This window comes from Panicum virgatum, chromosome 9N (assembly GCF_016808335.1).
Source record: "Panicum virgatum strain AP13 chromosome 9N, P.virgatum_v5, whole genome shotgun sequence".
NCBI lineage: Eukaryota > Viridiplantae > Streptophyta > Magnoliopsida > Poales > Poaceae > Panicum > Panicum virgatum.
Window position 1 is genome coordinate 75229413 of NC_053153.1, and position 60948 is coordinate 75290360.

Below are 60948 nucleotides of genomic sequence, written 5' to 3' on the forward strand. Positions count from 1 at the left end.
TGAATTTTTGAGGCATTTTTGAGCCATTTATGAGTTTTCATGATTTTACTACATTTATTTTTGATTTCTTGTTGAAACTTGCTCTTATGAGTCTTTGGAAGGTTTTCATGTAAGATTTGAGATTTTTGGATTTTTATATGAGCAATGATTCCAATTTGAAGTTGAAATGGAGAAAATTAACAAAATTCTAGACGGTCTGAACTTTGGTAGCGCGGACGGTCCGCGGGTAATTGGCGGACGGTCCGCCGTTCATGAAATATTGTCACCAGAGGCTCTGCAGAAAGGATTCAGCCGAAAAATTATAGTGGCGGACGGTCCACGGTCATTGGTGCATCCGGTTGGCTTCGGATACACCGGTGGTGTGTCCTCTGTGCAAGTCGCGGACGGTCCGCCCAAGGTCCGCGGACAGTTCGCTGGTGTTAAGAAAAGTTGTTCCAGAGGCAGTTTCAGAGAAGATTTGTGTCGCAAATTACAGAGGCGGACGGTCCGCTATGACGTCGCGGATGGTCCGCGCCTGCGCAGAACTGTGGAACCAGCCACCCGTGGACTTATATGGCCAAGTCTCTCTCTGTAGCGAAAATGGCCTCTTATGCCATATTTCAATATAATGTTTTGGCGATTGATGACACACACAACACTTGGACTAATATGATTGTTAAGATGACCATTCTCAGGCTTTTAGGTTCAAGTGATGACAAAGAGAAGATAAATGTAGCTATGCCCGAAGGGCCGCCCCTACGGTGGTTCCGCTAACTGATTAGCGGACGGGGGTCGAGGGGGAGCCACCCCTCGCGGGTCTCAGGGCAGCGCCCTGAAACCTCTTCGGTCCAACGGACAAGAATTGAAGAGACCGTGAAGAAATCCAAGTCAAAGAAATCAAGACAGAGATACTTTAGTATCACCAGTTGAACCGACGCTGAGAAAATCACATACGTCGGTGCATTGACTTGGAGCACACCAGAAATTTTAGTTTCACCGGTTGAACCGACGTTAGGGAAGTTGAATATGTCGGTGCAATGGACCCTGAAGCTGAGGCAAGGTCTATACACCGGATGAACCGACGATTGGATCTTGGTGAACGTCGGTGCAGTTGTCCAGAGAGTTGTTTTCAGAACAACTACACTCACCGGTTAAACCGACGCAGCATTGGTTGAGTGCCCGTACATGCAACGGCTAGTTTTTGAGGCGGGCAGTTTAGTATCACCGGTTGAACCGACGATGGCTATTGGAGGTGCGTCGGATTAACCGGCATTAAGTATTTTTCTGGCAGCTTTTCTCCAACGGCTATATTTGCTTGTGCTGCCTATATATACCCCCAAGGCCGGGTCATTTGTGGGTGCTGGAGACTAAGGAAGCATAAAACACTTGAAGAACACCTCCAACCACCATAAAGCTTCATTGTACATCATATAGTCTTAAGCACACTTGTGAGAGTGCTTAGTGCTTGTAATAGGGATTAGTTCTTGCGAGAGCTCTCTTGAGAGAAGTCTTGCTGCGGCAAGCATCTTGTGTACTCATCATGTGACCCTCCGACTTGGTGTGGAGAGGCAACGACACTTTGTGCGGGGAAGGAGACCCCTCTTGGTGAGAAGCTCCAATAGTGAAGACGGTGCCATTGGTGACGCTTTGAGAGAGACGGTGGTGATGGCTTTGTCTTGGTGACTTGGCGCCACTTAGCCTTTGCTTGCCGGAAGCCTTGGTGGCAAACGCAAGACGGTGATCAAGCGAAGAGACTTGACATCACACTTGTTCTTGTTGGACAAGTGGCCGTGGACGTAGGGAGGGAGTTGGTGTCCTAACCGAACCACGTTAAATCGTGTGTCTTGGTGTCTTCACGGGAGTTTGCATATTCTCTCCCTTACCTCTTTACTTACCATTTTACGTTTCCACATTTACTCTATCTTGCGTGCCTTTACTTTCCTAGTTAGTTTGATTAGGATTGGCTATAGGTTGCAATTCTTTTAGGGGTAAGTAGAGAGTAGCATAGATAAACCTTAGTCATAACTAGTATGTGTAGGACGTGTTAGGTTTATCTCATGTAAATAGATTGAGTCCTAGAATAGAAAGTGATTAGCGACCCTATTCACCCCCTCCCCCTCTAGGGTCAGACACCCCGGTGATCCTCACACTCTCTCCTCCCACCAAACCACGACCAAACCCACAGAAGCTCTCTCTTTTTCTCTCTCACGCACGTGGGGGAGACGACAAGGTCAAGGCTTTTTGGCGTGATTTCTGGACGGTCCGAGCATGTCCCCGGACTCTTCTCAAGATTAAACATCATATCCTCTCGGTATTCCATTGATTCCTCTCATTATATTTATGGATTTCATCATGAAAGAGGCTAGGGTTAGGGTGCTCTGATCTGATTTTGGACCATGGATTTGTGAAATCAATTGGGGGATCTTGTTGCTAGTGTTGAGGAGATACTTTGGTTAAAGTTTGGTTGCTTGATTTGGTCCAGAACTGAAATTATGGATGAATCAATGTTGGAGGCGATTTTTGTGTCTCTGCGCAGAACAGATGGGTCGCGGACGGTCCGCATGCTGACCGCAGACAGTCTGCCTTGGGTTCAGTGAACCGCGGACGGTCCGCGTTCAGTGGTGCGGACAGTCCGCCATTGACAGATTTTTCAGATATGGGACTTAATTGACATATATCATCATGGATTATTTCTATTGCCTTGATAATTATTCTTATGATTAATTCTTGATCTCATACCACCCTAGAAGATCCAAAAGGCCACTACATCAAAGATCAAGAAGGCTAGTGCATCAAAGAGGCACAGGGACAGTGATGACTCAGATGATGTGGACTATGATCCCAATCCCATTGAGTTGGCTGCAGCTTCTTCAGTTGGCAATGTTGGAGGTGATTCTTCAGATGAGGATATTGAGGGTAATGAGGATGACATCACTGATCTCATGGGACTAGACCTTCAGAGCAGGCAGTGGACCACTGAGTCATATGCTAATGCAAGGTCAGTTAATCAGCTAAATGAACCTAGTGACACAAATATTCTCTATTTTAGCACTATGGTTCAGCAAGATGCATATTTTGGTCACTTAGTCAAGAAAAATATCTTCAAACACCAAACCATAGACCTAGGGTACATGAGTTCATAGCCTATCAGCACTTGTGGATAGGTTTGAAAACATGTGTTTGGCTAACTTTCTACAGCATAGATGTGATTGGAATGAGACAGTCATTCACCAGTTTTATGCCACAATAGATATTAACATGGTAGAAGAAAAGTTTTGGTGAAAAACTGGAAAGAGAACATATTATGCTACTTTTGCTCAGTTTGCAGCTGCAAATGAATTGGATTATGATTCTATCACTAGTGAGCAAAGTGTGAATGTTGTATTGGAAAATCCACTTGATGAGAATGACTACCCCATGTACTATGAGCCTGCTAATGTTGGTATTCCTAGAAGTTTTGGGGAGATCCAAGGTCTTAGGCATCATCCAGCTGTGATTAATAAAATTGTCAGAGTCACTTTCATGCCTAAGAGTGGAAACAAGGATAAAATTAGAGGACATTATTGGAGTGTCATATCTCATGTGATGAACCGAAATAGCATAAATATCATTGCACTTATTATGGATCAGCTAGCAGATCTGAGGCTTAACATGGAGATGAACCTTTACTTTGCTCCATACATCATGTCAATCATCAAGGCCAAGACTAGTTTCAGAGGGATATTTGAGTGCAAGCACACTTCCTTCAGGCCGTTCAAGAATGATACTGCTTTTCTCTTGAGGCCTCTGACTCCTTTCCCAGGTGATGATATGGATGAGGAAGGTCATGAGCATGATCAGGATGATGTTGGTGATGATAGTGATGATGACGCTCACATGGGAGGACCTACAGCACAGCATGCCATGCCACCTCCATAGCCTCCAGTGCAGCAATTGTGGGCTCCTCCAGCTGCATACTTTGATCCATATTTTGCATCCATGCAGCGGAGCCTGTCTTCTCAGATTGCCGGGTTGGCTAGACAGATGCATAATTAGATGAACCTTGGCTTTCAAAAATATGCAGCAGCAGATGTTTCAGATTATGATGCCTCAGATGCAGGGGGTTCAGGAGAGTCTTCACTCTGACATTGCAGCCCTGGACTCATGCCTTGAGGATCTGCCGTCATCTGAGCAATTTGAGCTGTTTGAGCAGAAGCAGCAGCAGCTTGAGCAGAGATTTGACACATTCAACACAATTTTCACTGGATTCTCTGATCACTTCTACTCAGTGTTCCCGGCTCCCGTGCCGCCTCCGGAGTTCTACCCTCACCAGCCGTTCTACCCACCACCACCTCCTCCTCCGCCGATGGATTGACCTTCTTGGCAATTGATGCCAAAGGGGGAGATGGAGCTTTGGAGTGTTTGGATCTAGGGGGAGCTCATGGACTTCAAGAGATCATTCGCTTTTGCTTACGCTTGCTACTCTTGTACCATTTGTGTTGAACTCTATTGCATTACATGTTTATGATATATGTCTTGCATGAACTCGGTTTGTGATTTGTGGCTTGAATTTGAACTTGGCTTGTAATATGTGATGAACTACATTGGTTTGTGACACTCTTATCTGTTTATGTTCATCTTGTGGCTTTTTGAGATTGTGCTAATCTTGTAAAGTTCATATCATATATATCTTGTATATTGTATGCCTCGATTTTCACTTGTAGGGGAAATTCCGTCAAAATTTCAAAATCCATATATCTTGGTTGGGCTTAATGATTGTACTGCGGACGGTCCGCCCCTGGGGCGCGGATGATCCGCCGGCTAACTTCAATTTGTACTAGAGACAATGTTTATCTCTGGTGGGTCAGATCTTTTAACCGCGGACGGTCCGCCCCTGGGGCGTGGACGGTCCACCAGGGCTCCAACGGCTAGTTCTGACACACAATGATTGCACTCTGACTCACTGGTTTATAACGGCGGACAGTCTGGTTTTTGAATCGCGGACGGTCCGCGATTTCGCAGAAAAGAGTGTAACGGCTAGTTTTTGAGGGGATGGTTATATATACCCAATGCCCGGCCATTGGGTGTGTCTCTTGGCCATTTGAATCACTTTCTTGACACTATAGAGCTGAGCCACCCCTCTCTCACACTTACTTAGAGATTGCATTCTTGAGAGTGTGAGAGCATTCTAGTGCATTGCATCAAGAGTTTGAGCTTTGTGGCACTAGAAAAACTTCAAGCAAGCGTCATCGACTTGTTACTCTTGGGAGTTGCCGCTCCCTAGACGGCTTTGAGAAGAGGATTTCGTGGAGCTCCTCCAAGGAGATTGTTGAGGAGCCCCGATTTCGGTTGTGAGAGGTCTTGTGCTCATCTCACCGGAGTGGTGAAGAGTAACTCTAGTGGAATCGAGGTGTGGAGCGATTCCTTGATTCAAGCCGGCTCAAGATCAAGAGGTTCTTGATAGAGGAGCGGTTGATTCTTGGAATCAACTCAACGTGGATTAGGGGTGACCGGCAAGTCATCGACACCACGGGATAAATTCTTATGTCAAACTCGGTTATTCCTTTGCTCATTTCAATTCTTGTATTTATATTTGAGCAATTTATTTTACTAGAGCTTGAATTGTTTTTTGTCATCCTAGGTTGCAATCCCAAATTAGAGATAGTGTAGCATGACATAGGGCTTTCCTCTGTTGCTAATTAAATTTCTCTAGTGTTTGTGGTTTTAGATTTTAAACCGCTTATTCACCCCCTCCCCCTCTAATCGGTGTTCTTGATCCTACAATCGTGCTTCACCGTGATCGGCTAGGATTGTGTTAGCGTGGGTATAAATCCAAACAAACAAACTTTACTACTTGCAATTTACTTTCTCATCGGTGACTTTGCCATTTTTTTTCCGCGAGTTCTTTCAAGCTGATCAAGGATGCCTCACATTCGAGCGACTTAGTTTGCTGGTAGTGTTCGTTTTACCGAGTAAATCTGAGCTTTAGCTTCCGGTCGCATCGCTGTGGCTTCGTTCAGATCTATTCAAAATTTACCGAATTTATCTAAGCTTTGATCTCGGGCGTATCGTTGTTTTCTCGTTTAGATCTATTCACAACTTATCCAGCTTAACGATCTGTTTAATCGGCTGTAAGCTCCTTGTTTATCACGATAAACCTTGTAAAGCTGATTAGATTGGTTGCAAGCTTAGCTTTGTCCAGATCCATATATTCGTGGGTTTGTACATTGTTACTTGACACGTGTCGGCTCTAGATCTAGCCGTCTAGTTGTATATCGGTATCGGCAGCTCATTGCTGATTCCTTGTATATTGCTTTTATTATGCGCTTTTCATATCCGATCTACTGTCGTTTTTTGTATCGGCAGAGCCTTGCCGATATGCTGCGTAAGAGTGATTCGGAAATCCAGCCGATACACTCTTGAATTTGACGGTTTGCTGTTTCCTTGTCAATTTACAGGTCAAATTGACTGGCACGTCATGATTTGAATTAAGTGCGGTCCGAGCTTGGCGTACGGGATTCTCGAGCTTTATGTGTGATCGTTTCGCGTCAACAGACTGATCGCCGGTGAGCAATCCTCCAAGACTGCGATGGTCGAGCAGATGCTTCCTCCACGCTGCTACCGGCCAAACCCGGCTGCCGTCACCGGATCATTACATCCTCTGAATTTTAAGTTTCCTTTGGAAGTGATGCTTCTGAACTTGTCAGTATTCATCGCTATCTGATCTCTCTCTGCATGAAGGCACTGTCGAAATAATTTAGAAAAATGTTTTTTTAGTGTAGTTACCCTCTATGTTACAAGTCCTAAATAAATGCAGGCATCTCGTGTTAGTACGTACCTGTACTGTAAACGGTATGCTACTGTATTTGCAGATCTCTGCAAAAGATTGTAAGACTGTCCGCACTCGTCATACTCCAAATTCATCCTCTAAAAAGAATATTTCATCATAGTCATCGATATTCTCTCATCTGAATCCTGTTCTCCCGCACCAGTCATACTCTATTTCTTATACTCTATATCCTAGTCATCAATATTTTTTAGTCAAGTCTACCCTACCCCATACATCTACTGCAGCTGACAAGGGGGGCCCACCGGCTAAACCTTATCTTCTTCCCCACCCCACCCACACCTCTCTCTGTCGCGCATGGGCCAGCTCTCTACTTCTTCCTGGCGGCGGCCGTCCCCACGCTAGCGACCCTGACCGCGCCGGCGGGTCTCCCCGCGCCGGTCCTCGTCCTACCCGCGTCGGCCCCCGTCCTCCCTGCCGCCGGCCCTCGTCCTCGACGGGGAGCGCGACCACGGCCGTGGTGGCGCGGCCTCGACGGGGCGCGCGCGGCGGCCGCGGCGGGGCTCAGGCGGTGGCCACAATGGGGCCACGGCGAGGCGCGTGCGGCGGCGCCCTCGGGTCGGCGGTGGCGGGATGGCGTGGAGGCCCGACCGGTGCGGCGGCGCGGCCTGGCGAGCGCGACGACCGGCGAGCGCGGCGCGGCCTGCGGAGCGGCTAGGCGAGCGCGGCGCGGAGGCGAGGCGGGGCTAGTCGCGCCGGCGGAGCACGGCCTGGGCCTCGACGGCGTGGCACCTGAGCTCGAGGGCGGCCTCTAGGAAGGCGTCGTGCGCGTCGGCAAGAACGAGGAACCCGTCGAGGAGGCAGTGCGCGGTGGCGGCACCGCTTCGGAGCTCCCCTCCTCCTCCCTCGCAGCCGGCGGGGTCGGACCTCCCTAGGCCAGCAAGAGGGAGCAATGCCGGGAGGTGGAGCGGGCGGGTGAGCGCGCGGCAGGCTTCGGCGGGCGGGCGGGCGGACTAGTGACGGGCCTCGGGCAGGCCGGGCGGCGGTTGCGCGGTGGGGCCGGCCATGGCCATGGCGAGCACTGGCGGCGGCACGGCTCAAATCGGCTGCGACGCGGAGCTTCCTCGTTGCGCGTGGAGGCGGGCTAAGCAGAGGCATTTGTGGAGGCGAGTGGAGCAGAGGCGCGGGCCCCACACCACGTCGGACGGTAGCGGACTCTCGCTATCTCGCTAGATTTGGCGGAGGAGCCCCCGTCTGGGAGGTTGCAGACCGTTTACTTGTCGGTGTCCTGACCCGACGGTCCGGACCCAACTAGTGATGATGTTGCGTGTTCCTCGTCCCAGATGTTGATGCAAGAGGCAACACAGTAACGCACGGGTTTATCCTGATTTCGGCCGTGGGGGCGTACGTCTAGCAAAGGGATGTGCGAGAGCACTGTACTGTCTTGCACCGGGGATGCCTGTAGTAGGGGGTACAAGCGAGGCGAGAGAGGGAGGGAAGCTCCCAAGTCTCTGCCAGAGGGGGAGTTGATTGAGGCGAGTGCCGATATCGGGGCTCAGAAGAGCGTATGTGCTCTGCGAGTTGTGCTGAGCGTTGTGTTCTACCGAATGGGCCGACCCCCCTTAAGGGAAAGCCCGCCTCCTCCTTTTATAGACACAAGGAGGGACGGTGTACATGCACATGGGATCGTGGAAGTCGTCGTCTTCTCCCCAAATCACGGGGGTGCAGTGGTTGAGCACTGTGGGAAGTACACTGTGGGGTATGGCGTCGGGCGTGGCAGTTGTCCTGGGCATCGTCCTTGGTCTTGCGGAGATCGCGCTGACGTCCTGGCGGCTCCAGCGGGCAGCGTGGTCATTGCTGTGGGGGTACCGTCCTCCAGGCGTGGCGTGGCGGCGTTCTGAGGGTCCTACAGGCCAAGGTCTTGTCCTGGCCAAGGCTGGAGCCGCTTTCGAGGGTCGTGCCCATGCCGTTCGAGGGCTCTGCGGAAGAGAAAGTATGAAGGAGGTATGCGGAGTTGGCAGTATAGTAGCTGGAGCAGTGTCGAGCACGTCTTGTACTGCATCGCAGGTTACCACAGTATCGTCATAGCGTCCGGAATGGCGGAGCAGTGACCGGGGTTGACGGACAAGACTCCGGTCACAGCCACTGTGGGGAATGGTGGCCTGACGCCGTCTGACCCGAGCGTTATGGAGGGGCAGTTGGCATTAATGCCTCCGTACGGCGGACGTGTGAGCGGAAAGGCCGTTTGTCTTTTCCGTCGAGGGGTGGCCTCTAGCGAGGCGGAGATGATCCGCTCCCCCGAGGGTAGGCTCGCTACCCTCAAGCAAGGCGGAGGCGCGGGGCGCGGTCGAGGGCTTCGGCGGGGAGCCCTCGAACGAGGCGGAGATCACCCTGCGGGGCCGAGGGGGTGCGGATGGGCTGCACTGCGTACGTGGGCCGCGTGTTGGGCTTCTTTGAGTCCTTTCCTTTCTTTCAGAATGGAAGGAGGCTGTAGGCCTTCGTGGGCCCGGTTGCCCAGCATGTGTTTGCATTTTTTAGGGTGGCTTTAGTCCCATGATTAGGGTGCCCCTAATCATGGTACCCGACAGTAGCCCCCGAGCCTTTGGTCAAGTCAGGGGATTCGACCAAAGGGTATTTCGGCAATTTTACCCCTTGATGTGACCGATCGGCGCTGCGCTCCCGCCAGGCGCATCCGGGTGCTGGCCTGGCGGACGCGACAACTCGTCGGTCGGGGCAGTGCGCTTGCGGAAAATGTACTCCGAGGCGCGCGCCCCTTCTTGTTTTGTTCCGGGGATGAGACGCGTCAGCGTGCTGAGCAGACCAGGGCCATGATGGCGCCCGCTGCTCTGCAGTTGGTGCTATTGCCGAGCTGTCCCGCGCTCAGGGTCTCAGCCCTGCTTCCCCTGATCGCCTTGCGACGCGCCATTCGAGGGCAGTCAGCCAGCGCTGATGTTGCGCTGCTCAGCGTCCAGGGGCTCGGCTTTGCGTTGTTTGGTCACGTCTCGGCACGGTAATCGAGGGCATCTTTCTCTCTTGGGGTGCCACGCCGTCACGGGCGGTCCAAACCTTTCCCCTGCAACAGGCTTAAGGCTTGGCGTCCGACGCGGCTATAAATAGGGCTCGTAGGACTTCCTTTCCTTTCCAACTTCCCCGCTCTTACTTCTAACTTCGCCTAAGTCTAGTAATGTTTTTCTTTGCCTTTCATGGCCGTCCCCCGGACGGGGTGGCCTGGCTTCTTTAGGCTTTGATGCTAAAAGAATGCTTGCGAGCGGTGGGGGAAAGCTGGAGAGGGCGTGCTCACCATCCCTCAGCTTCAGTGGGATTAGCAGAAGAGCATTGGGCCCGTGGGGTCCTGCTTCTGCGATATCCCTCAGCCTGATGGGGCATTGAGACGCCTGACCATGGCGTCGGCGCCAGGTTTGGTGGCCGTTCTTCGCATCGTCCCTCTTGGCGACAATGTCGCTCTCGGGGAGATGGTGCAGAGGGTGTTGTCCGCCAGCTTGCCCCCCCCCCCCCCGCAAGGTCTTCGGTGGAGGAGATGCTAGAAGAAAGCTTGCGAGGAGGGCATCCCGCTGGGCCCGTGCGGTCTGGAGGCTGCTCCTCGCAGTCCCGAGCAGTCTAGTCATGATGTCGGCCAAGGACTTGGTGCTCTTCACTGGCGTTCGCTCCTCCCCAAGACATTGAAAATTGCCACGCAGGTGTCAGTACGTTTGTACTTTTCGACGGCTTCAAGCCGGTAACCCTTTGTAATCTTTGTTCGTAAAGAGCAATGAAGTCTCCTTCTCCTTCGCGGAGAGGATGACCGAGGGTGTACAGGTGTGTATCAGCCCCGTAGAGACTTAACCCTTCGAGGGTATCGCTCGAGTACTGACTGCGGCGGCCTTAGTCTGCCCGGCGAGGGCACAACGGTGCTCCGGGAAGCAGTGAGGTGGCCACTTCGAGTTGCCTATGCAGATCATGGTCGCCTCGAGTTCCATGGTGCCGCCGCTGGGCATGTCGACGTCGTGCGGCCGAGGGCATTCGAGCAAGCCTGCAGAGGATTTGGTCCTCGAGTGTGTGAAGTTTCCTCCGTGGGGCGCGCCAGCGCACCCACGGGTGTAGCCCCCAAGGCCTTGGAGGAGTGTTTGCACTCGTCCAAGGGCTATATACGTCGCCCTACCTGGTTGCTTTACTGGGGTGGCCATCCAGCGTCCTTTTCAGCCAGCATCGGCATTCCTTTCAGCCGGCCTTGGCATTTTTCATGCTGGCGCAGTGACTCAGAGTCCTGCTGAACCATCTGGCAGGTGCGCGTTAAGAGTGGGGGTTTTAGGTTAAACACGTGGAACTTCACAATCGACGGTTGTCGATCCATTCGAGGGTGCGGCCCGAGCCGCGGTGTGCGAGGAGACCCCGAGCCCCGGCCTACGTGAAGGCGTTCAGGGGACCCTCGACTTGTATTACGACCCTCGTCGCCCTTCCGCAGGGAGGAGGGGTGAAGTGCACCATGCTACCCATGCCCGGGCCGCGAGCTATGGCTGCTTCAGTGAGCTGTTATCGGGTGGTTCAAGTGGACGTCCGTGCCCCATTCGATAAGGGTCGGCTCGTGGTCCGTGGACATGTCACATGAAGCGCTCGCAAAGATTCGCTAGGCGGGGCTCAGACCCGTTCGGTAGGGTCCGAGGGCTCGATGCTCTCCCTTGATGGGATCCCCTGCTAGGCACCCTCGACTAGCCTTGAACACAGCGTAGGATGTCTCGAACTCTGCGTTCGAGGGTAGCTTGTATGGCACACCCATGCAGTCCCTGACTCTGGCGATCTGGGGCGCCTATCAAACCCTCGACGGGCCAGGCTTCGAACCCTTGATCAGTAAGGCCTCGGGATTGATTTCCTTCGTCGGTAAGGAATCCCCGGAGGAAATATTCCGTAACGGTTCGCTTAGACAGCGCGAAGTCGTAGGTCGTGCGCACGGGTCTTCCGCTGGTCGTGGGCGACGTGGCCTGGTACGTGCGGTGCAGTGCGGGCGCGCCTTTTCAGGCGGCTGTCTCGGGTAGACGAAGCGGCGTGGGCGGCGGCTGACGAATGGAACAGTGCTACAGTTGCGCCGTGACCGTCGGTTACCGTGCCGTAATTATTGCCAAGTGCGCGCGTGGGGGACTCCGCAATCATGGGGCCCAGCCGTCAGTGATAGTGAAATCTACCGCATTCAATGCGATGGTTTCGGGCCACGGCGGCGAATCCGCCCGTCTTGATGGATAAAAGCAGGGAAAGGGGGGTCGTTTGGGCTCACCTGGCCACTTTGCCTTCGTCTCCCCTACCTTCTCCGCCTCCCCTGCATCCTGAGCCCATAGCCGAGAGCGAGAGGAGGAAGAAGGAGAGAGCGAGAGCGCACCTTAGCCACCGTAGAGCTTGCCTTCCCGCATCCCTCAGCGGTTCGGAGCGATGTCAGATGTCCAGGAGCCGTTGTCGTGGGGGAAGTCCACCGCCACCGAGGCAGTTTTGGAGCAGCTGGTCGCCGACAGGCTGCTGCCGATGAACATCAACTCGGAGCGGCCGGCGTGGATTCCCCCGCGGCCGAAGGAGACCGAACCGAATCCCCCCGAGGGCTACGTCGTGAGCCTCGTGTGACTCCACGAACGGGGATTCGGCATCCCCGTTGGCAGATTAATGCGGGCGCTATGTAAGTACTACGGGGTGGAGCTGCACATCTCCGGCCCCAACTCCATCTCGCAGGCGGCGGTCTTCGTCGCTGTCTGCGAGGGGTATCTAGGGATCGAGGCGCACTGGATCTGTGGATCCATTTGTTCCGCGGTGAGCTCTTCATCGAGAACGTGCCGGGCCAGCCGAAGAGGTTCGCCCGCGCGGCGGTCTGATGCTTCACCTGCGCCCATCCCGGAGGAGTTTGTACATCCCCAATAGGATGACGACGAACAACGCCGGGTGGACCCGAGGGTGGTTTTATCTGCGCAACTTCGGCAACTGGCTCCCGGCGTTCACCAACAAAGTGCTCCGGGAGAGGCCGGAGAAGTGGGACTGGGGGAGTATCGCCCCCACCGCATCAGACCAGGCTCGAGGTGCTCACTGACACGTTACGGCATCTGGCAAGGAGGGGGTTGACGGCGGCGGCGGTCATCGCGAACTTTCACCGGCAGAGGGTAATTCCTCTCACGGAGAGGAGCCTGCCGATTTTCGACGTCACCCCCGAGGACTCGAGCGCAGGCTCGAGGACGTCGTACGTACTGCTCCCCCACGACGTCGCTGCCCGGAGGGCGAGGAATGCAATGGTGGAGTTCCCCGACAACCCGAACGATCTCTGGGAGATCAAGATGCACCCCGAGACGGGGTACCTTTCTGTGGTAAGTTCCAGTTTCAATTCGTTGCCGATTTGTGCTTCTCCTCTACCCACTCCTTGATTCTGACTGGGTTGCATTTCGCAGAGGTTGAGCCGCAGGGGCTACACCTCGAGGCCTCCGGTCCCGGAGGAACGCGAAGTCAACCGCCTGCACGCAGAGGTGGTGAAGAAGCAGAAGGATGCGGCGGAGGCGGCCGCCGCCAGTAAGAGGAATAGGAAGGAAAAGCACGACAAGGCTTGAAAAATTGCACACGCGGAGGGGAAGCCGCGGCCCACCACGCCCGAGTCCACCGAGGAGGAGGAGGGCTCCTCGGATGCCGAGATCAACTTCTCGGACGACGACGAGGCGGCGACAGGCACGGGTTCCCCGCCGGTCTATCGAGGGGCTGGCAACGAGGATGTGCCCGTGACGCTGGGTGAGGCGAGGCTCACGCCTGGGTCGTTGGTGGATCCGCCCCTCGTAGGGGCGGGGTGGAGAACGCCCACGCCATCGGCGGGACAAAGTTTGCCCACGCCAGCAGCGGGCGGGAGGTCGTCTACGCCCGCGACAGGGCATAGGTCGTCTCCACCGGCGACGGACAGGAGGACACCCGCGCCGCGGTGTCGATGGGTCCGCGGCGAGCGTGGAGACGTCCGTGCAGACGGCCTCGAGGCTCCAGGCTGATCCAAGGAGGACGCCCTCGGGTCAGTCGTCGAGAGGTGTCAGTGTGCCGCGGGCCCGAAGGAGCGGCTCGGGGAAACGCAGCATGAGCGCCCGCTCAGGGTAAGTGATTTTGATTTTATTCTTTGTGTTCGTTTAATTGACCCCCCCAATCCTGCTCACTTCAGTGCTTCTACCCCGATTACCAGCTCCGGGGGCATCGCCAGAGATGCAGCCCCGCTTGCGCTGACTAAGGCCCTCAAGACCGGAGCGCGCGCCACACCGCACACGGCACCGCAGCCCCTACCCATTGTGGATATCGTGGCGGAGGCCACGAAGCTCTAGGAGGCAATGGCTCGAGAGGCCCAGAAGGCCCAACATGCTCGAGCGCCAGAGAGCAGGGGTGACGCTGGCCAGGGCAGCGCTGTAACGGCCGCTCAGGCTGACGCCGAGGGGGAGGTCGATCGGGGCGGCGCAAATGACGCCACCCAGCCGGACGCCGAAGTCGAGGCCGGTCGGAGCGACGCGGATAGCACCGCCCGGCCGGTCGCAGGAGAAGGAGAAACTAGTGGGGGTGCACAGGAACACCCCGCTAGCCAAATAGGGATGGAGACCCTTGTCCTCGAGCCCCCGAGGGCTGGGGTCGAGGGTGTCACGGAGGAGGAGTCGACGCTAAGGGCGCCGACAGCGGAGGAAACCAGCGTCCCGGAGCTTACGGGGGCCCGGGACGACGGTGCTGTTGCAGTGGTGACGGCGCAAACGGCGCCGGAGAACGTGGTGCCGGTGGTGAAGCTGCCGGAGAGCAGCGAGGAGTACGGGGACTCGAGGGACATCGACCCTGCTGCTGCGGCCAGCGCCGCCGACCGGATTGCCGAGTTCACGTCGGCCACCGAGAAGGTACTCAACGTGGGGATGTCCCAGGGGCCCCGTCACGGGGTGATCATCCAGTCCGAGGTCCCCTTGGAGTTTCTCCGCAACGAGCAGGAGGAGGAAGCCGTCTGGAAGGCGCAGTTCGAGGCCGGTCTCAGATTCTGAGCCACCTCGACAGCGCCTTGGAGCTCCATAGAACGACGGATTTCTAGATCAGCCAGGTGGGTGGCTCCCTCCCCGGAATTGTTTGTATTTGGCCTTGATTTTATGCATTTTATTCACACTCTCCCACTTGCAGTGGCTGAGGGACATCTCGCGCAAAAAGAGCGACGAGCTGACCTAGCTGTACTCTCAAATGCACTGGCTTGGGTAGCACAATGCCGACTTGGTGCTCAAGAACATCGATGCCAACACCAAGATGACAGATCTGGGGGCGCATCAGCGGGCGCTAGAGGAAGAGCTGGCGCAGACCACCGGAGAGCGCGACGTCCAGAGGGCCGCGGCGGAGCAGAAGGGTCAGGAGGCCAAGGAGCAGACTGCCAAGCTGCAGCGTGTTAGGACGGCGCTTGAGCAGAAGGAGGCCGAGCTCCAACACAAGGAGGCCGAGCTCCAAGGCAAGGAGGCCGAGCTCCAGCGCGAGAAGGCGACCGTCGCCACGCTCTCCGGGACCCTCGAGGAAAAGGGCAAAGCCCTCAAGGGAAAGTAGGTGGCCATCCGGAACGCGGAGGCCGCCCTCAAGGAGAAGGAGGACTCCTTGTCCTCTCTCGAGGAGGCCGTCCGAGTCCAGCAGGAGGAAGCACAGAAGAATATCACGGGTGAGAGCTCGAGATTTCGCTGTTATTGGATTCTGGTTCATCGCAGCTTATCTTGGTTCCTTTGACCAGAGCTGAGGCAGAGAGTGGCGGACGAGACTGCGGCGAAGGAGGCGGTCAACACTGCGCTCATGGCGGCGCAGGCTGAATACACTGACCTGGAGCGGACCACTGTGAGCGTGTGCCAGGAGCTCGAGGGGGAGGGCGTCGTGTCTAGTAGCTCGGTGATCAGCCGCTTGCGAGCGCTAGGTGGCCGGATCGCCGAGCACGCCAAGAGCACCTTAAGCCTTGGTGTCCTGCGAGCCCTCGCCGTGGCCTCGACGCACTACATCATGGACCTCCAGAGAATGTCGTCGGGGTACGTGGTCCCCAACGACGCCAGCCCGAATACTGCGTCAGCCATCATGGACGATGCCGACACCACCGTCGAGGGGTTCGCCACCGTCCTGGCCGTGAAACTAGAAGCCGACATCCCCCCCCATAGCCGAATTCGATGCTGTAGAAGACCCGCAAGGGGGGGATGATAACCTGTAGGTAGTCTGGGCCTCGGAACCCGTGTAATAGGTTAGTACTTTGTCGAAATAGTACTTGTGGATGTAAGAAATTGGTAATTGTAAATCGACAGTGTGGCCCATCGAGGCCTTACGCGTTCGATCCCTCGTTTTCTTTACTCTATTTCCGTGTTCTCGTATGCGACTTTGGTAAACTTCTGTGAGGAATTTCGCATTCATAAGCGACTTAGGCATAAGGTGGTGAGGGGGGTGCCGTATCCCGGAGGCGTAGGCGGCCCCACGGCTCGGCCGGCCCCATACCGTAGTTGCTCATGACTTGCGTCCGTTTTTTCCAAGTATACGAGAAACTTAGATACGGAAATTTTTCGAAAAAATGTTAGCGTTTTTTTGGGGACGTTCGGGGGTTCCCCTCTGTAGTAGCCCCCGAGGGAGGCTTGGCTTTGCTGAGGGTAAAGCCAGGCGTTCCTCAGTGTTCGTGCGCCTCCGAGCCCCCGAGGGTCCGAAAAGTTCTCAAAAAATAAACAAGTAGAGCATACTCCTTTATTGTTTCGGGAAATCGTAAATGCGAGTACAAACGATGTATAAATAGCTTGGAACTCTAAGGATAGAAGCGACGTAGCTGATGTATGTTCCAAGCATTGGTGAGGACTTCGCCGTTTTTGTTTGCCAGCTTGTACGTGCCGGGCTTGAGCACATCGGCGATGATGTATGGGCCTTCCCATGGTGGTGAGAGTTTGTGGCGACCCCTGTTATCCTATTGTGGCGACCCCTACCTGGCGCGCCAACTGTCGGTGTCTTGATCCGGCGGTCCGGACCCAACTAGTGATGATGCTGTGTATTCCTCGTCCCATATGTTGATGCAAGAGGCAACACAGTAACGCACGGGTTTATCCTGGTTCCGGCCGTGGGGCCGTACGTCCAGCAAAGGGATGTGCGAGAGCAATGTACTGTCTTGCACCAGGGGTGCCTGTAGTAGGGGTACAAGCGAGGCGAGAGAGGGAGGGAAGCTCCCAAGTCTCTGCTAGAGGGGGAGTTGATTGAGGCGAGTGCCGATATTGTGGCTCAGAAGAGCGTATGTGCTCTGCGAGTTGTGCTGAGCGTTGTGTTCTACCGAATGGGCCGACCCCCCCTTAAGGGAAAGCCCGCCTCCTCCTTTTATAGACACAAGGAGGGGCGGTGTACATGCACAGGGGATCGTGGAAGTCGTCGTCTTCTCCCCGAATCGCGGGGGTGCAGTGGTCGAGCACTGTGGGAAGTACAATGTGGGGTATGGCGCCGGGCGTGGCAGTCGTCCTGGGCATCGTCCTTGGTCTTGCGAAGATCGCGCCGACGTCCTGGCGGCTCCAGCGGGCGGCGTGGTCGTTGCTGTGGGGGGTACCGTCCTCCAGGCGTGGCGTGGCGGCGTTCCGAGGGTCCTACAGGCCAAGGTCTTGTCCTGGCCAAGGCCGGAGCTGCTTCCGAGGGTCGTGCCCATGCCGTTCGAGGGCTCCGCGGAAGAGAAAGTACGAAGGAGGTATGGAGAGTTGGCAGTATAGTAGCTGGAGCAGTGCCGAGCACGTCTTGTACTGCGTCGCAGGTTCCCACAGTGTCGTCACAGCGTCCGGAATGGCGGAGCAGTGACCGAGGTTGGCGGACAAGACTCCGGTCACAACCACTGTGGGGAATGGCGGCCTGACGCCGTCTGACCCAAGCGCTATGGAGGGGTAGTTGGCATTAATGCCTTCGTACGGCAGACGGGTGAGCGGAAAGGCCGTTTGTCTTTTCCGTCGAGGGGTGGCCTCGAGCGAGGCGGAGGCGCGGGGCGCGGTCGAGGACTTCGGCGGGGAGCCCTCGAGCGAGGCGGAGATCACCCTACGGGTCCGAGGGGGTGTGGATGGGCCGCACTGCGTACGTGGGCCGCATGTTAGGCTTCTTTGAGTCCTTTCCTTTCTTCCATATTGGAAAGAGGCTGTAGACCTTCGTGGGCCCGGTTGACCAGCATGTGTTTGCGTTTTTTAGGGTGGTTTTAATCCCCGTAATCATAGTACCCGACATTACAGGACCCGTTGCAGCAGTTCTTTCCTCTATCCAATCCTTCAGAATCGTTTAAAGTAGCCCAGTGCGGGCAGTCTAATGTCGCCACCGGAATTTTTCAGTCCTTACACGGACAGGACATGCCGCGGAGATATATGCCGTTTCACTAGTGCGAGCTTTTGGCGGATTTACACGTCTAGCCACACCCCGTGCCGACCGAATCGGAAGAAAAAAGGAAGAAGATACTGCAAGAAGCAGGCCCCTGTATACGATCAGTGTCCATGCACCACACACATGGTATACTCCTGGCCTACAGGCATTTTATCTCTATACCTGCTGAAAGCTATCCGGGGGTATATTTTTGTTTAATTTTTATGAAAAAAGGCTTGCAAGAATGGATTACTGTGGATGGCTACAAACAGTATTCACTGAATAGAGATATGGTTTTGCCTAGTCGTTCTTTTTTTAAAAAAATATTTTTTGTCTATCTGTAGTAAACGGTGCATCACCAAGGAATGATGTGACCACCATTTACAGGAAGAGGGTACACAGTAAAACCTTTGCTTCCCAAGGTGCAGTGCATCCATTGTTTGGGCAAACAGGGCAGAGCATATTTGTGGGCCTCTCTGGATATTGAGTGATTGGGTGTCCTGCCATGGCCTCGTACAGCCTTCTTATTAGCTGCATCGCATCACTAATTGACGTCAGGATGCTTATGTCAAGATCGAGAAGCCTGTGTAACCCCCAAATAAAAAAATCTGAAATTAGTTAGCATGTGATATCTATTTGCTAGCATTTAGACAGTGAAATTGTGCTGTGTTTTACTATGCCGTTTCTGAGTATAATCCCTTGCGGAAGTGCGGTGGCAGTGGCCGGGGATAGGAGTGGCAACATCACGGATCAACCAGCTGGTTCTCCGACTAAAGAATTTTTAGGTGAGATATGAAGTTGGCCTGAACTGCAAGAAACTAGGCGAAATTGAGTAAATGTAAACAATTCTTTAAAAACAGTTAAACTAGGCAAAATCATGTTATGTTAACTTACCCAGAGAAAAGGAAAAAGTCCAATTTTCACCCTCAAACTATTGCAAAAGTCTGATTTTCAACCTTCAACTATAAATCGGACAACATAGGCCATCCAACTGTCAAAACCGGAAAAATTTGGCCCTTAGGGTAGTTTTGAAGGTGGTTTTATATTTTCTAAAAAAAATAAATAAATCTAATTAGATTTAAAAAATCAAAACTAATTTACTTTAAATCAGAAAAATATAAAACTAGTACCAAAATTTTTCTAAGAAAAAAGTCTATTTTTGACCCCTCAACTCTTGGGTTTGTCCAACTTTAACCCCCAACTACAAAATCGGGCACAATGGATACCCAACAATTAATACCATGCAACTTTGGCCTCCCGACCCCTTCTGGGTGGTATTGTGATGACATGGCAGTGGTTTTGCTCTTTTTTTGCCAACTAAGCCATCACGTGGCTGGGCCCACATGTCATACCCATTCTCTCTCCCTTCTTCACTGCCGACGCCACCAACGCCTGCTCGCCGCTGCACTGCCCGCGCCGCCACCGCGCCCGCGACTCCCATCCGCACTCGCTGCCCCATGGCCCCGAAGCGCCCGATCGTTGCCGCCGCCGCCGCGTCGAGGTCGGCCTCCGGCGCATCTGCTCTGCCTCGCTTCTTCGTCGCACGCAGCCACTGTGCCCCCAAATCCACCGCCGTCTCCGCGCTTCAGGCCGGTTCCTCTCGGCCTTAGCACCTCTACCACCCAGTGCACCTCCCCGTCGCTTCACTCCAGCTCGTCGTGTCTCGAAATCGCTTGCCGACGATGAGCCCCGAGTTGCCAACGCTGCCGTGAGCTACTCCCACGGTGAGACCTCACCTCCGGGCTCGTTCTTCTTCAATTGATGGCACAGATAGCATCGTTTGTCTCTCGTGTAGCTCGTACTCGCACTAGATGGACGTGTTCACTACTGCCGTGACCGGAACGCGGCCGCGCCGCCGCCGGCCAGCCTGCCGTCGTCACGCGCACGCTGCGGGCCACCTTGGCGCCCCCCTGCGTTGCGCCACGGAGCGCCGCGGCAACGCCCGGCCGCGCTCACCGCCACCCTGCCCGCCCCGCTGTCGGTCCCCCACCTAGCTACACGAAAGCAGAGCAGAGCGAGAGATTCCGGCGACGGTGGCGGCTGTGGTTGCCCAGCTCCTCGCCTCCCACTCGCCGTGGAGCTCCTCCTGCCGCGGGCCGCTGCTTGTCGCGCCGCGCAGCCTCTGCTTGCCACTGGCCCTGCCTCGCCGCCACAGCCTCTGCTTGCCGCATGCCCAACGCCTTCAAATCCATGCCACCACAGCACGCCGGCGCCACGCGTTGCCCGGCCTTTGCTGCACACGCATAGACAGGGGCGGCGGCCATGGGAGCTAGTGGGGAGCTCTGCTCGGGCAAAGAGAAGAAGAGTAAAGGGGCTGGGAAGGTTTGGTGGAGGTAGGTGGAGCTCGTGATGGCCTCAACTCGGTTGATTGCAGTGCAGGGGTGGCTAATCGATGGTGGTGGTCTCGGCTCGGGGAAGAACAGAGGAGCGGCCATGACTGGTGATGGCGGTGCGGTCGATTGCGGAGGCGGCCCGAAGCATCGAACCACAGAGTGCTGCGGCAATGCCCGGCCGCGCTTACCGCCGCCCCGCCCGCCCCGCTGCCGGTCCGCCCCCTGCTTGCGCCGAGCTTGCCTTTGCCGCCGTACCCTCGCGCCACCCCTGCACAGTGCCGCCGAGCTGCCTGCTCCGCGCCGCCGCCCCATGCCGCCTCGCCGTCGAGCAGGCCACGGCACGCCACCACGGCTTGCGTCCCCGGCCGTCGTCCGTCCTCCCCACGAGCGCCCGAACCCATGCACGGGTCCGCAGGAGGAGGAGCTCCCTCGCCGCCGCAGCAGCTCGGCAACGCCCGGCCTTGACGGCGGTGGCGCGAGCGTGCGGGCGTCAGACGTGGCTGCGGCATCAACGGCTCTACTCCCTCTCTCTCTCTAAGTCTCTCCCTCTCTCTCTCCTCAGCAATGAACCAAGTCCGCCACGTTAGCGCCACGTGTCCAAAATCACCGCCACATCAGCACAAAACCATTGAAAACGAGCACAGGGGCCAAAGTTGCACGGTATTACAACTTAGGGTGTCTATTGTGTCCGGTTTTGTAGTTGGGGATTAAAGTTGGACAAATCCAAGAGTTGAGGGGTCAAAATGGATTTTTTTTTTCTTTTTCTAAAAATGTAACCTATCTATTATTGTTCCATTTGAATCTTAGTTATTAAAAATAATAGGCATAACTGCAAGTAGCCAAATATTATGAACATAAAAAAATTATATCTGAATAGCTCACAAATCATGTGATAATAGATAGGTTACGTTTTTAGAAAAAAATTTATATCCATTTTATAATTTTTTGACTTAAAAAGAATTACTTATAAATTTGTTAGTATAAAATTGAATATTTTTAATTCTCACAAAATGGAAAACCACCCCAGGGGCCAAATTTGCCCGATTTTGACAGTTGGATGACCTATGTTGTCCAATTTCGTAGTTGAAGGTTGAAAATCAGACTTTTGCAATCGTTGGAGAGTGAAAATTGGACTTTTCCCTCAGAAAAAGATCATTCATGTATGTACAACAAAAACAGGGCTTCTGCTCAAAAAAAATCAGGGGCCGGGAGAGTTAAATACATGAGGTTGTTGCAACAGTACCAACTATGAGTTATCTTATCTGAAAGAAAAATTCTGACGAAAGCAACTGGACATCACTGAATGGTCAGTAAACTATTTGGTTACGTTCCTGCACACCTGAAAACAACTTTCCAACCATGATCTTATGAGCTGCGTACATAAGTATTTGCCAGGGTGTCTACAAGTTGAGAAAAGAATCGAGAATCGGCAATTTCTTATTTTACTTTATAGAATAACAAGCCATTGGCGCGCGCATGTAAATCCAAGCTAGAGAATAATTTGAAAAAAATGGTGCATCCACAAAAAATGCTTCCATCCCATCTCTCTCATTGAAGACAACAGGTACCGGAAGGTACGCCAACAAGGAAGAAAAAAACAAAGGAGGATGTGCCAAGGATAAGATAGTTATTTTCGTCCAAGACACCTATGATTTGATTCTTTCTTAGCTGATGTAGTGATGTTACCAGCTACTGCTTCAAAGGGCCCAATTTCCTCCGGTCCTTCTAAAGTCTGTAGAGCACTACAGCACACTACTCCAACTTTACATATCTTATTACTAAAAGAATTTTTTTTAAAAAAAGTTCTATGTCCTGCTGATACCTTTTGTTAAGAACCAATTTTATTAATCGTAAGGCCATCTTATAAAAATAATATCACAAGCAGTACATGTTTAACAAATACTCTTATTAGAAGTTTATAACCTTGGCAAAAAGCTAAAGGATCTGAGAAGTTGTATCTTGTAACCTTCTCCTATGAAAACCAAAAGAAGGTTTATAACTCCGCTCTTTTTCGTCCCACATGCTTATGTATGTTCAGATAAGGTCCGCTCTCAAAAAGGAATTTTATTCAAGCACACCAAAGACGACCCAAAATGGAGCAACAGGCTACACTGGTTGGCTGTTGATTGGAGAGCCAGATTAAGAATGCTAACCCTGCTTTGTTGCTGTGGTTGGTGAGGTGTCATCATTAAGGACATCCTTATCACGAAACCATCATAAGAAATTAACCCCCCCCCCTCCTCCTCCCCTCTCCTTTACGCTGTTCCAATGAATTTTCTACGTTCACGCTAGGAGATTTAAGAGGGCCCCTCTCAGCACGGCCTCTGGCCGTGGTGCCAATGAGTTTGGTCCCAGCTTTATAGCTGTTTACAAGAACAGCTGACTCAGACTGTGATCCAGATGTAATGCAGTCCACAAGTGATGGATAGTATCACCATTAAGTGGTAGGTACTGATTGTTTGAATTTTCACCTCTTTTTTTCTTAATTTCCAAATCTTTATCATACAATTTCATGCTAATGTTCAACCAGAGAGGTCACACATACCATCTCATACTGTCATACATGTTTCAGACTACTACTGAATTCCATATTGAACTTGGTGTGGCACTGGGATGTTTCAGGGCCGTGTGGTTAAGTTTGTTTCTTTGCATCCTCCAAGCTGGAGTCATTAAAGCCGTTTCGCCACCGTCACCGTCACCAAATCGTTGGAAAATACGGGGGGCTCCCTCCCCGCCGTACCCCGTGCCCTCGTCCTCCACCCAGCAAAGCGACGAAGCCTACCTCGGCGTAGGGAGAGGGGACCTCTGCACCGAGCCCCAATCGCGGCATCTCTTGGAGCCTTGCGATCAGGTCGTTTGATTGGAACTTGCTCGTGCAAGGACAGGAAGAAATTGATGGGATGTGGATGGGGGGCGGCGGCGATACCCTCGCACCGGAAGAGACGGTTGGCGGGTGGCGGTCGGCTCAATGGCGCGACGCCATCTATGCGACTGATGCCTCGCCACGCCGCCCTCTCCTCGCGTCTGTGGCTAACTGGAACTCCTGTCCAAGGGACGGCATTTTCTCAGCACATGTGTTCACTTTTCTCAATCTTTTTCATGTGGAAAATGGTCGTTAAATACTTCATATTTGTATCTACCCCAAAAAAAATGCTTCGAATTTGTATAAGAGAATGAAAATGACAGTTCAGTGATGACATACTGGATAGCTTGGATCAAGGGCAATCCAAGACAAATCGGTCACGTCGGATCCCAATCTTCTTCCTCTGAACAAATGATCTAGAGCATTGCAGGGGGGAGATCGCATGGTGCGCGGAGCACGGGATACGGTCAGCTTTACCTTTCGTGCTGGAGCTCTCCGGTTAGTGCGAGAAGGGTGCTGACTAGGAGTGACAGTGCGTCGGCACACGTGGCCCAATGCTAACTGGAGGAGGAGCTTGCACGCCCTAGTGCCGGTTGGAGGAGCACAAAGTCAGCAGCCCAGGCATGGAAAAGGAGATGGAGCCTCCAGCAAGCCCCGAGCCTTTTTCTCTGCATCCTATGCGAGGGGATGGTGATTGGAGCTGAGCCTCATGATGGCCGCAAGACAAAGCCTGGAACTAACAAATCACGCACCAGATCTTGATAGCGGAAAGGAACCAGGAGGAGAAAAAAAAATTGAGCTGTGCTCACGATGGGATGGAAAAATCCTGAAAGATTGGATTGGGCTGAGCGGAGAAATGTTTTGGGTCAGCTTGTTTGTTAGTGTTGACCTACAAATCTCATCCTTTTTTTAGTGGGAAATCATACACTTGCACCAGGGTTGACGCAACTTGCCGGCGACCATTGTTCAGAAAACGAGAAACTTGAGCCACGCTTCTTCGACTGTGAAGATCTGTTTTGTTTTAGGAATTCAACTGTAAGATTGTTTTCACCCACCGTGCAAACAGGGAATTGATATCACAGCACGCTTTCAGACTTCAAGTACGCACACAAGGATAGTGTGAAATGCAACCACTAACCAAAAAAGCAATCGGAACCTTTGAAATGGAACCAAATTACATGCACGTTTCTTGCATGGGCACACACATCAAAAGTTCAAAACAAGAACAATCAGCATCAAGGTGATCAAGAGATTATCCGAAGTTCCATTCCAAGGCAGACTATAAGACTTCATAACGCAACGATACGGATGATAAAATTGCGAAGCTTCTGTTGTATGCAAGCAAATAAACATTGGAAAAATTAACATAACCAGATGCAGAGCACAGTGGGGGCGCATACTAAACACATGTGGATCAGGTTGAAGTGTCCAGTCATGGACAGAGCCTGAACATAGTTGGATAACATATCGTGGGAATCTGATTCATCCCGGTGGCCTAGCAACGCTTTTTATCCAATGATAGTGGCTACGGCGTACGTGTGTGCGCCAGCTTTTGGTCCCTCTCTCGGCTATCTTGTTGCCGCATCCACCTAATTCCTCCGCACGCCCCCACCATGTGTAGTACATCACACCTTCCATGGTTCCCTTATCCCCTCTTCCTATCACTTCAGATATTCTCTCATGGCCGTGAATTGACACCGACCACGACTCCTCTAGGAGCATCGATTATCCGCGACTCACAAGTTGACCTAGTCGGCAGCTTCAGATGGAACTGTGGTGTCAAGAGCTAAGTGCACATCACCAAACATGCGCACAAGAGTGATCTGGATGCTCGGTAACTGTGTGTGTGTCAAAGAAAAACAACAAAAACAAAAGTGCAAAACAGAATAAGGGGACCTTGTTTATGAATGCTAAATATAATGCTGGATTGCACCAGAAGCATTTGTATATTTGGTTGATCAAGACAAAAACCAGAACTTCAGCAGGACACAAGATTACTCTTTCTTAATATATTACCAGGTCAATTTCTGGAACAGCACTGGGCAGCTATAGATCTTATGGATGATCTGCTTCTTATATGTTACGGTTGATTTGACAAGCCTTAAATCTGTGAAACAAGAACAGTGAAATCAGAAACCAATCTTCTATTTGTATGGCTTGAATTCGAAATTTAATCTATACGGTATATATTGATCTGAAACCTTTCGTCGCCACCATGTATCCTTGATCAGAAGTCAGTGCACAGCAAATAAGCCAAATTAGTCCACCCAAAAGTCCAAAACTCAAGATCCTTCAGAAGCTGGGGCTCAAGGTTTTTCTATGCAGCCGTAGTAACCATCAATCATTTCAAAAATAAATGACAGGCTGTCTTAGATCTTGCCCTGATACTGGAAGTGTAATTTATAGTCATGCACCAGATCAGCTAGTGTGGTTCGGCATGGGCCCTCTGGAAATAAAAAAACAAATAAACGGAATGAGTTATCTCAGAGATTATATTTGTATGTTCAGAAGAAAAACAATTCAAGCAGAATGAGCTGGAGTTACATACCACCCAGGTATGTGTGGAGCTGTTGAAAATCACTTTCCTCGCATATATCAATCAGGGAATACACACCAGGTCTCAAGGCCTCGTCAATTTCGCTGCCATACAAGAAGGGCAAGTCTGATGAGACAAGCATATAATGGAATAGCTCAACTTCTCAGTCTAGAGCACAACATACCGTGTTATCCCTGTCTGAAAAGGACCCTGCCCAGAAAACATGGAAATATAACCAGCAAGGAAATGCATGGCGTGCTTTCCTATAATTTCCCTTTGCTGACGCATCTGCATTGTGCACACAACAGGAGAAAAGTAACTTTTGTGTTTTTTGGCACACGAAACATAAATATGTATGCCTCAGTGGTATGGGCATCTCTTTGTTGTGTCACTAAAGTTTTAAAATTCTGATTTCTAAAGCCAAACTGCAATCATTTGTTGCAACAAATGTTCAGTACAAAACCTAGCATAATGATGCCAAAAACCTTCGGCAGTTTGTTAACCATAATGCAACAGAGAACAGGATCCACCAGACCACAAAGCTCAGAAATAAGGCTAGACATGGCACACTATCAAAGTGAGATTTGTATTATTTCAAATAATAAAACATAACCATCAGTCACCTCTTCATAGATCCTTCTAAAAAATGAAGCACATTTTAGTGCCTCCTCCATGTTCCAAGCAAAACACCCAGCCATGTTAACCATCTTAGAATCTGTAGACTCCAAACAACTGAGCAGTATGCTTGCTGAATCCTGCAGGAGTGGCACACACCGGCCAATCTCACTAGAAAATAGGTAACAAACTAACAGCATCAAGACCAAGCGAAGATAAAAATAAAATAACAGAAAAACAAAAGGTGAGTCAAAATCTCTACCGTTGTTGGTGCCGAAGAGTAGTGCACAATAACTTGCAGCATGCAGCATAGATATCTACTGAAAATTGTCTATCGAGTATATATTCATCATGATCTGCATGTTGCTCTACACTTTCGGTGCAATACTTTGCTGAAGATCGTGATATACTACGACAAGCAAGAAGTCCTTTGAACCCTTTGAAAAGTGTCATAGGAACATGCAGGCATTGGGAAACATGAGATGCATCAATTTGAAAAGAATGCCTTCCAACAAATGACGTGATAACCTCCACACACATTAGAACAACGGCTCCAGCATCTGGATGGAACTCACTACAATGAGGTGGCATCTTTTGAATGTAGAAAATAAGTGGACTCTGAAGGTGTAGTACAATGTTGAATAAAGCACCAACTAGGCCTGGGACAGTTCTCTTAAAAACACGCTTATTTCCTGCAACATAGATCGGGAAATAGTTAAAATTAAAATTAACCTTTTCAAACCAGGCTTTTCATATCGATACTCTTCATGACACAAGATGTAAACCCCATAGCGCTAGTGCCAAGATTTTGCTTGATATAAAAAGTGGCAGGCAGTCCTTCACACACAACTCATTGCAACTTGCAAGAACTACCAGTTTAAATCAAGGTTCCAAAACGACATTAATTAGTCAATGTAATGATGTGCTAAAATACATTGCATGGGTCAGTTAGAAAAGCTGTGAATCCTAACCATGTGTGGTACTGATTATTGATAAGCACCAGCACTAAGCCACTAAAATACAATTAAGCATCTCCCCAAAGTACCTATTGCATATTAATGTATATGAATAACTTGATGTCAAGTGGACATATATAGTACTAACTCGACCTGCGGATGTAAATGTTTTGGATATTGATATGGTCTCCAATGTACCACTTTGTATGATAATTTATTGTCACTAGGACTGGTCAGAAATAACAAAAATTATGTATTATGAAAGCCAATCTCAAAATGAATCAATACCAATTCCATCCATACAATATAAATTCCTTTTTATATAATATTTCTCAAACCTGACGTGTGATTGGCAAAAATTCTAGGTTACCTTATATTTGCAATGGAGCATTTGACAACTTGGCATAGGGATATTTAGTGGTGAAGTAAGAACCATTTCCTAAGAATTACTGTCTTGTCAGGAACTTAATATTATTGGACAGCTAATCTAGTTTTCACACATGATAGCTTATAAAAGACTTGGTATGTTACTGAATGCTCTTAGGAAGATGACTTAACGTCAACATCTATCTCAGAAGCAATGGATTGAGACCACCTTTAATAACATAAAAAATTTAAAATCACGTCGAAACATATTCAACAAAAATTTTGGCTGCTAACCTGGCACAAAATCAAGAACCAGATATAGACAGTCGATCCCAGCGGCAACATCAGAAGAAACTGTCCCACCATCAGGATTTCCAGTACAAACTTCATATATTGAATGACTATACAGATTCACTCCAACCAATGCCCTTTCAATTACTTGTAGAGTTGCATTTAGATGTGTGTTTGATGCAATATTGACAAATTTTCCAAGTAACATCCGAAGCCTTGATTTCAATGAATTTAACCTATTCTGCCTATAAATGAGATCCCTAGGAAAGGCATAACCAGATGCATTCTGTAATTGAAGTGTTTTTGTGCTTGAGCCAACCTCATGAGTAGGCAGAGTTGCACTCTTCCCTTGAAGTAAGATGCATTTTCCAATAGCCCTCAATAGGGCATTTACTATCTGAGTATACAATTCTATTGAGATGTTGAGCTCAGGCAATGTACAGGCACTCCCTAAAACTTCAAGATATCTTAATACCCCATCAATCCATACAAGACAGAACTTATGAGGCCAGCTAGACATGTCTGCAACTTTCTGTAGAGTGAAGAAAGCTGTCCCAAGCATGGTACCCAGTGAAAGCTGTTGGACAGGGCTGCATGTCTGCCTAGAAACATCGCTTGGAAAGGATAGGTTGCCGTGCAGCTTAACAATAGCAGCAGATACATTGTAGACCTCCCTCAAAGTGAATGCTGTGAGTGGATATTCACCTTTCAATAGGTTTTCCAAAAGAATATTTTCCATGTATTGTAGCTTAGATATGTCAAGACCACGACTTCCACACTTTGTCCTGCCATCCATGACTGCATCAATATTCAGAAAACCGTTCTCACAATCCAGCTCTTGAGGAAGACGAACAGAGATCAAATCAATAGAGCCAGAACCCTTGTTATCCATAAACAACACATGAAGGCAAATATCTACAAAGGTCTCAAGCTTAGCAATATGATGGCTAAATCTTGAACAATACTGAAGCAACATTTTCTTTTCCTCTGAGGTTGCTACTGGGTGATTTTTGAATGCACCCTCTAATGCCGAATTGATCCCCGACAAGAATCCACAAATGCAAGACATGATGCAAGACAATCTTTTCCAGCATACAGCAGTACGGCAGTTTTCTAGTTTGATAACACACTTGCTGTCCTTTACTGTAATAACAGGTATTCCGGTTGTACTCTTCTGTAACAGTTCAGCCATGCTTTTGACACACTCCAAGGCGGAATTTTCTTGTATATCAAATGTCTGGCCATCATGTTCTGAAGCCTCGATTTCAATAGGGCTACCAATCAGGGACAATTTAATTTGTTTCTTGTAATACAACAAGCAAAATGATAAATTCACACTAGCTAGTGTAGAAAATAATTCTGATGTCTTGTCTAACAAGGAGAACATCATACTATGCACCTCATCATTACACTCATCAAATATTCTATCTGACGAACCAACAATTTTCTCAGCAGATCGCAAAAACCAAACAAGAGAATACGAGTTACCAAAAATTTCTGAAAAGGCCAAGTATTGCTTTGACTCCAGGTGCTCTTTCCCGATTTTCAATATGAGATTTATCATAACCCTACGACAACATATAAACAAATGCAGTAACTTCATGGGATTGCAGGATTCACAACGAAGACCTAGCAATTTCAGTAGCAGCATTCTGCATGCAAAAAGTTAACCAAATGTCAACATTGCAGATAATAAATGCATACAATGACTCCTATTTTCCCTGAATTATCTGGCAAACAAAATTTATCACCATGAAAACCAGAAGCTGAAAACGTTCCTAAATATTTGTGACAAAAACTTTCAGTTGAAAGAGCCTTGTATTTGAGAATGGATCAGCATATATTTTTGTTGCTCCTACATTTGTATAAGATTGTACAAAGCATAGGAATCCCAAATAGCACAGAAGAACAAAGCTGTGAACTTTAAACTTGCCTTTCAAGATGGAGAATGTAGTTTATAAGCCGTGCGGTTGACTTGGAGTTTGCATGAAATCCAGGTACAGCACTAAAAAATTCAAGTAAATCCTCGCATATCCACTGTTTGTTTTTGCAGTGGACATGCATAGCACCAGAATCTGTACCAATCAACTTCCCATTTTCCAGGTTACTCATTGTCTCCATTAAATTAGGGGAAGAGTCCAAAAGGACATTATCTTCATCAGGGTAGTTGAAAAAAGATAACGATTTCTTCAAAGCATGGCAAAAACTTGATGCCAAATTCTTCAAAAGCACCTAGGATAAACATTCATTTCAAATTTGAAGTCATTAGGAAAAGCATGTGAAGAAAGCACCCCAGCTATCAAAAAAAAAGTTTCAAACATCACATTCAATATTATCGACATTTTTGGTTGGTTATTTAATAGCAGTCTTTTCTTGGAATGGAAGGATTGCAATGATATATACCTTTTGATCATAAATAATTGTATCACAAAGGACCCCCACAGAAATACTATGCAAAGTCATTTCTCTGAATGAAGATTGAGTATCATTGTTCTCCTTATCTCTGGTGGATCCCTTTTGAACAAAAGAAAACCTTATCAGATTAGAGAAGAAGTTCTTTAAATCCTTCTTAGAAGCATGAGAGCTCCAAATATCAATGTTTTCACACAGAAGCCGCCAAGTTGCTATAGGAAAAGAACCTTCATCTAAGGAACATAGACTCAAATCCCAGGAACCACTAACTTTATAACACCCAAGAGGACCATATTCTCCTGAACATAACAGCTTCACATAACTCATCATAAAACTCGCCAATTTAGCAGCCTCGAGGCTGCAAGATTCCTCTAATAGTTGAGTGTTCCTAATATCCTCCTTATCTAGTTGCCAAGCATCATTTTCAAGCAAAAACTGAAAAGCCTTAGTCTGCTTGTTAAGGTCATTGAGCCTCTGCAGAGCCATCACATGAAAGGTGTAAGCAAGTGGAGCAAAAGAAGCACAATTTCTTGAAAGAGACTGTGATAAACTCTCAATAACATCCAAAAGGGAGTTTGAATTTTCGACAATCAACGCAAAATAACCCTTCCCGAGAATATTGGCTGGATTGGTCCATTCCTTTCCTGAGCACACAATGAACGGATTCCCCACTAATTTTGTTGCTTCTGTGGCTACATCTGGAGGCATGAGGCAAATACATTGCTGATACAAACCTCTACACGATATATATAGGCGAAAGAAAAAAGCACAGATCCAGGAAAAACTTGGGATCTTCTGCAAGCTGGCATGTTGTTTTTTAGATATACATTTTTCCATGATTGAGGAAATGAATCCACTTGAATTTTTTGATTCATTTCTGACCAAATGACTGAAGTTCGGTTGGACTGCATTGACTAACCTTTCAATAGATTTTCCTACCAGTGTACTATTTGAAGCTGTGACAGTTATTGAGTCAAGAACAGTAGTGTATACTTCAGATAAGTGCCTGCCAAGAAGTTCAGCTTTCTGGCAAAAAACAGACTTCCTGGCAATGGAGGGTTCTCCCAGTTTTCTTAAATCATCTTCAAAACTGCAACCTGTCATCCAGTTCAGTGTTTCTGTGAGATCTGATGTAAGGTCCTCTATGCATCGACTAGACTGCCCTTGCGGCATCGACTTTATTGAAGTACGAATAGCACCCATCAATGGTTCAGAACTCAACAATGTTGTCAATGATTCCAAACATTCCTGGGACGATAAAGAAGCCACTGAAAATGAGCCCCGTAGTGCATCAGGGCCACCAGCTCTGAATGCTCTCACAGCATCGCACAGCTTGAAAATCGATCGGGAAACCTACATTATGAACCAAATAGAGAAAACATGAGACCAAGGTGGAGGGAAAGAAGAGCATTCAATCACAATGTAAAAGGCACACAAAAAAAGGCACATCAAAGAATGGAGTAAAAAGTTACTGAAACTAACAGCTGAAAAGTACAAACCATTAACCAACCTGGCGAAGCTCACTGAACGTGCAAATCACTTGGGCTGAAATGCTTGAAATCTTTGAAGCTAGCAGGAAACAGGGTTTGATGTCCTTAGAAGATGCATTAATAGCAGATAAAGCAAAAATCATTAACCACAACTTCGTAAGGTCATCCCCAAGTACTTTGTACTCAATTTCTAGAAAATTACCAACTGCAGCAATAATCTCCGAAAACATTAAAGGTACTATCTTCTTAATGCCTACATCTTCTAGATGCAGAGCTGACACCCAGAATTCGTAAATCTTTTCAGATATTGAGATCAAGACAGTGTAAATATCTTGCAAGAAGTTGAAGTAAGATCCTTCCGATGTGTCCTCTGTAGGAACATATATCTTCTCTTCAGTAAGTGTTGTCAACATCACATTAATGGACTTCAGCATGCAGTGAACTTCTACTAGCCTTGTCACCCCTAACTTAGAAAATTCTTTTTGGGAATACAATTTACACTCTAACACCATGGGTTCCATAAACTGAATAAACACTTCAAAAAGTGATTCTCTATGTTGTTGTGGTTCTTCAGAACCCTCACTGCCTTTTTGCAGCCTACTCAAAGTTGTCCCACTCGATACCAGAGTTGTTCTTTGATTTCTAGCTCTGCTAACAAACAATTGAAGCAAGTAACCAAACCCAGCCAGCAATACAGCCTTGTTTTCTGTTTTTATTCCTTTGAATCGCTGAAATAAATGTCTATGATAGCTTCCTTTAATATCCTTGGCTGCAGAAGATTTGTTCAAACTCCTGAGACCAAAATACCCACTAAGATGTTGGGGATGAAACAGTCCATTTGACAAAACATCTTCAACAATTTTCAACATGGTTCTTGCGTGCTTGTGCTTGTTGGAATTTGCTCGTGAATTAAGTAAAACTAACAGCTCCAACAATGGTTCAAGAATCTTATCAACAAAGGCATGGAAAATATTCTTCGGATTTGCATAAAATCTCAGGAAGCTTGAGAATTGCCCAAGGAGGCAATTTACAAGCTTCTGAAGAACAGGGCAGAAATTCTCTTCATTAGCTGAAACCTTTTGGGCAAGATTGATAACCTCGATGACACAGGATGCCCATAAATCCACACCTGCATTGAAAAAGGCTCTTGTATTGGAGGAGAAAAGCAATGACATACAGTCAAAAACTCGTTTGAAGAGCTCAATAGATTCATTGTCAGCAGACGTGTTGCTATCAACTCTGCCAGAACCATGCCTTGCAACACGACTAAGTGATTTAAGTAGGTTCAGAGATATTGAAATGGATGGCTTCTTTTCAATACAAACTCTCAAAATTACCCAGCATCTACTATCCAATGCCAGATCAAAAGGCTGTAACATCCTTTTACTATTCTCAGAGAAATTTAAGATAGACTGCACCCAGTTTCCAATAAATGACACCAGACGTGATAGCTGAATGTTGTGGACATTATGGCCATGGCTTGAATTATTTGGCAGTGTGGTTAAAAATTCAACCACTAGCTCAATCTTTCTGCACAAATGAACATGTTGTTACGAGGATTACAAGCAATAAGTTTAAATTAAGGTAAATGTAAAGAGGATTCAAACAACTTATTCCATCATCAGTAAAAAATATCACCAAAATGTTCACTTCCGTATGAATCAAAGAGAGCCCCTTGGGTATTCGTGTACATAACATGGGCGAATTTACCCATCATACTGCTTTCAGAAGCCCAAAAGGTAACAAGGGAAAGTACTAATTGACATAAATCAATGTGATTTAGTGTAAACTGTAAAGTCGACAATTATGAAGCCAAGCTTAAGCTACCTACAACAAAACAGTATCTCTATTCTCTAAGTCAACAATTCTGCACTAAGTTAAGCAATGCACCTCGTGCATTTAGTTACCGGCTACGGTAGTACACAAGCAATCGGCAATCCTCCATGACTGAGCCAACTAAACCAGCAGACCAGGAAGCATAATCACTGGATGATTGAAATTCCTAGTCACAGGATTACACGAGCTAAAGTTCACTGAAACGGAAGCAGAAGTGGTAAGCGGGTGACCTTTCGAGCGAGAGCTCCTTGCCCTGGAGGGAGAGGACGAGGTCGAGGTGTTCCCACGCGCCCTTGGCGCCGTCGTCGCCTTCTAAGCGAAGCCTGGGACACTTGAGCCCGCTCGGCCCCTCTCCGTCGCGAGGCGGCGATCGGCTCCGCCGCCGCTTCCTCCCGGCGCCGGGCCTCGCGGTCGCGGCAGCCGTCTCCATGGCGTTGGCCGTGCGCGACAGCGGAAGCTAGGGTTCTGGGTTTTTTTTTTTTTTTGAAGCAAGGGTTCTGGGTTTTGGTACACGATGCGGTTATGCCTCGTGCCGTTTGATTTCTCCGCGCTCGAACACACGCGCCGTGAGGTGGTGGTCGTCCCCTGCCGCGTCCGGCCAGTCTACAGCACGAATCTTAAAGCTGTCTCCAACCAGACCGGCTCACGGCGTCGAGTGAGATAGTCCTCGGGCCCAACCCAACCCACACCATTCTCTGGGTCCGGATTCCAGGTGCAAGCTACAAACCCTAACCCATTTCCGAGCAAAGGCTGGCTGGTAGCGGATGGGGGAGAAGACGATGACGACGAGGGAGCCGCGCGAGTCGTCTCGGCGCGAGGGGCGCGAGCGCGACTCGCACGGGAGGCGCCCGCACTCCTCGTCCAGGTCGCGACGGGACGATCCAAGGTACCAATCCGCTGCACCTCCGTCGGATTCTCGATCCAATTACGATTTGGTTTGGATTAGAATGCTGACTTGGCGGCATCGGGGACCGTTTCTGAGACTTGCAATTTCTTACAAGATAACGCAATTTGTGCCCTTATCAATCATTTTTTTGGAATCGCTTTGGTAGCCCAAGGAGAAGAAGAGATGACAAGAGGCATGAATCAGATAGGGCGCACTACAGAAGTCGAGATGAAGAATCTGCGAAGGTGTCAGATCGTGATCAGAAGCGGAACAGAGATGCTGAGCAGCGCGATGATCCTCCGAATGCTGAGTCGAAATCAGTGAGTGATGCCAAGAATGACCCGTCCACCAGGCATGAGAGATCTCCTAGGGGAACCAAACGGTTTTCTGAGGCGAGGGAGACTTTGCGGCATCGATCTTTCTTTCAGGTTCTTTTCTTTTCTCCCTTTACATAAAGGACTGCCGCCAACTGCTTGTGCTCTCTGTTTCAAATGGTTTGATAGCTATATCGCGCTTAATGGCTACTTAGACTATCTTTGATAACCTTTTGCATTCGCGTTATTGGGGAGCTGTCACTAAATTGCTGAAACAGCAAGCATTCCACATTCTGTAACCTGATCGGTGCTGGAAAATGTACCTAGCAGATGAGTGCATCCTATTATGACAGTTCAGGTCAATTATAAGTGGCTTTGATGTACCTAGCCCTGTCTTGAAAAGAACCATACCACATTATTACTATTACAGAGAGTACCATCATATTGACAAATAGTGCTTTGATGTTGGTACGGCATTTAGTCTACAAAACATTTGCCAGTATTCCCTGTTGGTGTTACTCTGAATAACTGCCATGCATTTATGTTCTGTTGATTTCTAGGGCTAGGGAGTAGAGATGATTCTAAATTAAACTTTACCTGTTAAGATAAGATTGAGACATGCTTTCTTGTTTTATAGATGTGCACTATTATTATAATCAACCTTAGATAAATTTGATTCGAGGATGTGATAGTGTTATTTCTTTCTGGTTTGAATGAGAAGCACATCAGATACTCATGTTATTTCTTGCTGGTTTGAGTGAGAAGTACATCGGATACTCTTTTTTACTTTCTCATGAGTAGATTGTTCAGTTGCAACTTATTTATTTTAGTTTATAGTTGAAGTTAAACTGTTTAAACAGGCTAAGCCTTTTCTTTTCTACACATATTAGTCTCTTTGTGACTCTTGTTGGGTTTCATCTCTAGCCTAATCCAACTTGACTGGGACTAAAAGGCTTTATTGTTGTGTATATTCTCATAATAAAATGGATTTGTGTTATCCTATCTATCTAGAAAGTAGAATTGACATGTGAGCTAATCAGGTCAAATTACTGCCTTTTTCCATATTTGGATTAGATATACATAAGCTATGCTCTATTTGTCATTATGCAGGAATCTATCGCTGTCCTATTTCAGTGATATAGTTTCATCTAATGCAGTTGAAGGGTACAGACTATTTAGATTCATGATTTGCAAACTATATGAGTTGTTGTAAAACTGCTACTGAATATGCTTATATGCATATTTTTAGATTGGTCTGATGTGTGGAAAGAATAATAAGTTGTCCTGAAATAATACATTTTTCCATCAACTTGTCATACATAAATAACATATTCCTCCTGATGTAGTGGGAGTACTTTTATGACACATGCATTCAAATGCCAACTGTTTGTAACAATGTTGGACTACCTGTGCTTGTATGTACAGCACACTGATCGTGGAAGTGCTGGGCAAGGTGGTCGGCGCTTTGACCGTCAGGCTAGTGGTGAGCTGCTTTCTTAGTTTGTACTTTGGGCACTTAATTTTCCATCTGTTATGCATGCTAATTTGTTATTGTTGTTTTTAAGGCTACGGAAGACAAAGGGATCAAAGGGAACATTTTGCTGATAGAGATAAACAGAAGGATGTGGGACACAGTTTGCAGGGAAAGGTTGACAAGGATGGGGGTGATTCTACTTGGAGGCATGATGGGTTTTTCCAGTTGGAGGAAGAAGCACCCCTTGCCAAGAAGAGGCCACCATTTCAGGAAATGAAGGTGCAAGACTCTGCTGCCACTGTTACAGATCTGGACTCTGGCTCAAGGAAACCTGAACAGCCTGGGCCTACTTCTGCAATGAGAGAAGAAAGGAGAAACTATCACCCACGGGGATTCGGAAATCATAGGTCATTCGTTAGGCCAGATGATCTAGGTTTCAGACGTGGATTTCCTGACCACAGGGGTGAAGGCCAGAGAAATGGGTATGATTCAAGGGGAAGGTTACCTGGTAGGGGAGGAATTGACAGAGACAGATTTAGCAACCCATATGGTGGGAGAGGCAACGTATATCATCAGACTTCTGGTGATCAAGAAGAAAAATGGAAGCATGACCTCTATGATCAGTCAAACAGGAGCCCACCTCCAAAGACCGAGGAAGAGCAGATTGCTAAAGTTGAAGCATTGTTGGCTCTGTAGCTATCTTCTCTATCTGTCTAGAGTTACCTTTGATGTTAGATTATCATGTACTCGGTTTCATGTCCATTGAAAATGCTGTGCTTTTATTCTATATATTTTGCTTATCTATTGGGATTAGGACATCTTAGAGCTATTCCATTTGGAGTGAAGATATTGTATTATACAATCATGAGTTTCGTAATGTACGAACCATGGAAGGATGAGAGTAAACAATTTGCTTCTCGAATGCTTTTTATAGCTGGAATGCTTCTTTAGCTTGTTAACCTCGTGTTGAAATTCCGGATGTCTGGCAATTTGCACACAAGCACTGTCAGCAGGCAATTCTTATGTAGCACCAATTCTCGAGTAATTTTTTTCCCCAAAATCCAAAAGGGATTAAGTTTTAGAAAGTAAACTAAAAGTCAGCAAAGGCATATGAAATTCGATGTTCCTTGTGGATGAAAGAAGAAAATATATTAGCTCAAAAAAAAGAAGAAGATATATAGTTAGTACTAAGTAATTGTATATTCATTGCTTGATTTGTGGTGTTAATAATGTCGCCAAAGGAATTCATATTTGAATTGCAAGCTTGGTTAGGATCCTTGCGAACCCTCCCTGTGTTAGATTCGGTGATCATATATAGCCAAAATTCGAATAACCCCATCAACTATAGTCGAAGTCCGAATAACCTCCTAAACCATCTTTTGGTTCATTTTACCCCCCCCCCCCCCCCCAAACTATGCCCTTTGGTTCAAATTACCCCCTAATACAATTGATATTTTTTATTTCTCCATGCATAGGTAGAGTTTTAAGTTGAAATTTTACAAGATGACAGTACACATCATAACGCATGTTCGAAAAAATACATCATTATTCTTTATCATTATTTTAATACTAATCATTTGAGTTTATAATTATATGAAAACTAATGACGAAACAATGTAATAATTTGTTTAACTTGCATTGTGATATCCACTACTACACTGCAAAATTTGAAATTAAAATTCAACTTTTGTATGAGAGAAATAAGGACAAATTATATTATGGGGGTAAAATGAATAAATGGTATAATTTAGGGGTAAATTGAACTACTCTCTCCTTCCACGTTTATAAGGCATACTAGAACATGGCACGATCTTCCAAAAAACACTTTGATCATTCATTTCTCATATGTTATATCACTTATAAACTTATAATCATGGTAGAGCATATTTGATTACGAACCCAACCATATAAAATTTATATTATAAAAATAAAAAATTAATAGTCAAATTATTGGTCAAAGATAGAAAATTTTGAATCTTGGTATGCATGTACACCTTACAAATTGTGGAAGGAGGGAGTAAGTTATAGTTTAGGGGGTTATTTAGACTTTGACTATACTTAAAGGGAGTAAATTGAACTTTTTCCCACAATTAGTAATAATATTTGGAACATGGACGTGTTCATTCGTAAAAACACATGTCCACGCTATGCGAGATTATATAGGTCTCTAAATATTCAAAGACATAGCATTCATCATGCTTAAAAGGGTGTTCTGGGACAAATATCCAAGCATATGATTTTGTGGTTGTCAATGGTTCGAGTTCTCATATCCCTTCTCCATATCATCTGATATTATACCGCAACACACGACATGATTGATAAAAGATATTCCAGTGTATTGTATCATGATGCTATATCCAAAACTGTCGTTCCACTAGAGGGTATTAAATAGGCATGAAAAAACACTTTTAAAATATGCCATATTTAATTATTGTTTTCATATTCCTTGCAGAAAAATAATTAGTTTCATATGCAGCTCAATCCAATTAGTTGTATGCATTGTGTGAATCCAAAATATGAGGATATTTTTTCTATTTTTAGATATTGAACAAAAACTATATCTATGTGATTTTCTCTTTTCTTAACTCCGTGCCACGTTAAAAATATCATACAATGGATAGTCGATGGCTTGACGACTTGACGTACTAGGCGTTCGCAATTGTTCAAATAAAAGGAGGAGAAGAAACACTAATCACGCTCCAGCATATTACTCATTTTTTAATCATATAAGAAGGAGAAGAATGCAGGTTCTTATAATAGTTGTGATTACATAAATAAACAACAAACTCGAACTCTTAACTAAAAATAACATAAGGGAAATTAGGTGACTCCGCCATCGCATGCTTGCTTACTCGTCTTTTATATTCTATATTTTCTATCTCCATTGCTAATAATATATTTTATGTTTTTGGTAGCCAATGTTTTTTAGTAAGAGGAAGGTATGTTTTTGATAATCATAACTAAATTTTTAGTATTGCCGATAAAATTGGTTATCTGCTGACTGCTGGAGCTGCTATTACTGGGCACCAGCTCACTACGAATCAGTCTCACACTTGCACTCAAAGCCCCTTCCGAAACCCCCCCACCCCCGGAGCCCCCACTCTGCTTTGCCAACGCAATTTCGCTCCCAACCCCCGGCGGCCGCCGCGTCCCTTCCCCTTCCTCCCCACGGAGCACGGACCCCCCGATGGCGTCGTCATCAGCGGCGCCGCCGTCACGCCGCTCCGTCTTCGACGCCGCCTACATCCGCTCTGAGTTCTCCGCGGCCGGCATCTCCGCCCACTTCATCCCTCTCATCTGGAAGTACGCCTCTCTACGCCACAATCCTGCCCGTCTCGTTCCCTTTCTCTCCATGTCGCCGTGTTTTTTTTTTGGTTTAACCTAAGGGGCGATTCTCTTTGCGTGCGCAGATACGTGCTTCAGAACCCTAGGTGTGGCGACCTGGACGGCATCCCGTCGCTGCCGGCGAACGCGTACGCGCTCCTCCGGCAGAAGTTCCGCCCGACCACGTCGACGCTAACCGCTGCTGCGGACTCCAAGGACCGCACCACCACTAAACTCCTCATCCGCCTACAGGTGATTTGGTTCGAGTGCGCTACTGGCACAGGGACAAATTGGGGGGAATTAGGGGTGCGGCATGCGAACTTATGCGATCCACTGACATTTCGGGGATTATGCGGAATTGGGGATATTAGTCTCCCTGATTATTTCTCTAGTCATTTTTACATTTGGTCGCAGAGTTAATGTACACCAGCAACTTGTCCTTGGTGATTTTGAGCTTATGGAACTTGTGCTTGTTTCCTTACTCCGTTGCATCCAGATAGGAATGGAATGTCGCACATGCACAATTGATTTTTCCTATGTTTCTGGAAAAATAAACTCTAGTTGTGTTTTATATTGTTCTGCTATGTTTCAGGAAGGCATAATAATATACCTGGAAATACTCCATCCATATAGTTTATGTTTCTCATTGAGAAAATAACCATTATTGTTGTCTTAGATGCAATAGAGCTGATATATGAACAGGGAGCACCAAGATGCAGATATACCCTAGGTACCCTTTTTATCTTGAACTCTGAGCTGGAATGGATCCAACCTGCAGCACCTGAACCATCCAGTTATTTTTTATTTCTAGAGAAGACAAGTATAACTTGCATAGCTTGATCCACTTGTTGAACTGTTGGTTGTGTCACCTATGCCGAATGTTGTGCAGGAACATTTCTTTGCTGTTGCTATCCTCTTTGCACTTTTTGGCTAGATAGTAGGAGGTTCAGGTCATATTCAAAATGAACAATGAGCCGTTGCTATTTCATTCTCTCTGTTCTGAATTTGTGATTTCTACTTTAGTTCCCTTAATAAATCCTGCTGTATCCTTTGTGTTTTCTTTTCCCTTGGAGGCTTTGACTGTGTATTTTTTGTTTTCAGTGATCTTCAAAATAAACTGCTTAAGATATAATGGTTTCATTCTCCCTATAAATACGTGCTACGGCATATATGGTAATTGGTAGCGTCTCCATTATTAGTTAGTCTGTAACTCTATGAGTTCAGCTCCAGCCCATCTTGTTTGGCTATTTTACTCCTTACAGTTGGTAATGTTGCTTGCATTGCATGCTATATATTTTTTTGTTTAACAGTGAAATTATTTTGATGCCTGTGAATTACCTATTTGTCCTTTTCTGTCAGGTTTTGTAATTTCTAACATTGAAGAACACCAGCTTATTGGACTTAAAATTTTGTGGTGTAGAATGGGGAGTCTGTAGAAGCAGTGGTCATGCGATATGACACACGACTGGGGAAGTATGATGGAAAGCCTCGCCCTGGAGGAGTGCGGGCAACTCTTTGTGTGTCCTCACAGGTAAATATGTTTGTTTTTCTGTTAGATGCCAGACACTCTTAAGTCTGGAAAAACATGTTTCCAATGGCTCAAAACCTTTTGCCAGAAGATCTGTTCAGAATTTTATTCTCAAAAGTAATATATTTCTTGGTAAGCTGGCGACTTTCTTGTTAATCGTGTTGATTTTGCTTCCACGTTTCTAAATAGGTTGGGTGCAAGATGGGCTGCAGATTCTGTGCTACTGGAACAATGGGCTTCAAAAGCAATCTGTCTTCTGGAGAAATTGTAGAGCAGTTGGTCCACGCATCCCGCTACTCTCAGATTCGAAATGTTGTTTTCATGGTAATTTTAATTCATGTAGTTTTAAGTTACTTGAAATTTCTATGCAAAAGAAAGAAAATTAATGCCAATTGAATGCAGTGATTATGCATCATTTATCCCTTGGAGCGATATTTCAACTTGATCGTGCTGACCAGATTTAACTGTGTTACTTGGTTTTGTTGTTGATTTTGTGAATAAATAAGCTCACTAAGATTCATGTGCTTTGCTACGGTACACCGAAGTGACTGTGGACCGTTGATCTAATGCAATATTACCTCTTAGGTGGTAATAGTTTTAATATTTATTTTATATATTTTAAGTCAGAAAATGTAGAATTAGAACTACCTTGCATGCAGATTAGTTAAGATCTTAGATTTCTGTTTTTTTCCCACATGAGGTGCCAGCCATAGGAATTAGTTGATGAGATCTCATATTTGTTTCATACCGTGAACAAAAGCAAACGTGAGGTGTGTGGTTGCTTCGAAAAAACATGTTCGTGACAATAACATGTATAAGTGAAAAAATTGACAGAATAAAATATTTTTAGAACCATATTATGTCAGGTGACTATAACTTTTGTAGCATGACAGGTGAACATATGTATCATGACACAATCTAGTGTTACGTTAGGACTTGGTCTAACGTGACTTGCCTGTAACGAATGACTTGAAGAGAGAGATGTATATATGTAGCGTTAGATCCAAGTGTTTATTTTCTATTGTGTGACAAGTGACATAAAGACCGTGCACATGTTATTGCTATTTTTGTGTGAGAGGCGTGCTACATTTTTTCCATGCAGGTACATGCATGATTTAGGTAAACCGCCTGCATGCATGATTAGAAAATGAGATTTAGCCCATTTCCATTATTTTCGGATCTGCATGCATGCATGCAAGATAATTAAGCACATATATTTTTTATGTTTAAGATGGATTTAATCCTTGAAAATTCAATGGCTCAGATTCATTTGAACTCTTACCTCTTAAGAGGTAACTGGAGTACCGTAGCAGTGCCCAAGATTCATAGATTGAAAAACATCTCTTCTTTTCCTAACATGGGTCACATGTCAACCTCACATTAAATGGTATTCCTAATACTGAGCAATATTACCCTGATTTTCTATGTACGTTATGTAGGGGGTGTTTACTTACATAATGCTCGTTTTGCATGTACTACCGCTCTAGGATTGGGACAATATTCCCGCAAGTATTACACTCTGCAAGTATTAGTGAGTTTGCTTGGTTTACAGATTCTGCTGGTAAAATGGTGACATGCTTTTCTTTTGCTGGTGACAATGGCTCTTGTAACTAAAACAGTTATTCCGTTTTACCAATGTTCATGTTTTCTGGCACTTATTAGATTATATGCCTCCTTCCATACGGAAATTAGAAAAGCCGTTTTGCTAATTACTGCAAAATACATAAGCGTGCATTGCTAAATGTTTGTGCATGTTTAAAAGTGTACTACATTCATGAACTTCCTTCCAACTGGGCAGTGTCGTGTAATGATTTGGCTTTTATTCGATGGATGTTTAATAATTTAGTGTCCTTCAGAGACTAGAGAAGTGTACTTTGTATTCTTATTCTGCTGTCCATGCAGGGAATGGGGGAGCCGATGAACAACTATAATGCTTTGGTTGAAGCAATTGGCGTGTTTACTGGATCTCCTTTTCAGCTTTCACCTAAGAGAATTACTGTATCTACTGTAAGCATACCTAAACTAATTACCTATTTGCATGTGAAATCACATTCTTGGGATGATTGTTGAAGTACTATTGTTAGTAGTCAAATCATTTTTATAAACTATGTGCTAATGCCACATGCTGCCTACTATCTAGTGGCTGCTGCCTGCTGGTAAACTTCTGAATGGCCTATTGCATTTCTTCTGTGACAAACCACACAATGGACAATATGTGAAAACACACTTGTTCAATTATGGAAGCATCACTTGGTAAATTGTGTAGTTGACTGGATGTGTATTCTTTGGATGAATCGTTCAATTCCACCTTATTTTTAGTGGGCATCTCTTGTGTTTTAGCGCTGTAGAATTTGAATGCTAACATTTGACGTCATGTTCTTGTAATACCCAATTACTTAAGATTATGTGGTTCCTATGCCTGACATGTTTTTCCCTGATGTTGTTGCTCCTTCTGGATTTGTATTGTAGTTGTAGTATTTCATGGTTTCCATTATGTTGTGTGGTAAGAACTTCTCTATGCTGGTTAACTTGCTCTTCATGTGCGCTCATTTTTCAATGTGTGTTTCTAAAAGTTATTTTAAAGATTGAGCTTTGATTAGAGAAGCTGAAAGGTTTTCTTAATGTTTGGTGCACCTGTAGTAAATTATAGTGTTAATTGTCCTGTTGCATTGTTTATGCAGGTCGGAATCATTCATGCGATCAACAAATTCAAGGATGATCTTCCAAATGTGAATTTAGCTGTGTCACTACATGCTCCTGACCAAGACATACGATGTCAGATAATGCCTGCTGCACGTGCCTTTCCTTTAGAAAAGTTAATGAATGCGCTACAATCCTATCAAAATGAGAGGTGAGATTACAATAATGCCATCTCTTACCAGAGTCAAACATTCGCATAAGGATTTGATTTCTGAACACACTTGCATGTTCATCACAGGGATCAGGCTATCTTTATTGAATACATAATGCTTGATGGAGTTAATGACCAGGAGGAGCACGCGCATCAGCTTGGTAAACTGCTTGAAACGTTTAAAGCGGTGAGATATTGTTACATTGCATTACTTCATTTATCGTGATTACTTTGCTCTAGTTCCTTTTATTCTGGTTACCTTTTTGATTTGCTCAAACGATACACTACGCCTAATCAGGCAGCTTTGCTGTAGTTAACTTGTGATGTTCATTATTCTGCCTATTTTGTATTGCCTCCACTAGTCTTGTTCCATATTTCCCCAATTGTTTACTTTTGATATTTCTTTTTAGTAATTATGTTACCCCAATTGTGTGCTTCAAATCATATTGCTTAGCAAGCGCATAATGCTACAATCATGATTTGTTCCTTTACACTACAGTACTACTTCCATCCAAGTGAATATGGCATCTTTTATTTTAGCATGGTCACCAAATTAGACTTTGACCATTATTTTCTCACATAATATACTGTTTAGGGCTACAGAAACAATATAGTGCAAGAGAAGCTTGATATATGTAATATATGAATTTAGTTTTGCATTTTTTTAAACACTGAACATACCTGTAATTTGACCAAGCATTTGGTCAAAATATTCAAAACTTGAATTTCGCCAAGACATGCACACTCTGTAATTGCATGTGAGCAGTGTTACTTGTATATTCTCTAATCTTTGTGTTTGAGAATGGAATCATGATTATGTTATCTAATCTACAAACAGGTCGTAAATCTGATACCATTCAATCCAATTGGGTCATCAAGCAATTTCAAAACAAGCAGTGACCAGAATGTGAAGAAGTTCCAGAAGGTCCTAAGATGCACCTACGGCATCAGAACCACTGTTCGCCAGCAGATGGGTCAAGACATAGCTGGTGCTTGTGGCCAGTTGGTGGTTAGCCTCCCAGATGAAAGATCAGCTGGTGGTGCAACCCTTCTGTCAGACATTGAAGACCTTCGGCTCTGACATCTTCATTTGTTACTTTTACCATCTCTTCGAATCAGCTCCTCTTACTAATTAGCCTTCATGATATTGTAACTAGTGCTATAGTTCCCGTCAAGCTTTAAAATATGGAGATGTTGGGTTTGGCCATTGTGGTGTTTCCCTTCTGTTCTGGGATGCACAATTTTGCTGCGAACACAGTGGCAAAGACTCCTGCTTTTGTGGATAGGTGGCAGCCGAAACGGTGGGTATTGTAAATGGGACAATGTTATCACAACATTGCCATGATCAGATAATGGTATCTTATCGCCTGACCTGGTATTGTGGATATGTGGCTATTTCCTGTCAGAGTCGATGAAATACTGGTGCTTTTCCTCTTGTCCTTTTTTGGGGTATTGTCAGCGATTCATTTGCCATTACCTGTTGGAATTGACCTTTTGGTTGATGCTTGTTTTGTTGCTCTTGGAATTCTGTGTCGGTGGGGTGGTGTGCTATGGACTAATGGTGGTGGTGAAAGTGGCATGGGCTTGGTGCTGCATGTCAGATCTGCGAAGCTGGCAATTGCTGGAGAGCATGTGTAATCGCTAGGTGCTAAGGTGAGGCATATGAGCTGTGCTGTTCGGTTCTTAGTTTATTCAGGAGTCCAGGAATTGGGTTTGCATTTGTGGCGAGATGCAAGGAGCTGTTCAGACTCCTGAAACTCGTTTGTTAATATTTATTCATTGCAAGTTTGCTAGTGCATGCTGGAGAGATTTCATCACCCTTTCCACGTCTGAAGCTCCTTTTTTTTGCGAAAGCTCTTTATATATATATATATATATATATATATATATATATATATATATATATATATATATATATATATATATATATATATATATCATACCAAACATTGCAGTGCAGGCTGAGTTAAGTGCTTGCTGAAGCAGAACCAAACATTGCAAAATGTCTCTGGACGGTCACGAAGATATTGTTTACTCCAAGTTGGATTAGAAGTCGAATTAGAGTACTTTTATGAAAATCAAAACAGGGCTGTAAAAATGAAAAATCGAATTAGAGGACACACGGACTGAAACGTGCAGTGCAGGCTCCAACTGAGCTGACCCGAACTAATCAACCAACCCCTCCGCCTCCGCGCCTGTCATTTGTCGCGCCCCAGCTCCTCGTGGCGAAACTTGGCGGCGCCCTCTGACCTCTCCTTTTTCCACACCTTTCGATCGGCGGCCGCCTCCCTCCTCCCCCTCCACTCCCATCCCCTTCCCCGAGCAGCCGCCGCCGCCGCCGCCATGGCCATGAAGGGACCCGGCCTCTTCTCCGACATCGGCAAGAAGGCCAAGGGTACCTCCTTCACCTCGCCCTTCTCGACATCATCGTCACCACCTCTCTCCAATAGTCTAATTGGTTTGGGTTTCCCCCGTTTGTGGTTTGGTGATCTGCAGATCTGCTCACGAAGGACTACACCTACGACCAGAAGTTCACCATCTCCACTGTCAGCGCCTCCGGAGTGGTAAGGGGTCCTCCGATCCGATCGCGCTCGTGTGATTCCATGCTGACTGGTTCGTGTTCGCTTGTCCGTGCCCGTGATGCCCGATCTGGTTATGGCTGTGGTTGTGTTCAGCGCCGGGATGTCGTTGTGCGGTACGCACGCTAGTCGCTAAGTGTGTCGTGTTAGGTGTTTGGTACCTTGCTGTTCTGGGGTTCTGTTTTAACAAGTTCATTGGTTGCTTGCGATTTCCTTGGTCGTTGCATCCGTATGTTAGTATGTGAGGGCACCATGTTTGTGATACTTGTTAATTGTGCGCTAGAATGATAGGAAATGTTAATTTGGTCATATCCTTGCAAAGCAATGCAGTTGCTTAGTCTCTCGAGTAAGATCATTGAGCACTCATTGAGTACGGCTCATACTGGAGGAGGCTTTGTAGTTAGCCAGTGTGTTTGAGATGGGGTGTTTAGCTTCCATGGCTACTGGTACATTGGTGGTCTTGATCTCAAGCTATCCTGGTTTGTGAGGTCGTGGGCATTTATCCGAAGTGTCTGAGGAATTTGTTGACTTGCTTGTATGATTCTTTTGTTGCTCATCCCTTATTCTTGCATCGAGTTGTCATATTAGTCCTTCTGCCAGCCATTCTTGTTACAGAAATACTCAAGAAGCTTAGCTGCTTTTCATAAAAAAAACAATGTTGGGATCATTTTTGGTAGACTGGCACTTTCAACATTGATCTAAGGCAACCCTTTCTAGAAGGTTCAATTGTAGAACAAGTGAACAACCTATCACAATTTCTCCTGTTGCTTCTTTCATTTTTTTCACCGTATTGCCATATGTACATGATGTACCTGTGTTCCATTCTTATTTGATAAGTATTTGGATGTTCCACTTGCCAAATTCTCTTCTTCTTCAATATCTGACCAACACAAATACATTTCTAGTGTCACAGTGTTGGTGTTTTGAGCGTTGATACTTGATCCTTGGCAATTGATGTATCCAATTATGGAAATTCAAATTTATGCAGTTACATTTTCTTCCTGCTTTTAAATCTGATTTCATCAGTTACTGTATTGAATGCACGTAGATTTCACAAAATGTCCATTCACAGCTGCAATTAATGCTCTTGTTTTGCACAAGAATATTTTGATCTATGCTGGCGAATTCCTGAACCCTTTTCTTTTCCGGAGATTGCTGAATCATACACTAGTAGTAGTAGTTGGATTCCAGCACCCCATAAGTAACACTGAATATGCCTGTACCAATATGCCATTAAACTCTATAATCAGTCTTATTATAACAACACAATGTTCATTATCTGGATTGAACTATCACAAAAGCTGCCATAATCAGTCTTATTATAACAACACAATGTTCATTATCTGGATTGAACTATCACAAAAGCTGCCTTTACTTGAGCATGATATATTAATTAAAAGTGTAAATTGGTGTGTAATGTAGTTGTGAAATAAATTGTCAATTGGTCGTCAGGAGTACAATCTCCTGATAGACACATTATTGAGCTCATCTTAAATTTGAAAATTAGGAGTAGATGTACATGTACTGTACAGATAATTAGTGCTGACTGCACTGTAATTTCTTGAAACTAGTAAACTACAGAGACACTCTTATATAGATTATTTACATTTTTGATGCATGGGCTCTGATAGTATGTGCTTTTTGCATGGACATGTCATCATTTTGCTTCTTTCAACAACAGTAAACTGATATATTCTTTATATCATTTTCATGTTAGGATTGATAGTAAAACAAATCATGTTGTTAACTGCGATGACAGTGCTAGTGTACTTTCTGCTGCTCGAGCTTTTTCTTTATATGTGCATTAACCCTTTATGAACTTGCTTTTCATGGGTCTTTTTTTTTCAGAGCCTCACTTCCACAGCTGTGAAGAAAGGAGGGCTTTATACTCTTGATGTCAGCTCAGTTTACAAGTACAAGAATACTCTTGTTGACATTAAAGTGGACACTGAATCAAACGTTAGTGACATGAGACACCCAAATTTATGCATTTTTGCCTTGTAGCCTATAGCTAGACATAAATTTGTAGCGCTTTTGTATGATGCCTGCAGATATCTACCACCTTGACTGTGTTGGATGCCCTGCCATCCACAAAACTTGTGACATCTGTGAAGCTGCCTGACTACAATTCTGGAAAGGTACTTCCATTTCATGTGAATTTATGGTTGTTGAATTGAAAGCAGGTCCTTGAGTGTAGGTGTTCTTTGTACCAGGTGGAATTGCAATACTTCCATGAGAATGCAAGTTTTGCTACTGTTGTTGGCACGAAGCCATCACCTGTGGTTGAACTTAATGGGACAGTTGGTGCTCAAGGAGTTTCGTTTGGGGCAGAAGCTGGGTATGATACTGCTACAGGAAAACTTACCAAGTACACTGCTGCAATTGGTGTAACCAAGCCAGACTACCATGCTGCATTCATTCTGTAAGTCCATGGTTCATTGTGATTTGTGTGGCACGAGGTTGCAACACAAGTATTGATACATCACACATGTACAGGGCCGACAAAGGTGACACCATTAAAGTGTCAGGTGTTTATCACCTTGATGAGAAGCGGAAAGCCTCAGCTGTGGCTGAACTAACACGGAGGCTCTCAACAAATGAGAACACACTCACTGTTGGTGGCCTATACAAGATTGATCCTCAGACAGCCGTGAAGGCAAGGCTCAACAACACTGGAATGCTTGCCACGCTTCTTCAGCATGAGCTTAAACCCAAGTCACTCTTGACAATCTCTGGTGAATTCGATACCAAGGCACTGGACAGGCCCCCCAAGTTTGGCTTGGCACTTGCATTGAAGCCCTGATCAGATCATCCCCGGTCGATTGCTGGTGAATTTCGAATTCTTTGGTTGTGTTTGCAAAGCTGTAGCCAATAATTTGTTCCACGGATATGTTCTGTTAACCTGGCAAAGGTTCGACGCTGTGTGGGAAGGATCCGGATGGGTCGTCTACAACATTTTTTACCCATCAGTTTTTGTTGTCGAAAGCATCTGTAGACGTATGCCGGTTGGTTCTTTAGCTTAGGCTCTCCGACACAATGCCACTGAGTACTGAGGAGCCGCCACGGTAATGTTTTGCATGCACAAACTACATGTGATTTTGTGCGGTGCTGATTGATTTACCGCATAATTTTTGGGGGCTCATTTTTCGTTTGTATGCTGATGCTGTGTTTTTGTTACTGATCTTGGATTTTTTTTTTGGGTAGTGGATTTCTGGACAATTAATTCAGGTGTGGTAATTGTTGGTAACTTGGTACAACTAACGTGTGAGTACACGTTGTACGCCTACATGCTAATTCTGAATGATGGGCACTGTTCGCCTACACAACCTACCGGCTAAAGAGCTAAACCGTAGGTGACTGATTGTTTAGCATTTACCGTTTAGGCTAACACTGATGATGATGGGAGAGTGTCGTGTCGTCGTTTGCGTGGGAGCGTCGTTGCCTTCACAGAGCAGGGAGTATGGTCACCCTACTGAAAGTTGGAAGTCATCTCTTTGCGACTGAGCTTTAGTCAATGTGGAGTTCTGGACGTACCTTTGGGAATTCGAATTAATATAGGAGTATATATACATATGCTTCGAAGCTTTTTCTACCAGTTTCGCCATTGCGGAGTTCTTTGTGGATACTGCTAAGTAGATTGTGAGCAGATGCTATTTTACCTTCAGTCATCGATGTTAAAGGTACAAGATTGGCTAGCGGGGGGCCGCTAGCCGACCGAAGACACCTCTCTACTGTTTATCTTCTTCCTTTAGCTTCTCATTCTTTTCTCATTCTTCTTTTTCTTCTCCACACAACAGGCACCCCACCGCCACCCGTGGCCGGCGGCGACTCGCCGCCGCGCCGCTTCGCCCGCAACCCGCCCCCGCCGGCCTCCCCACCACCGAACCTCCACTCGTTGCCGGAGCTCGCCCTCGCCCCGACCCTGCCCAACCGTCATCCCCCACCGCCCGGCCGGCGGCGCCCCCGCCGCCCCGCACCCGCCACCTCCACCGGGCCGGCCACCCGGCCCTGGCCTCCCTCTATAGCCGGGGAACTCCGACAAACCCAGCAACCCCAAAACAAGAAGGCCGCCGCGGACCGCCCCGCCCACCTCCCGTCTAGACCGCTTCACCCGCCCTCCACTTCGCCGGTGGCTGGAGGTTGAAGACGATGGCCCTCCACTGCAAGTATTAAGACTGTTCGTTGCTATGTCTAGTAGCGCTCGCGCGCCAACTAAGAAAACTGAACCGAGCGTGATAGGCCGACTAGCCACGCTCTCATGTGCCCTTTATGCTCCTGGGCTTCTTCGGCGTACCGTCTTCGATGTTGAGGCGAGACCGCGACTGCGACAAAAACCGAATCTTCAGCAGTCGTATACGGTGAGGAGGTCGCTAGTGCACGCGGGCAGCACAGCCACTGAGGTAAAGCCAAAACGCCCGACCACAGGAATTCGAAGCTGCGCATCTCGATCGGCTGCAGTAGCTTTCACGTTCCATTCTTTTTATTCGGCTACTGGGCTTGGATGGCGACTTCGTCGAGCCACATGGCCACCAGCAACAACACAGCGTGTCGCGGCCGCCCATCCTACCATACCTCCAGACCACGGCGTGGCGCAGTCGGGCCCCTCCCCCTGCATTTGCTCCCCATCTCCATTCGGATCCTCCCGCAGCCATGCTCGCGCATCGCAGTCGCGGCTGGCCCTACGGCCACCGCAAGGGGGCCAGCCGCCAGCGACACCAAGAGTGCTGGAGCACCCCACCCCACCTCCTCCCGTCCTCTGTGCCTCTCCAGCGTCAGCCTCCACAGACCAGAGACCACAGCCGCGCGTGAAGAATCTGATTCCGGTGCCCCGGCCCAGCCAGCCAACGCCCTCTTCGACTCACCCGACGCCGCGCCGGGAGCGGCCACCGCGCCGGCGCCCGCGCAAATCCGGAGCGGGCGCCCCCTCTACGGCTCTACCTCCGGCGATGCGCCGCTCCCCGCGCTCGTGACGCATGGCCTCGCTCTCCGCTCCTCCCACGCTCCCGCGGGCTTCGCCGGTGGTGGTTGGCGCGGCGAGGGGGAGGAGGGCCGCGGTGCGGGTGCGCACTGCCGCCGCGGCGTTGGGCGGGGGGTGCGGCGGCGGCGGCGGCGGCGGAATGGAGAAGGACCCCGGGGACGGCCCGCGCAGCACAGGTAATTCGTCCCGTGCTCGGCTGGGGTCAATGTCGTACTGAAGCTGGCATCGGGAAGATTCTGGAGGCAGATGTGTCGGCCTCGGGCTGGGCCTGGTGGCTGTAGCTTTGAGGTTATCCCCCCTTGCTCCTGCTGCTTCACTAGTCATCACTCATCAGCCACTGCCGATAGTACGCTAAGGATGAATGACGTAGGCGTACATAACACGAAGCTGTCGAGATCAAGGACATGTTTGGTGAAATGCCATGCTATTGATGGACTGCAAGTAAATGTTTGTGGAACTGAAACTCGAGCTGAGTCAATTGGACAATTGACAGCGATGTGCTTAGACCTTCTATATCTCGCACTAGAGGCTTGTATCGCCACTCTGACATCTCACGTTCTGTTTTGCTCATTTTGGTAATCAGTCCTGGTTGCTGGGAGGGTTGTTATTAATGTCATGGTAGAGAAGGTGAAGTTTTGCTTGATGATTCTGTTAAGTTTTCACTCAGAACATCTTAATGGTACTGTATGGCTGAGTAGCAATCCGACCCACAATGTGATGAGGTTTACTTACCTTAGGGGTTAATTTCTAACCACATGGGAGTGTGGTGGTCTTGAATATGCTTGAAGTTTGATGATTCCATGGCACAAGTCTTACGATTCGGAGGTAAAAGCTAAATAAAAAGTTGTTTAGTTTACATAGCTCATAATGGCAGGAAGAAGATGAAGGATAATAATAGGTAGAAAAGCAACCAAAGTACTTTGATTAATGTGTTATTTATAGGATCATGGATAATTCTCCATATGAGAATGTTTAATTTTCACAATCTCCTGTAAAACAGAATTCCTGATTTGTAAATATTACACTTGCTCGAAAGGGAACCATCATAAAAAATATATGCCATGGCTATGTTTATATAGGTTTATACTGCTTTGTACTGTTTTGCAAATGGATTTGATCAAGAGGAACAGAGCTGCACTAACCATTTACTGATATCCATCATCAGTGAAGGAGAAGCCCGTAATGTCAAACATTGGGAAATCAACTAATATTCTATGGCATAATTGCCCGATTGAACAATCAGATAGACAGATGTTGCTGGGACAAAAAGGCTGTGTTGTATGGATCACAGGACTCAGTGGTTCAGGTATGCTTTCAGTGGATTTTTGCCTTGATATTCATGCTGGTGGTAGTAATTTTGGCCTTGGTCAGGTTTCTATGAGGGTATTTCCTGTTTTTTTTTAATCAGAAATAGTTTTTGTATGCTATTGTTGCCATAAGTTTTGAAGCTAATTTGGTTGCTAAATGGTCATGCAGGTTTAGAGTTTTTTTTCACAGTTATCTTAACTGGCCATATTTCCTTTCCATCTGATATGGTTATGTTGAACTACAATAGGCTTCAGATTTGAACATGTATATAATATAAATAGTTCTTCCATAGGCTTCCTACATGAGTTAAATTCGTATATTAGTTTGATGTCTGCTCTACAGGCAGCAGAATGCTGGAATCTTGATTACCATTAATTACTCAGCATGTAATGTTGCCCTGTTGGCACATGAATTTTTCATTGGCTGGCATGCTTGTTAGTCAATATCTCCACAATAAGTGCCAAATCTGGTGTGCTTTGCAAGTTTGTGTATTTGCATCAGTACAGGAAGAAGTTCTGCCCTCTCACTCTGATGATGCTTCTACTAGGTTCATTTTGAAATCTATTTTCATTATCATTTAGCACTTCCCTCTGCTACAGAGTGATTGATTGATTGTGTTAACACATTGCCTGATGATTTTATTATCAATGTTGTTCATACAGACTGTTCTTTCTTCTCTCTTGCATGCTATTCTAAGTTAGTTCCTGAGCATCATTCCTGCCATTACATTCATATTTCAGCTTATTTTTGCTAGCATGAACCAAAGCTTGTGTTTTCTTCATTCTCGTGTATCTACAAAAATATACAACACAGAAAATTAGCACAAGGAAGCCATCATGACAACCTACCATCTTTTTATGTGTCAGGAAAAAGTACTCTTGCTTGTGCATTGAGTCGGGAGTTGCATTACAGAGGCCACCTCACGTATGTCCTTGATGGTGACAACCTCAGACATGGCCTAAATCGAGATTTAAGCTTCAAGGCAGAAGACCGTGCAGAAAATATACGAAGAGTTGGTAAGTTCTGAAGAAAAGAAGGTGGTCCACTAGAAACTCTTTCACTATAGCTAAATCTTTCATGCAGGAGAAGTGGCAAAGCTTTTTGCGGATGCTGGTATCATATGCATTGCTAGCTTGATATCTCCATACAGGAGAGACCGTGATGCATGCCGTGCTCTACTTCCGGATTCTAAATTTATTGAAGTATGCTTACTTATGATTCTCTTAACTCTTTGTTAGCGATAATCATCTGTCTAACTACATGCAAATTCTATAGGTATTTATGGATTTGCCCCTACAAATTTGTGAAGCTCGTGATCCTAAAGGTCTGTACAAGCTTGCACGCACAGGAAAGATTAAAGGTACAAGTGGCTGCGGTACTAGTTAAAGGTCAACCAATACAGCTTAGCTACTAAAATATGTGTGTATCTTGCTTCAATCATTGCCTTTTGGAAAACAGGTTTCACTGGAATTGATGATCCATACGAACCACCAGTGAATGGTGAGGTGAGCCTAATGAGCGTGCCTTACTTCCCTCATGGTTGCACCTTACAATTTCATACAGTAACTGAAAGTATGAAATAGATATAGAGACATCATTGTTGGTGGTCTTTCCTGACGTCATTATGCTGGGACTACGACTGTTTAGTACACAGAAGCTTTTCCTTTCTATGCTCTTATAGTCTTATGCTTTATCACTAAGATAACTGAGATAGAGAGCTACTAGCATTTCCTCTTATTCCTATTGCTTTCCATGCTCCAGTGACCCTTATCAGTAAAGAACTGGCAAATTGTAACAATTTTAAAATTAAACAATAATTTGCGTTTCCATATGATAATGTGCATAATGGACTACTTAAAGATGATGACATGAGCCCTGATTGATATTTAGCAATGAGTTGAGTTGATATAATGTGGGAATGATATGCATACTGCTGAATTTGATAAGCAGCTTTAGAAATGGGAGCAATATTTTCTTATGTTTTGAGATATGTTTTTCCTTGTTAACTTGAGTTGCCTGTTTCGTTAATAAACAATTTAGCTTTGGTCATCGTTAAGCAATCAACCTAGCCCTTGACTTCCATTGCCCACATAAGTGCAAATTTAGCCACTGTTTAAAAAAACTGATTGGTCTTTGTCACTTTGTGTGTTCTTATGCAGATAGTAATCAAGATGAAAGATGGGGAATGCCCTTCGCCAAAAGCAATGGCCAGGCAAGTTCTGTGCTACCTTGAAGAGAACGGATATTTGCAAGCTTAGCCACATAAGTGTGAAGATTGATCTGATTCTTTTGTGTCCATTACTCGTGGACACAAGCATGATCCATTGATCGAGAATAAAAGGCATCCACACGAAGCAAGCAATAGAGGTGCAGTTCATTCAGAGACAGATTCTGATTCATTCGTTTTATTGTCGAGGCTATTTGTTCTATCTTTAGTGTATTGTGCTTGTATCTGCATCAGCAATTCAGCACACGTTGGTTTAACTCGCGTTGACCTTGTGCGCGAAGGCTGGTGGGTGTTCTGTGTTTGCGAGTTGTGTTTTTGAGAGGAACTTTGCGAGTTGTGTTGGTAATGTAGTATTTGATATAGAAAGTAAGTGCAGATAAATTATCCAAATTGTAGACCAGTCGTTTCCGCTTGGAATAAAAGTCAGGAAAGTTGTAAAACCTTCCGTAGAGTTCATACCTTGTGTTGTCTCCTCAGCTGTTGCAGGTTCTCAGTAAATGGGAACGGGCTTACAAACATTTCCACAGAAAAGCTGTTATCTTACTAATCTCATTTCTCAGATAAATATGGTCACCACTTCTCAGTGACTGTTATATTCATATCTCCATCGATCTTGTTGGTCTTTTTTTGTCCCTGCAAGAGCACGCATTTTCTAATCTTCGCCGCCCTGATATCACCATCCAGTATCGTAATCATGATCATCCGAACATGCACGTACTGCACTGACAGTGGGAGCCGCAAAGCAGTTGGAAATGATCGCCTGACATCAGGTGCCCGTGCCAATACGGCCGACCGGCACCTTATCCTTGTCTCTGACCGATCGAGCTTCAAGCAACGACGCATCCCATTGGGCAGAGCTGCAAATCTTTTCCACAGAGCGTCGGCAGTTCGGCAGTATGATGACCTGAGAAGCTGCAACTGGTCAGTGGGCTCCCCCTCAGCACTCACTCGATACGCCGACTTTCTTCTACTGCTTCCTGTCGCCTTCGAGGCTACTCTGAACTTCCAGGTTCTGACCACTTTTCTCCAAAGAAAAATTAAAATTAAGTCGTGAAATTGGGTGACGGTGAGGTTAGGGCAGACCTCACATTACAGTAAGTCCATGCGCAGCCAAAGTTACCTAACCAACAACACAACTACACAAGGAAACACAGGAAGAGGATTGCCTGAACTCCGAAGTCCAGCCTTGTTCCTCCTCCCTTTGAATTCCCCGTCACACGGCGGCCAGCATGTGCCTTCACTCACGGCAGTAGAACGCGGGGGAAGCTCAGCTCGCCCAGGGTCAACTGGCACGAGCGAGCTGTTCTTGGCCGTCGATCACTGCCCGTCTCACCTTTCGGAGCGTCGTGTTTTTTTTTATCCGGTCCAAGTCGCTGCAGGACAAAACAAAACAGAACAGAACGGGGGAATAGATCAAATCGGTTGACCTAGCCTAACATTTTTTTTCTCTCCTCTTTTTTTCGCTCCATCCGCACTAACTGGCGCTTAATCAAATCGAGCACGCACCTGAGCTGACATCGCGCGTGCCGCGCAGCGAACAAAATAATCCGGACGCCGATCACGCCAGGTTAGGTGTACGATGGAATAAAATTTAGCAGCTGAACAACAGAGACACGGAGAGGAACTCCATGCGAGCTGGCACTGTGCCATGAACCTGACAAATCACACCCATCACCATAATTAACGTTAGCAATCCATTCCCTGGCGTGTGGCTTCGGTCAACAGACGTGACGATTTGACATTGTTATCTCGTTCCGGTGAGGTCAATTCCAAGAGATTTGGCAGGCGGTTTCGGGCAGTGGCTCGCGGCCGGCCTCGGCCTGACCGACCGATCGATCAGACCCATGCTTGCGCGCTCGGGTCTGGTGAGCTCCACTCGACTTGGACTCCGCCAGTTCGCCGGCGGCCGCACGGCTGTGCGGCGACCGATGCTACGCCTCTCCCCTGAAAAGGCCTCCCGGTCGGGGCGTTTCCACTTGCGCTCGGCTCGCTCCCTCAGCCGGTTCCGTTGATTCTGACCCCTGGGTCTGGGTGCCGTGTGCCCGGCGCGGAGCCGCTCCCGTCCAACGCCGGCCTCTACCGAACTTAACCGTCGCATGCATCCAATTCCAACCCAACTCCAGGCCGATCTAACCGCGGGCTTTTATTTAAGTGACTAAACTTATATTTTAGCTATTTTGCTCGAAATTCCATCTCCGGCAGAGTTCCTACTTGGTTGACTAAAATAAGGGGGTGACTAAATTTTCTCTCCCACCCCATCAATTTGGTCACCCTCTACTCAGGCTACTAAAAGTAGAACCCACTATTTTTTAGTCTATTTAGTCGGTACTGCTGGAGTAGAGACTATATTTTAAATGACTAAACTTAAAAAAATGAATGACTAAATTATATTTGAGTTTTAATTACTCAAATTTAGTTGCTCTATTGAAGTTGCTTTTACGTGCGCGAAGCGCGGCCGAATTCAGCGGCGCGCGGGCAACCGCACGGGATGCCGACGGGGCCGGAACTCCTCGCCCGCACGGATCCGCCGGCGGCGGCCGATTTGTATGGGTGGTGGGAGGAGAAGACGGCGGCGGGCGGGCCCGCCCAATCAGCGAACTGAGAAGTGAAGCCGGCCCGTGGCGCTTCTGCGTCGTAGAGTGTCTGTCAGCTGGCTAAGCTTCTCTTAATAATCAAATCATCAGGTCTTAATCGCCCGCTGCGTTTTTGTTTCGTAGAGTGTCCGTGAACTGCGACAAAACCAGTTCGTGTTTAGTGTAAGAGCGTTTGCAAACCTAAACACAAGCAAGAAGCAATTATTTCTGTGCATACGTGTACGGCTTGTCAGTGTCATTGGGTGCACATATGTGCACCGTACCTACACTACATGCACGCAAATGAACATTTCACGGTTTGTTTTGACTTTCGAGAGAGAGGATATACAGTACTTGTGTTGTCCCTCCTATTTTATCTTTCGTGCAAATTTTATGAAGAGGATCACTACTCACTAGAGCAATGCTCGATAAAATAAAACACTAATAAGAGATGTATATTACATCGATAAAACAAAATTCGATTTGCTTAACGAAATAACTCGTCATCGGAAGCAAGCAGGGACTTGGAAGGGGGGGAAGAAAACTAATTATTCGCCTCCTCCAGGCAGATCGCTAATAATCGAGTTGGGGGGTGGGGCGGCGTCGCTGTTGCATCGGCAAATCCAGGCATCCACGCGCGCATCATGGCGCGAGACCCCCGCAGGATCCTTGCCTCCTTGGCGATGCCGCCGCGGCGCGCACATGACCTGAGCACCAGCTGCCGCGGTGTGGACGCGCTCCAGGGATTTCGGCCACTACCGGGAGACATGGGCAAGCAACACCGCCCATGCACGCGCGCGCGCGCACGCCTTTGCGTTGCTTCCTGCACCTAGACGACCTGCTAGTACCCATCGTGCTCTATCTGAGCTTCCAGCCATCAATGTGCAGGCCAGCACCAGCCGCTACTCCCTGCGCAGTAGCGGTGTAGCGCGCGGCTCCTCACGCCGCCGCCGCCGATCCGCGCGTCCGGTCGAGAAGGAGGCGCGGTTGATTCGGCGAGGCGTTCCTGATTGGATCGAGCTGACCCAAGGGTAGAAGCAAGAGCGCAGACCATCAATACGATCCTGTGCGTCACCCATCTCGCGCGGCGCGGGCGGTCTCGTCTTCCCCCACGGCACTCCTCCTCGCCACGCGGCGCGACAGGCGCCCGGCGCCCGGCGCCCGGCGCCATACATGGTCATGCCCGTGGTGTGGCGTACGGGGCGGTGCGCGGATGCGTGCGGTTGTCCTCCGCAGGTGCTCTAGCAGTCGCTTGTCCCGAGCGCTGCAAGCGCGCGACGGACGGCAGGTCCACTTGCCGCACGCCGCACCGTGTAGCAGGTTCATGCTTAATTTTTTTCCTTTATGTTTTATTTTCCATTCAATTAGTTTTTCTTTATCATAGTAACATTTAACATTTGTACTCATATGTGCACAATCTATATACATAAGGTTTCTAATAGAATTCTAATCCAAGTTATAAAAAAATTATATGTATAATTTATATCGATCCTAAAAATTGTGCTACAAAATTATTTTGTAACAAGTTAAGAGGAAGAAGTTATACGTACAAATTGAATGTTGTTTAGAAGTTGTATGTATAAGTTTTATATGTCACGAAAGTTATGCTAAAATCATAATCCGTAACAAAATGTATAAGGAGTTATGTATGAAAATTATATACATAAATTATCATATTCTAGTCCGGACTTGAAAGCAAAGAAAACGAGAAATAATGGACTGACGAAGCGAAGGAGAACTACCAATTGGATATACTTGCAGTATAACTGTGAGTCGTATCATCATTTTTTTATGGAATAACTGTATGACCTTGAAAAGCATGCACATGCTTGTATAACTGTATGTCCGAAGGAATTAAGCAATGACGTCAGGGATCAGTTACACTGATCGCACGGTGGACCCGCGGCAGCGGAGGTCCGTCGTCTCGCCTCGCCAGTGGAGACGAGTGACGGAACGGGGTCAAAAAGGCAGACCGGCGGCTGGCCGGTAGCCGTAGCGACTGTGTTTGGTTTGAAGCACCCAGCAGCGTCCCCAACACCCCCATGCGCGCGGAGAGAGAGAAAAAAAATGAGGAATGAGCAGTACTCACTTCTGGCTGTGATGAGTGAATTGTCAACCGTGCGGTGTGATCGTGTGCTTAGTCTTTTGTTGCAGGTACACGGGCGTCGAGTGTCGACGGTGAGCTGCCGTAGAGGTGCTGTGGCCGATGGACCGTGCGGTGAACGGCGGTGAAGGGCAGCCGGGACCGGAGCTCGGGCCGGGCGGCAGCTGTGGCGTCCACTCCTGTATCGAGGGCGCAAGCACCGGTGGATGACGGGTTTCTTGGTTTGCGCCACAAAACCAAGCTGGCGGACGGCGGTTGAAGACGCCAAGTCGTGGAGGCACGGGCGTCGGTCTCGGGACTGGCGGAGGTGACGGGCGTCGACGGCGTCTAGGGGCCTCGCTGCGGGCGAGGAGGTGACGGGCGTCGGGCGTCGTCTAGGGCCGTTAGAAGGCCAAGGCGGGAACGGCGTCCAGGGCCACGTCGTGGAGGCGGGAATCTTCCCGCGCGTGGAGTTTTGGCAGTTTTCTCAAAACCGGCCACCTCACCGGGTTTCGCGGACCCCTCAAAACCGCGGATCAGATCTGCATCGACGTGGTGGCATCGCGGAGAAGGCTTCGAGTCGAAGAAAGAAACTCCGCCGTCGGATGAGATCTTGTACCCTTTCCGGTTTTGCCCCTACGGGCGTTTTAGTGTTCGAGTCAGGGTGGAGGACATTTTTGGGAAGGGACCGGTCTGACCGGTCGGCCCCGAGATGGTATAAATACCTCTCACCTGCCCCCTTGGACAGGTGAGCCTCCAAGCCACGAGTCCTTTTCTGTTTTTCCTTGCTCCTCTCTCTGTTCTAGGGTTAAGCCAAGGTCTCCATGGAAAACGTGGTCTAGATTATAGCTAGATCCACCAATTTGAGAGGGTGGATGAATGGGTGGAGGTCTAGCTCTTGTATAGGTGAATTCCTCTGTAAATCATGTTGAATTTGAATGAAATTGAGGAACCTTTTGAGCAGCTCTCTTGTGTTCCCGTTCATCTTTTGTTCATGGATTGATTTCCTCTCTTTTGGTGGTTTTTGAGATTAAAGCTTTCTCTTGGTGGGTTTA

General features: G+C 47.1%; 5 protein-coding genes across 9 annotated transcripts; 4 read left to right on the forward strand and 1 right to left on the reverse strand.

The window, feature by feature from the left end:
* Window positions 1–24510: 24510 nt before the first annotated feature.
* Window positions 24511–34683, reverse strand: LOC120691068. 4 transcript variants are annotated; one of them, XR_005682086.1, is made up of 12 exons: window positions 33999–34595; window positions 31953–33462; window positions 30434–31795; window positions 29964–30262; window positions 28034–29682; window positions 26680–27109; window positions 26426–26588; window positions 25987–26090; window positions 25815–25906; window positions 25468–25712; window positions 25283–25373; window positions 24511–25104 (listed from the first exon to the last, which is right to left on the reverse strand). XR_005682086.1 is itself a non-coding variant. In XM_039974031.1 (10 exons), exons 1-10 carry the CDS (start codon window positions 34196–34198, stop codon window positions 25636–25638), a joined length of 5886 nt encoding a protein of 1961 aa, XP_039829965.1. In that variant the 5' UTR covers window positions 34199–34683; the 3' UTR covers window positions 24529–25635. The 4 variants fall into 4 exon arrangements, 1 of the variants encoding a protein (XP_039829965.1); XR_005682087.1 differs by having other exon boundaries at window positions 25283–25712; window positions 33999–34248; XR_005682088.1 differs by lacking the exons at window positions 24511–25104; window positions 33999–34595 and adding an exon at window positions 33823–33939 and having other exon boundaries at window positions 25147–25373.
* Window positions 34456–37375, forward strand: LOC120691069 (pre-mRNA-splicing factor cwc25-like). The gene is made up of 4 exons (XM_039974032.1): window positions 34456–34654; window positions 34821–35082; window positions 36394–36451; window positions 36534–37375. The coding sequence occupies exons 1-4, from the start codon at window positions 34533–34535 to the stop codon at window positions 37136–37138; spliced, it is 1047 nt and encodes a 348-aa protein (XP_039829966.1). The 5' UTR covers window positions 34456–34532; the 3' UTR covers window positions 37139–37375.
* Window positions 37376–39469: 2094 nt separating this feature from the next.
* Window positions 39470–45562, forward strand: LOC120690703 (dual-specificity RNA methyltransferase RlmN-like). The gene is made up of 8 exons (XM_039973466.1): window positions 39470–39745; window positions 39853–40018; window positions 41187–41297; window positions 41484–41618; window positions 43197–43301; window positions 43976–44145; window positions 44233–44332; window positions 44984–45562. Exons 1-8 carry the CDS (start codon window positions 39630–39632, stop codon window positions 45224–45226), a joined length of 1146 nt encoding a protein of 381 aa, XP_039829400.1. The 5' UTR covers window positions 39470–39629; the 3' UTR covers window positions 45227–45562.
* A 746-nt stretch (window positions 45563–46308) lies between these two features.
* On the forward strand, window positions 46309–49912 carry LOC120690562 (mitochondrial outer membrane protein porin 5-like). Its single transcript, XM_039973257.1, has 6 exons — window positions 46309–46540; window positions 46642–46709; window positions 48573–48683; window positions 48776–48862; window positions 48938–49146; window positions 49221–49912. The coding sequence occupies exons 1-6, from the start codon at window positions 46489–46491 to the stop codon at window positions 49525–49527; spliced, it is 834 nt and encodes a 277-aa protein (XP_039829191.1). The 5' UTR covers window positions 46309–46488; the 3' UTR covers window positions 49528–49912.
* A 1483-nt stretch (window positions 49913–51395) lies between these two features.
* LOC120690705 (adenylyl-sulfate kinase 3-like) lies at window positions 51396–55695 on the forward strand. Of its 2 annotated transcripts, none has more exons than XM_039973467.1 (7): window positions 51396–51878; window positions 52868–53008; window positions 53877–54026; window positions 54094–54212; window positions 54286–54370; window positions 54469–54515; window positions 55170–55695. In XM_039973467.1, the coding sequence occupies exons 1-7, from the start codon at window positions 51698–51700 to the stop codon at window positions 55266–55268; spliced, it is 822 nt and encodes a 273-aa protein (XP_039829401.1). In that variant the 5' UTR covers window positions 51396–51697; the 3' UTR covers window positions 55269–55695. The 2 variants fall into 2 exon arrangements, with proteins under 2 accessions (XP_039829401.1, XP_039829402.1); XM_039973468.1 differs by having other exon boundaries at window positions 51805–51990.
* The last annotated feature ends 5253 nt before the right edge of the window (window positions 55696–60948 follow it).

What these genes read in the sequence shown, in the direction of transcription:
- LOC120691068 (XM_039974031.1), bottom strand. Translation starts at nt 34,198, where the DNA reads ATGGAGACGGCTGCCGCGACCGCGAGGCCCGGCGCCGGGAGGAAGCGG. An exon ending in CGTTCAGTGAGCTTCGCCAG is followed by an intron (nt 31,796 to 31,952) that starts GTTGGTTAATGG and finishes TTCATAATGTAG; the next exon opens with GTTTCCCGATCGATTTTCAA. An exon ending in GGTTCTTGATTTTGTGCCAG is followed by an intron (nt 27,110 to 28,033) that starts GTTAGCAGCCAA and finishes TCTATGTTGCAG; the next exon opens with GAAATAAGCGTGTTTTTAAG.
- LOC120691069 (XM_039974032.1), top strand. Translation starts at nt 34,533, where the DNA reads ATGGGGGAGAAGACGATGACGACGAGGGAGCCGCGCGAGTCGTCTCGG. An exon ending in GGCATCGATCTTTCTTTCAG is followed by an intron (nt 35,083 to 36,393) that starts GTTCTTTTCTTT and finishes TTGTATGTACAG; the next exon opens with CACACTGATCGTGGAAGTGC. An exon ending in CTTTGACCGTCAGGCTAGTG is followed by an intron (nt 36,452 to 36,533) that starts GTGAGCTGCTTT and finishes GTTGTTTTTAAG; the next exon opens with GCTACGGAAGACAAAGGGAT.
- LOC120690703 (XM_039973466.1), top strand. Translation starts at nt 39,630, where the DNA reads ATGGCGTCGTCATCAGCGGCGCCGCCGTCACGCCGCTCCGTCTTCGAC. An exon ending in AACTCCTCATCCGCCTACAG is followed by an intron (nt 40,019 to 41,186) that starts GTGATTTGGTTC and finishes TTTGTGGTGTAG; the next exon opens with AATGGGGAGTCTGTAGAAGC. An exon ending in CTCTTTGTGTGTCCTCACAG is followed by an intron (nt 41,298 to 41,483) that starts GTAAATATGTTT and finishes GTTTCTAAATAG; the next exon opens with GTTGGGTGCAAGATGGGCTG.
- LOC120690562 (XM_039973257.1), top strand. Translation starts at nt 46,489, where the DNA reads ATGGCCATGAAGGGACCCGGCCTCTTCTCCGACATCGGCAAGAAGGCC. An exon ending in CTGTCAGCGCCTCCGGAGTG is followed by an intron (nt 46,710 to 48,572) that starts GTAAGGGGTCCT and finishes TTTTTTTTTCAG; the next exon opens with AGCCTCACTTCCACAGCTGT. An exon ending in CTGACTACAATTCTGGAAAG is followed by an intron (nt 48,863 to 48,937) that starts GTACTTCCATTT and finishes TCTTTGTACCAG; the next exon opens with GTGGAATTGCAATACTTCCA.
- LOC120690705 (XM_039973467.1), top strand. Translation starts at nt 51,698, where the DNA reads ATGGCCTCGCTCTCCGCTCCTCCCACGCTCCCGCGGGCTTCGCCGGTG. An exon ending in GGACGGCCCGCGCAGCACAG is followed by an intron (nt 51,879 to 52,867) that starts GTAATTCGTCCC and finishes ATCCATCATCAG; the next exon opens with TGAAGGAGAAGCCCGTAATG. An exon ending in CACAGGACTCAGTGGTTCAG is followed by an intron (nt 53,009 to 53,876) that starts GTATGCTTTCAG and finishes TTTATGTGTCAG; the next exon opens with GAAAAAGTACTCTTGCTTGT.